Genomic DNA, 60,948 nt, shown 5'->3' on the forward strand with positions numbered 1-60,948 from the left:
CAAACAAGATATTTTATTGGATCGTTTTGTATTGTAAGCTTGACACGCCTATTGTAAATATGCTGAAATGCAAATTAATTTTTCTTCTTATGACATTCATGTTACACAATGTCATCCAACAAGATTCTAGTTCAAATAGAAGCCACAGACAGGAAGTAAGAAAAAGGGAGTTGACTTTTTGCACCGACATTATAGACGCAAAAGAAAAGATCTGATTGGTTGGCATAGAGCACAATATTACATTGAAGTGCCAGGCAGTTTTGGCAAGTGCCTTGAGAAAAAGGGACCCCCTTTTGCCAAGCATTGAATGTTGAAACTACTCTCTGTTGGTGATTTGTTGTGTGTTTTGTGCATGCTGTTTTCACTTCCTCATATGTTGCTAGTCCAACATTAAATTTGCATTAATTTTTGCAAATGTATTGCTTTTATGTATTACATATTGTACTATTACAGTTAGGTATCAAACATAGTGCCATTTGTACTCTTCACTTTTCTTTGCTCTTTACTTTTCTTTGTGATTCTAAATGACGTATTGTGGGCCTAATTTACATGTATATCCATCAGCTATGCTTTGTTTGTCGATCTCAAAGCATAATTGTCTCACTTGACAATAAAGTAGGAAGAGAAACTCTAGTGAATTCCCCCTGCAGTCATGCAAGTGAGGAGAACTACAGGTGGAAAATTTCTCCGTCGAATTACTAACTGAACTGTCAATCTCGAAGAACATTGACCATTTTTACATCCAACCTCGTGCGATTAGGCTATAATAGGATCAAGGCAATGCTGTAACTATACTCAAACTCACATAAACAGAATACCCTGATTGTGTTAATGGGATTATTGTTATGCGTTTTAAGTGCATTATGTCGGCATAAGTATATGCTTTTAATGCAATTCCACTCCACTGCTGGACACAGATTAGAAAAAAGGCGGTCAGTCTGCTTTGTGCCCTCATCCATGAGATAAACTATAACAAATAGGTCTGTTGCATTTGAGTTTAAAATATTTTGTTATGCACTGTGGTGCAAATAAAAAATATACAATGACCATTCTTATCCAATTATTGTATTATAAAATAATTGCATGCAAACAAGGGTGAGGAAGTTTGCTCGGGTCATATCGACATCTTAATTCGATTGAGTAGCCTGATTCTTGGCAACAATTGCATTACTGGTGCACTGACAGTGATAAATCAATGGTTAAAATAAAAAAATATGCCTGCAGGTTGCATTAAGAATGAAAAGCTCCTCATCTTTGATGACTTCAAACGGTTTGATTTCAGTCAGGTTGATGGTTTATTTTATTTTATACAGAACGGCCACAAGCAAACACAGGACTGACAGTTAAAGAATTGCTGTATAAGGATGTTATCGACCACTTCCTTCAGACGGTGGGTTACATTTTATGGTTTGATTATAACTGCCTTACCCAAACGCTCTCACGCGCCCAGAGCACCATCAGGCTTTGACAGTATAGCACACTTTCTCATGTTAGCTTTCAGACATCTGTAGCAGTCTGTATGACAGACGCTTTAGAAATGGCCGCCGAGCACCACTGACAGGCGTACAGTATGTAATACACACTTTGCAAGGTACCTGAAAAGAAAGACGACTTTTGTTATATCTGCCATGTTGCTGCCTCATAAGCCTGTAATTTATTCTCTAGCCTGTCATTTGTGTATTTGTTTGTATCAGGTTTGCCTTTCAAAAATGAAAGTAACATTTTCTATTCTTACATTTAAAATGAAATAGCAAGAGCTGTCATTCAGTTTTTTTTAAAGTAGAATTAAAAAGAAAGAATTCTGAACTTCATGTAATTGCTATTTATTAGTTATTAATTATTATATTATAATAAATGTATTCATATTCGCATTTATTTTTCAATATAAATGACAATAAACCCGTTTTATAATGTTCTTATGAACTTATCCTTGAGTAGGCCTATATAGATTATAATAAATATATGTACATTTATATTGATTAGGCTGCATTAATTGGCATTTCAATGTTATTAAATATTTTACTGAACTTTAAAAAAGAAATGGTAGTCCTTGACTGCATTAAAAAAATCACGGTTCCAATGTAAACATTTCAAATCCGGTATTAAATACTTTTTCTCGTCATTGTAATTCCTATTCAACTTTGTGTGGGGCGTAGCCTTTTAAAAAATGAAACGAAATGAAAGGGAGCCAGTTCCTAAATTATGAATTGCCAAACCCTTGGCACGACCGGTATCATTAAAGGGTCAATCCCCTCCATTACACACCCATACCATGTTAAAAAATGTACGAGTTTGAAAATGTTATCTCATTGATATCATATATTTTTTAATTGGTCTGTAAGCTGGAACTAAATATCCAGAGAATGTAAAGAACTTTAGAATTTAACATTTTTTCCACTGTCTTTAGGATCAATCTAAGGCATGTGTCATTATTTTACTCTAAACATTCTAGAATTTCTGCACTGTGGATGTATATGCATGCACTCTGCAGTAATCAGCCTGTTGTAAAGCTGATTAAACTTCACATGATGTCATTCTCCACCAATCAGAGGCAGAGATGATCTGTGATGGAAAACATTGTCACAGTTCCCTTTCTGCAGGGAGAAGTAATCTTATTAGAAGTCATAGTATCAAAACCAGCCATTCTATTCAAGTGTATTGTTAAATATTCAGTTCCTAATATTCTGCACAATGTTAAAGGCTATCACAGATTTAAAATTTGTGAAACTAATTATATTTCCTTCAATTAGAATCACAAATATCCCTTTCTGTATTTGTGTGCAGGGGTTAGAAGTGCCATCCGAGTGCTCAAATTGAACATGCACTGAACATTAACCTAATGATTAAGCAACTTTGACTTTTTGCGCAGCTAAGAGAGGAAACGTGGGTTTCCTATAGTAACTGTTGCAAGGGAAGTGAGGCAATTTTGGACTACAAATGCATCATATGAGAGTTGGTGTTAAGCCATAGCCTCCTCAGATTTCACAGTTAGACACTGACCAAACTTTCATTTAACAAACCAGTCTCGATTTCACATTTTTTGTCTTTTGTAGACGTTTAATGGAACACTAACATTTGAATAAAAGGCTTCACAACTTTATGGTTCCTAATAATGTATTTTTGTTACTGTCTATATATGCCACCTGTTGGTTACACTGAGAAAAGGCATATGTTTTATGAAGCGGCACTCCTTACTATGTGTGATCTTCATGGTGTAGTGTCAAATTCAGAAGTTAAAGTAATTAGTTAATTTAACATTGTTTATATAGCGTTATAGGCCACTGTTTATACAGATAGTAAGAGGTAGCATATTATAGTTAATATGGAAAAAGTAAGTTTGCCCGCATGTCAAATCACATGTCCTTTAAAGAACTGTTTCCGTTCGAGATTATTAGGTCTATATTTTATTATGTTAGCTTTAGATGTACTTAACGCAGAATAACATGATAGTTATGTAATCCGTGTAAATAAGAGAAAGCACTTCTCGAGTAGGATTGTAAAAATGAGTTCACAGATAGCATACAATGTCAACATGAGCCGTAAAACCTGAGAGAATAGGATTGAAATGGGCTACAGCACATATGGCTGCTTCTGGTCTTTTAATGGGGTTTAACCTCAGCAGACTCCATGACCTGCTAGACTTCTGCAACGTGTAGAAAGAGTCATTAAAATCAGCTGATGTCTTAATAACTCCCTGATGTTTCAATCGTTCCTTTGGATAGAGCTTCACATAGGCTACTGACTAGACCATTAAATCAAACTGTGACACCCAGTGCAGTGCGGTCGCATTCACTCCCCCCAGCTACAAAACCTGCTGGTACTGAAGCTTGAACTGGCAACGTTTGGGTTTCAAGTCCGAGTCTCTAAACATTAGGTCACAACTGCCCACATCTATTTGCTCTAGGTCAGTGAGACCTTTTAGTTTTTTTGGTGAGCTACTGCCCTCTTCTGTAAGGTAAAAGTATACGGTGTTATAATTCACACATATTCCTCAAGGTCAATTAAAGCTTTAAAACATGAGATGAATGTTACAGAATGGAGCAAACAGCTCTAAATAGCAAACCATAGAGTACAGTTTTATCAATGATTAATATTTGTATCCTGTTGTGTAGTAATATTTTGTATCAGTTCTCCTCAGCTTTGTCTTAATAAGTTGAGCCTTAGTTGAAAGCTGAGCTTCAGTTTATAACTCAACAACTATATGCAACACATACAAAGTGTTTAATTCATCTTTAATAATGTTTTTAAAAAAATGCTAAGACGTTCTTTGGCCGGGACTGTTATGTCACCTCAAGGTCATCACAATGCACTTACAGGGGACTCTGCAGCTGGCTGGGACAAAAAGTTGGCAGAACTAGAACACAGATCAGATGTGCTGTACCAAATGCAGACATGTACACCAGAAAAGCAGTAAAAGGTATAGATAAAACTCTATATTGCAAACACCCTGTTTGCACTTATAATTATTACTTTTCATATTTCTTACATTTATATTAATGTATACAATGCAGATATATTATGTATGTGACAAATAATACATTTACTTAGAAATTGGTATATGTAAATTTGGACACGAATAAAGTGCCAGCTTCATAAAAGTTAATTGATTTATTTGATCTATACTGTAATTTACAGTTTTCTCTGCACAATACATTGTTTTTCATTTTTCTATGTGTTATGCGATTTTAACCAATAACTGTGACTGGTCTCATATTGTTCCATTGTTAATAAGTGGTGATAACAACTCCAAGTTCTTAGGTTTGAATTTCTGGGATTGACCACTGTATAAAATGCCTATATTGTACATTTAGGTAAAAGCCGCTGCCAAATACATACATCTCTTTTTTACCAATGATAATTATTATAGAAATAAATTGTGTGCTAATTGTTATTTTGCTATTCGTGACCACTTTGTTGTGACTCTGGAAAGTTCTTTTTATTATGTTGTTCGATAACATTTGTTAGAACATAGCGAGAGGAGATTATTGTGAAATGCCATTTAAAACAGTAAATGTAAATGTAACAGTGAAGTGAGGTCATACCTCACAAATGACTGACTATACATAAGCCAAACACAAATTTACCACAATGACTTGATTAACTTTTAAAAACTGTTACACAGTTTACAAATTACTAACAATTTCAACTAAAAGACTACATAAAAAGAAAAAAAGAAAAGCAATCATAAACATAACCAGCACAGTTTGGTTTTCCCCACATGCATTTTGAGTAGGATGGTTAAAGAGTTATAAAGAGTAAATAATAGTCAAAGATTTGCCTGTTGAATATGATCAAATCTTTTTTTTGACAGAATTTGTGAAATTTACCGTAAAACAAGAACGAAGCCAAGGATCAAACAAAACAAAAAGATAGATGAAACCTTGCACTGTGTAAGGCTTCATCTATAATGGAAGTTAAACAATGTACAGTAAATAGCACACAACACATACATGACTGCATATTAGTCTCGCTGATTGGCCGTTAATAATGACCTCATACATATGTCATCACAAGTTTCTTATTTCTCTCGTGAGATTCACTTTTTGAGAAGACTGATAGCTGAAATGTGGCACTTTCATTAGGGTTGAAAGTGGACGGTATGATGATATACTCCCCTGGGTCAAGCTTGAAGAAACTCATCACTTCTCTTGCATTGATAAAGCTCTCAGAATCTGCCACAGGTCGTATGCGAGTAAAGAACTTGGCTGGGAATTTCCCTACCTCATCTTTCACCTAAATGAGAGTAAAATAGAAACCTCTATTGAAGCAACTGTTGTAATTATATTGTGTAACTAAATTATTCACACAGCAAAAAACTTAGTTTTAAACACTTTAAAAATCATCAAGACAATAAATTGAGTCAGTGTTCATTATGTATATTTTACTTGCCCCTGTTGGTACCTGTAAAAATATAATAAGAAAAATAATTAGCATATCATCATAAATTATTTTGTATCACGTATTCTGTGACCTTTTCAGATTCATTAGACTCTATTTTAATACTGACCGGAAAAACACAGAAGCCAATGGAGTGGTTAGACACAAGACTTCTGTTTTTCTTTTCATGGATCTGCATGAGACACACCAGTATGTTTTCAGGGCAATTTCCACCAGCACAGTCCTCATCAAGCTCTTCAATCCTAAACCTAAACTGTGGGTTTGTCCAGAAGGTGTCTATAACACATCCAATGAATAAAAATACAAAATTAATCTTTGTTGTTGGGAAGTATACATTGTTAGTTGACTTGTCAACTTTTAAGGGAAACTATGGCGTATAGATGACTTCAAAGCTAGCAGACATTTCCTAAAAGCTTTTTTTAATTTCACATTTTAAGTAGATGAAATGGTTCACTTTTGATTAAAAGACCACACATTAGATTGCTAAACAATGTGTTCATTTTTACCGCGACCTAAACATTTGATATTGGATACCTTGATGATTCATGCATCCACCAGCTGTTGTTCCAGCCTCCCAGCTGCCATTATAGTAAGTGGACGTCCAGTGACATTTCGAGGAGCCACCCAAAAAATCAGGTTCGAGGCAACAAATATCCATGTCTTCAAAGCGTTTGGTAAAATCCTCCATTGATATCCTACAGTAAAATATGTGTCAGTGCAACACATGGAAAGTTCACACGGAAAGTAGTCATATCTGAAACAATAGTCAATCCTCACCAGAACTCCCCGTCATTGGCCAATGAACGGCACCTGGTTCTCTCCTTTTCACTCACTTGGTTCCACAACAAGGATCTGGATGATGCAAATTATGTAAATAGAAAAAATATATATAATTAATAGAACACTTCAATCTTGTAGTTATATGGGGTGTTCTGTTCTGCTCCTGGAAGGAGAGCGTTCTTCGGCGCCAAATGTAGCGCCAATCTTAAACAATGTGAATCCTTTGCTTGTAAGAGATTATAAAATGCAATACATTTTTTTCTGTTTTGGCTTTTTCTTCATGTCATAATATAGTAGTACACTTAGAAAAACATAATCAAAAAGAAAAAATGCATGGGAACTTTTTAAGATTAGTCTGATTTAAAGACTAGAGAGTTTTAAATATAATTTTTATAAGAAATTTGTATAAGAAATTAATTAAAAAAGGACATTTTAAATAGTCATTTTATATACAGACTTGTCAAGTCTATATGACAGGGGCTCATACCTGTCACTCCAATCACCGGTCCACTCACCATGTCCCCATGGGTTTAACACTCTCACCAGGTTTACTGGTTGTCCTTGGTATGTTACCTGTAATTTATATTGTGGCATTACACTTTTAGTTTAAAATAATGATAGAATTCTTACTAGCCTATTGTAAGTCTTTGATGGGCAATATAAATTTAAAAGAGCTCCCCTCAAAAGTAAAGAAATTTAGTGTTGGTCAGTGTAATCATCAATGTGTTTTTTCAAGGAATTTTCCTGGATCAACAAGAAATTAATTTATTTCCTGGATTAACAAGAAATTAATTTATAAAAAAAAATATTTTTCGAAATCATCTAAATCCCGAAGCTAAATCGATAATTCCCAAATTATGAACCCTGTGGGATAATAATTAATTATAAAAAAGTATTGCCATACAACAATACATCTTAATGCTAGAAATTACGATAGAAATTATATTATCAAAAATTTATTATGTATTCAAAAAGGCAGGACAACATTGTATGATTCAGAGCTTTGAGAAAATGGCATGTTTAAAAGATCTGTAGGCAGATATTATAAATGGCCTTGAAGAAACTGTTTTGTTCCCCAGTATTGATATATAATCTGATGCTAATCTGATTTGAAATTTGTTGAATTTTGTGCAGATTTACCTTGAAAACCCCTGTCACCGTATATGCATGACCCTCAACTATGCCATTAGGTAATACTGTGTTCGCAGACGTTTTCTGATTTTGTCGAAAAAACAGATTATTAGTGATGCATCCAGCAAAAATATTGATTTACTGTATATTATTATTTATTATTTAATGCATAATCTAACATGCATAACAGTGATTCAGTTTAACACAATAAAAATCCGTAACGAAAGGTTCAAGTTGAGTGCATGCTTACCCCCTGAGGAGTGCCACACCCTATCAGTGCTTTTGCTTTGGCTGCTCGATCCATCAGTTCCCACAAGTTAGAAGGAGCTGTTTTCAGCTCAAAACGCAAATGCACCCCACCAGTAAAGTCCTTGAGGGCCTCTGACACTAAACCAGCATGTGTGTCAGCATAGGAGCCACACACCCTATAAAAGTCATTATTCTAGTCAAGAACATGCTAGTGGAAAAGATGTGCATATAAACCAGACATGCTGTTCGCAGTCTTAAATTCCTGAAAGATTCTGCGACAATTGTTATCACATTCATTGTGTTAAAAGGTTGAATATGTTCAGTGTAGAAATTCTTCATAGAATTTATTGCTTTAATTTTACAAGAACATGGGCTACTGGTACTTACTTGGCATAAGCTTTCTCCAGCAAAGCGGGCCAAAACTCATTGGATGTTTTTGAATGAACAAAAATGAGTTTGCCGTCAATTGTTGGCAGTTTATCATCAATCACCACATCAATCCATTTCCCAAAACGCCAGAACTGTTGGAATCATTTAAGTAGAACGGTAATTCATTCTAACATAAAATTATAATGGGCTTAAAAGTTTCTGAATAATTATTTAAATCTAAAGGACCATATCAAGGAACGAAAAACCTTCCATTCCTCATTCAAAATCGAGCTTCATAACATAGTTTACACCTGCCACTAAACCAATATTGCTTTACTGTGTTCGCTTTTACAGGCATTACAAAGATAAGAAATTGCACATTTTTGTTCCCTGGACAATTTTTATAAAATTACACAGTTTACGAAACCACAAAATTGACTTGGATATTTGGTTTAGTTACCAAGGCTTGTTGTGACAACTACTCTCAGTTTCCCCTACACTTATGAGACAATAATGACCAAAGAACTCACTCTGAAGTGAAATATCCCCGAATAGTTCTTAGCGAATGACTGGCCAGCTGGCATGACCTGTTTCAATATATCCTTCTGGAAGGTTAAAGCTCCAACTGAAGCAAGAAACCAGCAGTTCCCTAAGCAGAACAAATGTTAATGGGTCAATGACAAATAAGAAAATGTCAAGTGGTGCGACCATATATTAATTTAAAATAATATACATTTAATGTATTTAGCACTGAGTATTTTTCCCCTCATATATAAGAAATTTAACATAAAATCATGCCAAAATATTTTATTAAGAATTTTATTGAGAAAATTAACATTTATTTCTCAGTTTTGTTCTCTGTTTGTATGTTCGGACGGTCGCACCACCTGACATTTTTGGTCTTTCAAACACCAAAACTCAAAAAATCTATTGAATTTCAATAAAATGAAAAGGGTTTCTTATAAAGGACATATTGTAGATCCATTTGATATATGACATGTATTTATTCAAATTCTTTTTAGGAAAATAAAGAATTTGGACAAAAACACGTCATTGACCCTAATACATGGATATGTAAATACAATTAGAATAATACATTGAACAATGACAAAACACAATTTTCTTATTTTAAACTAATTATTAAACAATATTTGTGTCAAATATATTTGTCTTAAAATCTTCAATCAGTGGATTTCATAGTTTCATATTTTTCATATTGCTAAGGGACTACGTACATAAATACACATATAAACTTACCTAAATAGGATCCTTGGGCATAGTCAAACCTCGAAACCCCCTTTACAATTAGCTGAGGGTCTGTCACTATTTGCTAAAGAAGAATAAATAACATATATTTTGATTATTTTAAGATTTTAGAACTGCAATGTAATTAAAAGAATATGTTCAGTAGATCTTAATCTTCCTGTGCATAGTTTTTTCACAGATGTCTTAGCTTGCTCACAGGGTCTAAAAGACAAACCCAGTAGGTTTACTTGTCCATTGCTTATCAGAGAATCTTACAGCATCTTTAAACAAACAAATTAAGGGTACAACTTTTTGCCTATAGAATCGTGTTAGGATAAACCCAGTTTTGATGCTGCATGCGTGAAACACCATGCAACATCAAAACATCCTTGAACTTTTTTGTTGTCCTGATAGAGCATACATTTCATAATTTAGTTTAATTCATTAAATAATAATTTCATATAGTTGTACCGTATTCTCATAACATTATTTATGCAACTACTGTACAGCTGCCACTACTCAGCAGCATTTGAAACAGAGTATGGTTTTCTCCAAAGCTGCTTTTTAAACAAACTGTTTTGTGACAAGCACTATACGATTAGACATGACTTCACTTGAATTATGTCTACTGATAAGACACCAAAACCCCTATTGAACTTGTTGGGAAATGTGACAAGCAAACCTTTTCAGACAAGCTTCATGAAAACATCTGTTCCTCCAAAGCAAGATTCTTTGCAAACTAAAATGTATTTTCTTTATAATGCACTTGGAAAGAACATTAATTAACATTTGTACCAAGATGAGAATTCAGTACAGGTAACTTACAGATGGTCTCAACCACTTGATTTTGTCCTGATTCAATTTAAGCTTCCTCCACGGATCAATGGAGCTCCTTTCGGGAGGGAACTTCTGATCGTCATATTTCTTTTTATTGACCTGGCAATTCTGGTGCAACTCCTGATAGTCCTGATCCAGGAATTTCACAGGAAAGGTGAGAGAACCCACATAACCTTTAGTGGTGCGTTCAATACGGGGTTTTTTGGTCACTTGAGTTGGAGGCATTTTTCTTCACTGAACAAAATCTCTTTCCTTAAGACAAAGCATATACACAAAGAACACTGCTTGATATTAAAAAAAAAATTAAACACAAAAATCATGAAATATGTTTAAACAAGTGTTAAGCTGTTTATTTTACAACCCACCAGACTTCAGACTTGTTTGACTTGTTGGGCAGTGTTATGTCCTTTTGTTTTGATATTTTGACAGCTGCGCTGAGAAATACATAGAGACTTGTTAAAATATTTAAAGATATTAGAAAAATTTACCTTAAAGGATACAACGGAAACATTGAGAGCCAACCTACATAAGAGGTCTTGATATACTAAACAGTTTTCTTCTCCTGCCTTAGGCTTACGAATTCCATGTTCAGGCAGATTTGCTGCATTCAGGGAGGGTGCAGTGAAGAGCTTTGTTTTTCATGAACGTCACTGTAAAGACATGCCATTGCACAAAGCGACTTTCAAATACCTCCCACCTTTAAAATTGCGTAACACTTGTCAGAATCCTGCCACATATCGCTTTGATGATGCTCCAGTGTTGAAAGTTACAATCTGCAAGAACTGGGAAGTCAAAGTCAGAGATCAACCGAGGCTAAGGTATCAGTAAGAAAAAGGCCATATGCCGTCCACAATGATCTTCATCATAAACTTATTACAGCAAAGTACTTTAAGAATATTTGTGACCCTGTCTGTAAAATTCAGACTAAAGTCATGGAGTTCAAGTAAGGAGAATTCATTTCAACCATTAATATCACTATCGCTATTTCAACCTTCGAGATGACCTTACTCAATCAATATTAAAGATATTAAGGTTATATTTACACATTATGTTCTTTATATTGTGTAGAAAACAGTAAACCACAAAGAATATCTTTAGTTGGAATTTATGGACTCACATATGACAAAAATTGATATTTATTGCTGTAAATGAAAGACATAGATCTTTCAAGATTTTTTGGAAAGAATGATTCTGAATTTTGAAAATATTTTATTTGCAAGTTTTATTGCACAAAACAATATCAGTTGACCACTTGGACTTGGCCTTATTTACTAAATTTTAAAAGATCAAAGCTTTATTATTACATAATGTCCCTTTAAGGATGATGTTAGTTAGAAAACACAGTCACATTTAAGCCAAAGTGTTTCTTGACAATTGCAAAGAGGCAATAGTCGTTTTGTGCAACTCGAAAGATGAAACAGCTCCAAAAGGGTACAAAGATAATAACAGGTCAGTTTGCAAGGCATTTTATTAAATAGCATTGACAGAACAGTTTTAAATCAACTTTAAGCAACATATACCGCAAAATTGTTTAAATGTAGTCGTTATAAACCTGCGTGTGCATGTATAGACATATCCCCTTAAATCACTTACAGTACATTTGTTTTTCTGACAAGGCTTGAGTAACCTCCCTCCACCACATAACAATCACGTGAAAACAGGGTTAGGCAGGTTCCAGTTATGAAAGGCGAGAAAAATTTAAAAAAAAAAATGGTAAGAAATACCAATGATAAGAAAAACAGGCTGACTAAAACCTGACCCACATAACAATCAACCCTTTGATATATTTTCTCTATCAAATATAAAACAACTCTGAAGGCTTTTAGATTGCTTTGCGTCGCAGATGAAGGAGATGAATGTCAGGACTGCTAAACTCTGAGTCTTGTTTTTCTAGTGGGACCTCTTCTGACTGGAAGTCTTGCAGAAGTAACTGTTACACACGATCATGGAACAGGAAAACAAGAACAGCATATTTAACCTTAAAAGACACTTACGTTGGCTCTTTTTAAATTGTATGGATCAAGTTCACTGACAGCTCTGTAACCGTTTTGAATCTCTTACCTCAAAGAATCTCTTTTCTATCTCAGGATTGACACCAACAGTGCGTTGCTCATAGCAGCAGATGATGTGTGTCTCAGGCCCAGCGAGGAGTTTCAGAGTCTCCGCTAGAGGCTCTACAGACTGAAACAAAGTTCATTCTAGTATCTACTGTGAAGCTAACTATAAGAGTATGGGTAACATTACAAGGCATTTTATGTTAATAAATAACTTTTTTAGGGAAAATGTATTGTTCTGCTATATACCTGCTCATAGTAGATACAGTCAGCCATCAGAATGTAATGAGGATGAGGTAGGAAGTCTTCCACATTTTTTCCCCTATAAAAGAAAGGCATTACAAATAAATAAAACAAAAAATATAAATATATATATATAAAACAGCTCCAAGTATGTGTCTCATGTTTTAGTTATGTTAGCTTAGATAGTTTAGCCAAGCCTAGGGATGTATCAACCACTTAGGAAGAAGAACCAACCACCAATCAACTTTTAACTGCTTTAACGTTTTGTTTCAGCAAACTAATTTGTACAAATATACCCTAATCCAATTAATCTACATCCGTCCGGTCATCTTCGGTCTGAAAAAGAGCAACGCCTGGTTGTTCCATCGCAGTGAGGCACCAAATCACTTACAATAACCTTTACTCATTCGGTTCCCCTGTGGTGGAACGAACCACCAGGCTCCACCCGAACTGGAGCATCCTTCACAACTTTCAAAAATGTAGTAGCATGGCCTTGTAAACTAACAGTACTCTTTAGTGTGTTGACAAAATAAGAGTGTCTGCCCAAATAATAAATGTAAATACTATTTATGATTCAATATACTCCTGCCACAACTTAAGTGACTGCTAAAACAAAGAAGATTTCCTTAAATTAAAATGATTTATGATTTCCAAACGTTCTCATTGTTTCTACACTACTGAGCAGCCAGAATAGGTATCAGGAAAAGCTCAAGGACGCACAAATAAACGAATAGAATGAAAAATATAATTTATGACTTTAAAAAAATATCCTGTAGGATGAAAGTTAGTACAAACCATTTTAGTACCTTGGCAGTAATTGAGCCTGTACGGATGAGTCCTTGATTCTTCCTAATGTTCAGTCGTAGAAGATGTTGCAGGTCTTCCAGGTCTGTTACTGTGACATTAGCCCTACAGGTGCACATTGATCAGTTTAAATAACAGTCAGAATGTTCGAGCATAAAATGAACACAAAATTTGAGCTTTACGCTTATTTACACATGCTGACACAATAGTATTCGCTTTGAACATAATTTATTACACTCACCCTAGAGTGGCAGCCACGAGACCCACGAGTCCTGTTCCTGCGCCCAGTTCAATAATGGTTTTGGCTGACCATGTACTAGCATCAGACTCAACATTGTAAAACTGTTGCGTTTCCAAATATTTTGATAAAACAATAGCAGCGTCCCATACTACACAGCCCACATCTCCTTTACTGCACTGATACATTCTTAAAACAGATCCATTGTTTTTCTCTATCTCTCTAACAAAATAATCCTCCAGCTCCTCATCTGCCGCCATGATTTCTTCTCCTACTTCTCTTGTGTTTATGGCGTTTGGCAAAACAGTTTAGAGTGCACTTTTGCCACCTATTGGCGTGGGGTGGGAAGTACACAAGGAGAACAACTACAGCTTGCTAATCAGAATCAGAATCAGAATGAGCTTTATTGGCAAGCATGTTTGCACATACAAGGAATTTGTTTTGCTGACAGGGGCATCCAGTACACAGATTCAGCAACAACACACAGAGACCATCAAGCAATAGAATACAGTTACACAGATGATTTAAATAAGGGCCTATGGGTATACAAAAATAAGAAATACAAAACAATAAACGTAGAGTAAATCTATAGAGAGTAAAGTTATGTGTGTATGTAAATATGTACAAGTAAAAAAGTAAAGTAAAATAAGAATAGACTATTGTAGTAAAAGGTATGTGTTATGTACAGCAAGATGAAATACAATTTACAGAAAAAGTTGTATAGATATTGTATTATCTGCAGGATATATTTAAAATTGCACTTTATTATTGCACGTAGTTTACAGAGTTATTGCACGAAAAATTTTAACAAACCTGTGTCTAAAAAGCTTCAAAACTGTTTTTTTCAAGTTTCTTATTCTTTGTTTTTATATTTAATATGGCTTTAAAATAAAAATCAAGATCAGTATGGCAGAAAGTAATATATGACGGTTTTGAATGTGTAATTTTGGTTTTATGGCAAAAATAATAAAAAGGTTAAGAGCATAATTTTGTGTGTTAAAAGTGTTCTGTATCCCAAGTAAGATATCTTCGTATATTATTTGTTATTTCTTCTTTTACATTTTGTATTCTTGTTAAATTTGGTATATTGTTATTCATCTTTCTCTTATTTGATATATTTCTTTGTTTATATTGTATAATTACAGTGCATTTGTGAGTTATATTAATCATTAATAAAAAAATAAAAAAACCTTTGTCTATCAAAAATGTGTGTACTACAAGATACACGCTTGACTGTTTCTGTGTTTCTTCTTTCTTTTTCAGCAAGCTGAACTATTAAATGCTTTATTGCACTGTACTGTAAGTTATTCTTCCCATAACATTTAATACTGAATGCTGGTTGAAAGTCTCTGTACATCCTAAGAGTAATCTATAAGTAAAGTGGACTAAATATATTTATTATTGTTTCGTGTATGGGTTTTCTCTTCTCAAAATGTTACCTTGACATTGGTGCGTGTGTGCACACAATCTAGCACACAAATATAGATAGCAAAAAAATTCTAGATACAGCCAACTGTCACAATTTCGACTATACATTGTGACGCTCGACACGCCTTAATAAACGTTTCTGTTGAACGTTATTCAAACTGACGGGAATCTAGAACAATTGAGAGAATGATCTCACAACATGGTCTTTAATTTGTTGTCTCACCAGAATATCATAAGAACATTCCAAGGAGTGTCATTTATATGTTTGTATATGTATAAGAGTTTGAATGAACTGTCAGCCGATTAACTCCACAGCTACTGATAAATACTATCAGAGAGAGAATTTCAGTGTTTAATGTATGTCTTACCTTGGCACCATAGCGTTTTAGAGACTAAGAAAGTGAAAACACTTTGTCATGCTTTCAAAGAGCAAGATGGTGGTTCTTCGAGTAGTTTCAGATGAAGTAATGGTATTTGTTTCAATCATTCAGCTGGAATGATGAGTCAAAGAATATCGTTTAATGAATCATCATAATATTGACATCGTGGATGTTGAGGTAATGGTATTGTGGTTGGGCAATTCCGTAAAAATGTCAACCATACCATGACATTATTTTTACCAACGGTTTTTACTTTGGTAAAAGCACAGATTTGAACATTTGATGGTTCAAATACCCATGTGAGATCTTTCTTTAAATTTGTAAAGCATTTGTTTTATTTTTAGTGCGTGATTTTTCATAGTAAGGTAAGTGCCATTTTAAACATTGTCACATCCATAACGCTACATATTCCTCATAAATGGACACATGAAAATGCATATAAAGTGACTATTTTATGTTCTAAAAAGAGGCATCCCTTCTCCATTCATTGAGTATTATTGCTTCAGGATTGTACATTTTATTTCACAGGAATCCTACAAAGTTTGTCGTCTCCCAAAAAAAATTTCATTTTTTCGTCACATCCATACTGATTGTTAATTTCCCTTTTTTAAAATAGAAGATTTGTTCATAGACTGACATTTTTTATGCGTGTAACACCATATAATGAAGCCACACCAATAGTCTTTATAGTTTTTGAATTGCTATTCAATGTCAATGGGTGTGTGCAGAAACTTTGAAAAGAGGGTGGGGTTTTAAAAACACTGGAGATGTCTTAAAAGAAGTGTAGAGCAGAATATAAAGAGTATTTAACAAGACACATAGTGATAATTTATTCTTGTACAGAGGAACTTTCTGTGGTTTTTATACATTGGAGCGTGAAGGTAAAGTACGCTAAAAATATATGTTTACTGGAAATGTTCAAATGCTTTATAAGGATGACATAATTATGAAAATGTGTGTCTAGTCTACCTCTATAACATGTTTAACATAATATATAATTATGTAAATATAAAATTAATATATAATTACAAAATAAAATAGAGAAATATTGTGGAATATTTATCTTGTAGCTTCACTATAGCTACTTTAAAACAATGTGTATTGAGAAAAGCATGAGATTAATTTTGGTTTGGATTACAATATTTTTTTGATATCTATTTTGTTGTTAATACTTATGAAGCATCTGATAAGGTCTTATTACTGTTATCGTCATTACAAAACCCATAAATTCCTATTATCACCAATCCAATGACACTTTCAAGTTTACTAAATGAAAATGTTTGCTTGCAAAACATCTCCTAATTTCTGTTCCACTCGAGTTGTTGCATTTTATCACATGTTTGTTCAGTGTGTATATGTGCGTATGTCCGTTCTTAATTTTTCTCTCTATGTTTAACTCATAAAAATTGATTTATTTTAAATAGTTCTTTAATTTATGCTGACTAAATGGATGGGGTCAATTTATAGGGCACCTTATATAATATATCTGGGTGTGTGAGCGTGCGTGCGGGGCATGCATGCGTATGTAAGTGAGTTTGTATAATTACTTAAAATTTAATTTGTGGTACTTTACATCAGTGTGTGGATTTTTTCATCATTCAGACTGACAAATAATAAGACAAATAATAAGATAACTTGATTATTAACCAACCACCAAAAAGAACAAGGCCTAAACTATTATCGTAATGATACTCACTATAGCCACAGAGGGGCGGATTATCTTTGGGTAACATAGAAATGTAAAACTATGCGTATTTATGTCTTTATAAAAGGGTCCTCCGCAAAAAATGCCTCCCCCTGATGTTACCAAAACACATGAAGATGTCGTGGGTTCCTTAAACAACCCACTAAAGTTCCTGGATCAAGACTACCAGACATTGCACCAAAGCCTCCTCTCCAAAAAACAGCAGTTCATTGATGAGTCTTTCCCTGCAAATAGCAGCTCTATTGGCAAAGGGCTGCTGTCCGAAGAGGATATGGCACAAATCAAATGGAAAAGACCATCAGTATGTAAAGACTGTTTAGAAGTGTTTCTGCATTGCTTTGCCCAAGTTTTCTTCCATTAAGTGTTTCTCTAAGATTTAAAAAAAAATGGACTGAAGGGCACATATACAAAACATGAAGTTTGCTGTTCAACATGATAAAAAAACTGATGGCTTTGAACAAAAGCATGACAATATTGAAAAATCACACAGTGTTTCACGTGTGCTGTAGCATGCACTACATTCTCTCTACTCTTTTTTTTATACCCGTCATTTCAAGTGATTCGATGTTTCTCCATTTTAAGGAAATTGTGTTGAACCGACCATGTCTAGTTGTGGATGAAGTGTCCAGATTTGACTATGCCCAGGGATCTAAATTAGGTAGGCCTACATCAATGTCTGGTTAATATGACACTATAATTGCTATTTTTACAATTCAACAATTGCAATTTTCCTGCATCCTCCAGTTCAGAAGCAATAATAATACATGTGACGTAAAAACAGTAAAATATTGTGCAGAAGCATAATCATGTTCTTTTATGTGTTAAGGAGACTGCTGGTTTTTAGCCTCAATCGGGGCTGTTAGTTCTCAGAAGGATATTATGGACCAAGTCATTCCAGCTGAACAGTCATTCAGCAAGGGTTATGCCGGAATATTTCATTTTAGGGTGAAAACCTCTTTCATGATTTTCTTTAGTTTCCTTCGTCATAATTTCACTTCTTGACATACACTTTGAATTTCTGTGTGTCTTTGTTGATCAGTTCTGGCGGTTCGGGAAGTGGATTGATGTTGTCATCGACGACCAACTTCCAACAATTAACAACAATCTTATTTTTCTGAGTTCCAAAATTATTACTGAGTTTTGGCCTGCCTTACTGGAGAAAGCGTATGCAAAGTAGGTGCCATAACATCCATTATATGCATTTTTATGCATAAAAAACTATAATTTCATGGAATTTACTGTTTTATTTTACAAATTTCCCACATATTTTTGACATTTGACTCGATTTACAAACATGGAAAGCATGTTATTTTATGTGAAAGTGACTGCAAGGACAAGTTTAGTACATAATATTTGACATTCTGTCATTAATATACTGTAATATGAATTTCCTTTACAGAGTATGCGGATCTTTTGCTGACTTACATGGTGGATGTGTATCTGAGGCTCTCCTTGACTTCACTGGAGGGGTGCACATACACTTTGACTTAAAAGTAGCACCTGCTTATTTGTGGAATATGATGGAAAGTGCATTCAAGTCAAAAACTCTCATGGGGTGCAGCACACCTCAAGGGGTAAGCAGACTTCATCCTGTCTGTCAGATTTGATTGAAGGTTGACATAGTAAATGACAGTACTGACATGCAGATAATTTTCCTTATGTTTAAAGGTACTGCATCCCCTGCCTCAAAAATATATCACTCTGCTTTTTCGTGTTTTTATTTATATACTATTAGGCAACATCTCAAAACACAGTGTTACCTAATGGCATAGTTGAGGGTCATGCCTACACAGTGACAGGTGTTTATCAGGTAAGATGTAAACCTCAACTTTTGACAGCTCTCCATCTCTGTGTATCCCTACATATTTCGTTAGTGATTCATTTGCCAGAAAAATTACAGATCAATTTGACTCATACCATTATTTTTTGTAAAAAAAATTCATTTATTTCAAAATCAACATATTAATAATATCGCTTTGGTGATTTATTGTGATGATTATGATGTAGAAATACTCATATCATGAGAGCTCAATTTTTTAATATTGTGCTTCATGCTAGCTGGACACATTTTTGTTCACACACAGTAGGCATATACTGTATACCGATTCTTATTTGAGTGTTTGTGAATGTGCTTCACTCTTCCAATGTTGTGCAAACAAGCCTTACATGACTGCACTCTAAATGATACTATGGATATGTTTAACAGGTAACAACTAAAGATCAGCAAGTTAGACTGGTGAGGATGTTCAACCCATGGGGAATGGGTGAATGGACAGGGAACTGGAGTGACATGTAAGATCTTCATGCATTTGGCAGCATCTTCACAAGAAGAAATACACACATGAAGTTGCAGGAAAAAGTCTTCATTACCAATCCATTCATTATCCTAATTTTGAGACCTCCACATCTTAAGGGTTTTCTAAGCCAGCTGGGACATGTTTTGAATCTAACCTGACATGCCTGGAACACCTTTACATAAACAATGTAAAAATGTAGAAAGGAATAAATGAGGATCTTAGTAGTTTGCAATGAATAATCACCAAAATGTACAGCTTTTCGACTCTTTTCTATGCATTTAAGACTTTACTTGATTCATACATGTACTGGAACGCCACAGGCAATACAACATTAAAATAATAGCATTTATAGTATGGGTCCATAGTATACAGAGGACAACATTTGCATTACATGTACATAATTCAATTGACATTCACATATCTGGGTTTTAGATTTGCTGTTATAAAAGAAATTGGTGGTGTTGTCTTCTGACCTGGAGTCTTTTCCCAATTGACATTCCTGAAACACCTTTGTAAAATGTAAATTTTTGGAAAATCGTTTTCAGATCACCTTTGTGGAAGACAGTGAGTGCAAATGACAGCAAAAACTGCCTTTCTGTGGCTGACAATGGGGAATTCTGGTAAGCTTGAACAGTTTTCAAATTAACTTAACTTAGGGTGACCACCCGTCCCGCGTAGCGCGTGCGCGCACAGCGTTTGAAGCCCAATTCATGCGTCCCGCAAATTGAGACCGTGTCACGCATAATCAATGCTTGCTCAAAAAAAAGTTTGTCGCTCTATATCATCGAGCCCCAGGCAGCCAAACGAACATTACTTGACAGTTCAGCACGCTACTGTTGCCACACCCACCCCTCAGTTGAACTGCTGACTAGGTTGTTCGGATGTTGTCATGACAGCGCGCGCACATTCACACACTGGAAAGGAACTTTTAGATGCGCGCTCCAATTTTGCAAAATGGAGAAAGAGACTGAGTCTGAGCCAGGGGCGATTCTAGGTTTTCAATATTAGGGGGGCTCAGCCTCCAATGAGGATATATATAGAGAGAGAGCCACACTCTAATAACCATATATTGTATACGTTACTAAAATAAATAATTAATAAAGAATATGCAGAAAAGCATAAATACAAGTTATTGTTGTTCAAATGAATATCACATTAGCCTAATCGGTCAATCTGCAACATTTATATTTCAAAGTGACAACAACAGCCACCGTCCATGAAATAAATATCACAATCAACTGCTGAATCATTATTTAGTAAAAATAACTTAATATGTTTCTCTGCCATTCATTCTGATTAGCACTAGCGCTGTCACTCTCTCTGCATGACTGTGTGTTCATCTATTACCTCCACAATATGTTTTCAATGAATGATAAAAATACTGAAGCGTCTGAAAACGACATAGAGCTTCTGTACACTTTTATTTCCTCTGAACTCAGAACAATGAATAACACTGCCGCACCGGGCTGAACTACAGTAACTCTTATCTGCCCGTCCTCTTTCTGTAGCTGTCAAAACTACCGTCGACTCTCTATAACTATAGCACATCATCATTAATGACACTTTCTGTGCGCTACAATATCATCTTGATCGTCGAGGTATGCCGTCATTGGTGTTTAGTGCTTTCATTTGGCTTGAGGTAAAGTTAACAGATAGTTAACGAGGGGTGAACGCACATAAAACTTTTAAACAGTTGAAGGGAATGGGTCTTGTATCGCTTCCACATCATATTAGAATGCATTTAAAAACAAAGAATGGCAAAAATGCAGATGTCATGTTAATGAACACACCATGTAAAGTTACTCTGCTAATTATGCTAACTCCAATGTGCTACTGTGTGAACTGAAGAATGCGCTAAATTACGCAGCCTAACGCCGTTTTCATAATATGAGTTTTAAAGGGGCCTATAAAGCGATCTCGAATTCTTGTACAGATTACATTACACACAATATTTTAGGGGGGGGGGGGGGCTGAGCTAGAACTTTAGCTCCCCTAAAAAGGGCCTAGCAACGCCACTGGTCTGAGCCATTAATTAAAAAGAGAAGGTGTGGGTTCAAGAAAGACTGGGAAAATGAAATAGCTAAAGTAAATCGTAAGTGGAAGTGCATTTGTCAATTCATTGAATGTTCAAAATATTGTGAATCTTTATTTAAAAAAAATATACATTGGCTGGCCTATTCATGAGCATACATCAGCTATTACACATGTTTAGGGGAATAGGGCATTATTAATATACCATATTAGGTGGTATGTGCTAGACATGGGTAAACCACTATCAGTGAGTCTGTCCGGGGGGTGGGGGCACCGCCGCGCCAGGCAGTGTCCCACATTGTCCCTCAGAAACACACCCCTTGTCCCCCCTTGGGCTTATTAGCAGGTGGTCACCCTAACTTAACTTGAAGTATATTCAGTAAGACAAATATTTATTGCAGGATGTCAATGGAAGATTACACCAAAAGCTTTAAAACCATGGATATCTGCTCTACCTCTCCTGATTTTCTGAATGGCTCTTCTAAATGTTCTTGGAGCTCCCAATACCATATCGGCCAATGGACCGCTGAGACCGCTGGTGGCATATGTACATATACTCCTGATCAAAATAGCAACTGTTTTTTATGTTAAGGTTAACAGATAAAAGTGACTGAAATTGCATATGCTTGAAGGGACCATCTGGAAAAATCCTCAGTTTCGTGTAAGGATTGAGAAGCCCAGTGAGGACTGTGCTGGTGGGGAGTGTCGTGAAAACATACTGGTGTCTCTCATGCAGAACCAAGAGAACAGACACAGAAAACAGCTTTCCCACCTGTATATAGGATTCTCTGTTTATAAGGTCAGTTTGACTAGATCAGTTTTCCATATTTAGAAATTAAAGGCATATTTGTGTGCAGTATAAATTGTAGTGTGTAGTGTGAAGTATGTTGTACATGCTCTACATACATATTTTTAATGTTATTGTGTTTACTTTCACAGATACCACCAGAGGCAAGTAAAAATTTATTCACAACAAAAATAATGAAAATAATTAAGATTTGTAAACAATCGGTACTGTTTAGCATGTTGACAAAATGTCTATATGCTCTCCAAAAAAAGCGTCTGCCAAATGAATAAATGTAAATGTAAATGCTAGTTCATAGAAGCTCATGTGATGAATTCTTATTCTCATTTAGATAAAAAATGATGGTGGGAAGTATTCAAGTTCATTCTTCAGGCGTAGAAGTCCTGTGGCAAAGACTGACACGTTTTCAAATTTGAGAGAGGTGATGAAGTTCTTCAGTCTGCAACCCGGAGAGTACCTGATTGTACCGAGCACAATAAGTCCGGGTGAAATGGCGTCCTTTGTCCTATCTGTTTTCACAAAGCATCAATGTAAAAAACGATTATAGTTTTCATAGGAAAGAGAGCAAGAAGATGTTTTCGGGTTATCTTTGGTAAAAACGATTGTTTTATATTTAATGAGGTGAAAACTGTCAAAATACAGTCCCAGATGTGTGATGCATTTGATATGTAAATACGTATAATGTTAGTTCTTATGTAAGTTGTGTGTTTTCATTTTGTGAGTTACACCCTGAAGAAAAAAAGGGGCCACAAAAGGCTCTTCACTTAGAACCCATAAAAGAACCATTTTGGCTTCCTGAAAGAACCATACAGTCAAAGGATTTTAAACGTTCACCCATTTTGTTCCTTTCTGGAGGAACCAGCTTCCATTTTAATGCTAGAACTGCTGTTTGTTATTTATGTCTAAACGTCTTTGTAAAAGTTGTTTTTTTTCATAATGCAGTCTACGTAAAAATCTCGTAAAAAATATATTTTTTGGCAGTTGGTGCACCAATCATGAATCATACAATTTTATTTTCCTGTAGAATGAATTTGTAAATTTGCTGTCTTTTTCTGTAATTTTACATGACTGTATTTTCAAAAATAAACTGTAAAAAACAGAAATTGCTGGCAGCTGGGGTACCAGAAATAAAATAGAAAATTCCCTGATTACTGATAAAATGACGTTTCCCTGTATTTCTTGTAAAAAAATTCTTTAATTTTAAGGTGTTTTTGACCGAATTATAAATAAAAACTGTAAAAAAGTCCTGTAAAAAGCAAACATTTTCATCAGCTGGGCTGCCAGAAATCAAAAAAGGAATTCCCTGTAAAATTACATGTTTTATCTGTTTTTCTTGTAAATATGCTGTATTTTGCATAGTTTTTTTTACCATATTTAAAAAATAAAACATGAGAAATCCCGAAAATTCTGTACAATTAAATATTTTTCATGTTTTTTTTCTGATAAAAGATTCATATGACTCTTTTAATATTTCACTCAGTTGGTTTCATTTGCACTAACTACATGCTTTAACATACATTTAGGACCAAACTCTTGATTCAAAGCTAGTCTCAGCCAGAAGTTGATTTTGCATTAGTTATGTAAAGTATTTCACAGTGAGTGAGTATGCCCCTCATGACAACATCATGGAGCTGATGGATGTAAGAGACCTTGCACTCCTCCACCTTCCATTTGAGGATGCTCCACAGATGCTCAATAGGGTTCAGGTCTGGAGACATGCTTGGTCAGTCGATCACCTTTAACCTCAGCTTCTTTTGGGGCCGTTATCGTGTTGGAATACTGCCCTGTGGCCCAGTCTCCGAAGGGAGGGAATCATGCTCTGCTTCAGTATGTCAAGGTGCATGTTCGCATTCATGGTTCCCTCAATGAACTGTAGCTCCCCAGTGCCGGCAGCACTCATGCAGCACCAGAACAGGACACCACCACCACCATGCTTGACTGTAGGCAAGACAAACTTGTCTTTGTACTCCTCACCATCTGAACCAAAATGTTCTCATCAGACCACATTACATGGTTTAAGTAATCCATATCCTTAGTCTGCTTGTCTTGAGAAAACTGTTTCCGGGCATGCTTGTGTATCATCTTCACAAGAGGCTTGCTTCTGGGACGGCAGCCTTGCAGATCAATTTGATGCAGTGCACGGCGTACGGTCTGAGCACTTACAGACTGACCCCACACCCAATCTACCTCTGCTGCAATGCTGGCAGCACTCATACTTCTATTTCCCAGCGATAACCTCTGATTATGACGCTGAGCATGTTCACTCAACTTCTTTACATTTACATTTACATTTAGTAATTTAGCAGACGCTTTTATCCAAAGCGACTTACAAGTGGGGTAGGTAATGGAAGCAATTGGGACAGCACAAGTACAACAAAAGCATAAGTGCAATCAAAAAGAAGACTGGTCTCATATAGCCTAACACAGTATACAGAATCATTCATTCATACTATTTTTTTTTTTTTTTTTAATGGTTAGAGAAGAAAAGAGAAGAAAAGAAAATAGAGTCAGAACAGATCAGTAAGATGTTGGCGGAAGAGATGTGTTTTCAGGTGTTTCTTAAAGATGGCTACAGAATCTGCAGATCTTGTAGCAGCGGGGAGATCATTCCACATAGGTGGAACAGATCCGGAGAAGGTGCGCGAGAGAGATTTTTTACCATTATGGGATGGCACCACAAGACAGCGTTCGTTTGCAGAGCGTAGGGATCTGGCGGGTACATATGTATGTATTAGGGAGCGAAGATAAGGTGGTGCCGAACCAGTGGTGGTCTTGTAGGCCAGGAGCAGAGTCTTGAATTTGATGCGAGCGACTATAGGGAGCCAATCTAACTTAATGAGAAGAGGAGCGACGTGTGCTCTCTTCGGTTCATTAAAGATAACTCTTGCTGCAGCATTCTGGATCATCTGTAGAGGTTTCATTGTGCAAGCTGGAAGTCCACCCAGTAGCGCATTGCAGTAGTCCAGTCTGGACAGGACTAGAGCCTGCACTAGGACTTGCGTAGCATGCTCTGATAGGAAGGGTCTAATTTTCCTGATATTGTAGAGGATGAATCTACAGGACCAGGCGGTGCTTGCAACTTGATCCGTGAAGTTGAGCTGATCATCAATCACCACTCCTAGGTTTCGTGCCTTTCTGGAAGGTGTGATGGTTGATGAGCCCAGTTGAATGGAAAGGTTGTGATCAGTCTTTGTATTAGCCGGGATTACAAGCAGTTCTGTTTTTGAAAGATTCAGCTGTAGGTGATGGCCGTTCATCCAGAGCGAGATGTCGGCTAGGCAGGCTGAGATGCGTGCAGAAACAGTCGGATCATCTGGACGACAAGACAGGTAGAGTTGTGTATCATCCGCATAGCAGTGATAGGAAAAGCCATGTTTCCTAATGACAGAGCCAAGGGATGTCATGTATACAGAGAATAGCAACGGACCAAGCACTGAGCCCTGAGGGACACCTGTGTCGAGATGTTGGGACTCAGACACCTCACCCCTCCAAGATACTCTAAATGACCTACCCGAGAGGTTAGACCTGAACCATTGTAGCACCATTCCGGAGACCCCCATAGCCTTGAGAGTGGACAGGAGGATGTGATGGTTAACAGTGTCAAAGGCGGCAGATAGATCCAGTAGGATGAGAAAAGATGAGTTAGAGGAAGCTCTTTCCAGTCTCAGGGCTTCAATAACAGAGAGCAGCGCAGTCTCAGTGGAATGACCGCTCTTGAACCCAGACTGGTTGCTGTCCAGGAGGTTGTTCTGAGTGAGGAAGGATGAGAGCTGGTTACATACAACACGTTCTAGACTTTTAGCAGCGAAGGGAAGTAGGGATACCGGTCTGTAGTTTTCTAACAGTGCAGGGTTAAGAGTAGGCTTCTTTAGTAGTGGGGTAATAAGGGCCTCTTTGAAGAGTGTAGGAAATGTGCCCGTGGTGAGAGACGAGTTGATAATGTGAGTCAGAGAGGGGACAACCGATGGAGAGATGTCCTGGAGAAGATGGGTGGGGATGGGATCTAGAGGGCAGGTAGTCGGGTGGTTAGAAGAAATTACCTTGGAAACTTCCTCTTCAGATAGGAGAGAGAACGAGGGGAACAAGCATGTGTCTAGGGATTGACTGTGGTCCATAGGCGGTGGCGCAGATAATTGATTGCTGATGGTGCTCGTTTTCTTTACAAAGAACGATGCAAAGTCGTCAGCTGTTAAGTCTGATGGGGGTGAGGGGGTAGGCGGGCAAAGGAGAGCAGAAAAGGTTTTAAAGAGCATACGAGGGTCAGGAGAGTTGTTGATTTTAGTGTGGTAGTATTGGGTTTTCGCAGAGGAGACATCCGCAGAGAAGGAAGAGAGAATAGACTGGTAGAGAGAGAGGTCAGTGGGTTCTTTTGATTTGCGCCACTTTCTCTCAGCAGACCTGAGAGAGGCGCGATGCTCACGGAGAACATCTGATAACCAGGGGTCTTTAGTCGACCATGGCGATGCCTGTTCTGACTGGAACCAGTCCTGTTAAACCGCTGTATGGTCTTGGACACCATGCTGCAGCTCAGTTGTAGGATCTTGCCAATCTTCCAATAGCCTAAGCCATCTTTATGTAGAGCAAAAAAATTCAGATCCTCAGAGAGTTCTTTGCCATGTAGTGCCATGTTAAACTTCCATTGACCAGTGAGATAGATAACACCAAATTTAACACACTTGCTCCCCATTCACACCTGAGACCTTGTAACATTAAGGAATCACATGACATCAGGGAGGGAAAATTAGTAATTGGGCCAACTTGGAGATTTTCACTTAGGAGTGTACTAACTTTTATTGCCCGTGGTTTAGACATTAATGGCTGTTTGTTGATTTACTTTAAGGGGACAGCAATTTTACACTATTATACAAGCTGAACACTCACTACTTTACAGTGTAGCAAAGTGTTATTTCTTCAGTGTTGTCACATGAAATGATATAATAAAATATTTACAAAAATGTGAGGGGTGTTCCCTTCTGTGAGATACTGTATCTGTTGTAGAGGTAGTAGGGATAGTGCTGTCTGATATGATTAAGAAAGAGCCCAGATGACGCCATTCACCTAGGACGCTGCATGTGTGCATAGAATCTGGCACACGAATTTTGATCATTTTGGTTAAATATTGTCTAATTGTGTCTTATTTCAACTTTCTTTCTTTCGCTTTGCTTATTGTTTAATTAGTAAATCTAAACACTCTGAAATCTTCTCTATACCACTTGATTTCCCTGTTATAGAACCTTGTTGAACAATAATATTAGAATGTAACATTACATTCATTCTTTTTAAATACTATTTTTTATCTTATTAAATATCTCTTTCCCTAAATCATCATAATTTACTGTAATAGCTCATTGAAACACTAAAATCAATTGCATTGAAGAGGTTTCACAACAAATTCAACACACAGCCAACTGTCATAATTTCCACTATTATGACGCTCGACACGCCTTAAGAAACGTTTATGTTGAACGTAATTCAAACCAGACGGGAATCCAAAAACAATTGATAGAATGATCTTACGACATGGTCTTTGCTTTGTTGTCTCAATAGAATTACATAGGAACATTCCAAGGAGTGTCATTTATATGTTTGTTTTTGTACAAGAGTTTGAATGAACTGTCAGCTGATTAATTCCGCAGCTACTGATAATTGCTTTCAGAGAGAGAATTTCAGTGTTTAACGTATGTGCAGTCTAACCTTGTCACCATAGCTCTTTAGAGACTTAGAAAGTAAAAACGCTTTATTTTAAAGGTCTTTTATGATCTTGGTCTCAGAATAATCATGTGCTCGATGTGTTATAGAATAAACTAGTGTGACCGCACATTTTTTCAGGAAAGCTTAAATTTTTGCTTTTTCTTCCTGGAGGTTTTAATACTGATCAGGCATTATGCTTTTAAGGAGCAAGATGGTGGTTCTTGAGTAGTTTCTTATTATTAAATAGAGACTTTGTCTGTCCACCGGATTAGCAAACATAAAATTATGCGTAAACCTCTTGAAAGTAATTTAATAAACAAAATACAAATAATCAATTGTTTCGACTCGGATTGCTAAATGTTAGATCTCTCTCTAATAAATAACTTTTTGTAAACGACATGATAACAGATCATAAAATAGACGTGCTCTGTTTGACAGAAACATGGCAAAAAACAGATGATTATATTACTTTAAATGAATCTGTCCATCCAAGATTATTATTATAAACATGAGCCTCGTCTAAAAGGCAGAGGGGGAGGTGTGGATGCACATTACAATAACTCTTTTAGCATCTCCCAGCAGTCTAACTCTAAATAAAATAATTTAGAAGTCATGGTACTTCATGTATCAACACCTAATACTAAGGATAAAACCTTTTTTAAGGTATCATAGCTATTGTATATAGGCCTCCAGAGCACCACACAGATTTTATTAAAGAATCAGAACTAATACTGGCCGCAGATAGAGTCCTTGTCGTTGGTGACTTTAACATCCATGTAGATAATGATACAGATGCCTTAGGAATGGCTTTCACAGACACTCTCAACTCCATGGGCGTTGGTCAACATGTGTCAGGACCCACGCAACTATATAATCATACTTTAGATTTAATACTGTTTTACAGTATAAATGTGGACAATGTTAAAATCCTTCAGCAGTGTGAAGACATTTCGGATCTTTATCTGGTATTATGTTTGCTTCACTGGCCTACAACTGCAAATCAAACTCCTTGTTATAAATATGGTAGAACAATAACTTCACCTATCAAAGATGCGTTTCTCGATAATCTGCCTGAATTGTCTCAAATCTCTAGGGTGAAAAATTACGTTGGATATCTTGACATTACAATTGAAAATTTTAACTCCACCTTCTCGGAACACTAGACACAGTTGCTCCTGTGCATTTAAAAACTATTAAAAATGGCAGCCCAACACTGTGGTAGGATGAACACAGTCAGGCTCTAAAGATAGCGGACCGAAAATGGAGTGCAACTTTAAGAAAACTAATTTAGAGGAATTTTGTACAGCATGGAAGGATAGTACTCAAAAATAAATACAGTAAAGCCATAAAAACGTCTAGATCCGCTTACTTTTTATCACTAATAGATGAAAACCAGCAGAACCCTAGGTTTTTATTTAACACAGTGGCTAAATGAACAAAAAATATATCTTCAGCGACTTCAGATTCTGGATATCAGAATAACATTGATGAATTTATGAACTACTTCACAGGTAAAATCCAAGATATTAGAGAAACAATTATTACAATGCATTTGTATGCATGTCTGTGTGTGTGCACGTGCTTGTCTGTCTGTCCCTGTGCATCCGTGTGTCTTTGTCTATGTGTGTGCATGTTGTGTATGGGCCTTTGGATGTGGGTATGTCTGTATTCTGTGTTTGCACCCTTTTCAAGGTTTTGACAGGTATATAACTTTAATTGATTTGCTTATAGTCATTATGTCTCATGTACAGCTGCTTTGTAACAGTGAAAATTGTAAAAAGCGCTATAAATAAAGTTGAGTTGAGAGTTGAGTTTCAGATGAAGTAATGGTATTTGTTTCGATCATTCAGCTGGAATGATGAGTCAGAGAATATCATTTGTTTAATGAATCATCATAATATTGACAAAGTGGATGTTGACGTAATGGTAATTGTCGTTATGAACTATGATTTCTGCAGAATGTTTATGATAACTTTGAGTTATTTCATATTAATTCTGTAAGTAAACAGATTAAGCAGTCATGCAGCAAATCATTTATAACAAATTGGTTATTCATTTGGACCAGATAAATAATCAACCATGCCACATGAAAATGTATCTAGGTGAAAGTAAAAAGAGAACTGGTCTAGCACTACTTTCTACGAATGCGTGTAACACATTATAGCCTGAGGAAGCCACACCAATTGCCTTTTTAGTTTTTGATTTACTATTCAATGTAAATGGGTGTGTGCAGTAGCAATGAAAATGGGGGTGGGGTTTTTAAAACACTGGAGATGTCTTAAAGGAAGTGTAGAGCAGTAAATAAAGAGTATTTAACAAGACACACAGTGATAATTTATTGTAGTACAGAGGAACTTTCTGTGGTTTTTATACGTTGGATCGTGAAGGTAAAGTATGCTATAAATATATGTTTACTGGAAATGCTTTATAAGGAGGACATAATTATGAAGATGTGTGTCTAGCCTACCTCTATAACATGTATAAAATTAAATTAATATATAATTATGTATTAAATATTATGGAAGATTTATCTTGTAGCTTCACTATAGCTACCTTAAAACAATGTGTATTGGGAAAAGCATGAGAGGCATTTTTGTTTGGATTGCGATTTTTTTTACTATCTATTTTGTTGTAAATACTAATGAAGCCTCAGATAAGGTCTTATTACTGTTATTGTTGTTATTAAACCCATAAATTCCTATTATCACTAATCCAATGACATTTTCAAGTTTACTGAAGAGAAAATTTTTGCTTGCAAAACATCTCCTAATTTCTGTTCCGCTCGAGTGGTTGCATGTTATCACACGTTTGTTCAGTGTGTATGTGTGCGTTCTCAATTTTTTTCTCAATGTTTTAGACATAAAAATCGTTCTCTTTTAAAAAGTTGTTTAATGTATGCTACATGGATGGGGTCATCTTATAGGGCACCTTATGTAGTATATCTGGGTGTGTTAGCGTGCGTGCGGGGCATGCTTGCGTATGTTAGTGAGTTTGTATAATTACTTAAAATTTAATTTGTAGTATTTAGCATCAGTGTGTGCATTTTTTCATCATGCAGACTGACAAATAATACCAATACCAATAAGAACAAGGCCTAAACTGTTAATGATACTCACTATTGCCACAGAGGGGCGGATTATCTTTGGGTAACATAGAAATGTAAAACTATGTGTATTTATGTCTTTATAAAAGGGTCCTCCATAAAAAATGCCTCCCCCTGATGTTACCAAAACACATGAAGATGTCGTGGGTTCTTTAAACAACCCACTAAAGTTCCTGGATCAAGACTACCAGACATTGCACCAAAGCCTCCTCTCCAAAAAACAGCAGTTCATTGATGAGTCTTTCCCTGCAAATAGCAGCTCTATTGGCAAAGGGTTGCTGTCTGACAAGGATATGGCACAAATCAAATGGAAAAGACCATCAGTATGTAAAGACTGTTTAGAAGTGTTTTTCCATTGCTTTGATCCAAGCGTTCTTCCATTAAGGGTTCTATAAGATTTTTAAAAAGCACTGAAAGGCACATATACAAAACATGAAGTTTGCTGTTCAACATAAGAAAAAAATCCGGCAACATGGAAAAAACTGACTAGAGTGTTTCACGTATACTGTAACATGCACTACATTCTCTCTCTGTGCATTTTTTATACCCGTCATTTCAAGTGATTCTATGTTTCTCCATTTTAAGGAAATTGTGTTGTACCGAGCATGTCTTGTTGTAAATGGAGTGTCCAGATTTGACTATGCCCAGGGATCTAAATTAGGTAGGCCTACATCATTGTCTAGCTAATATGACACATATAGTTGCTGTTTTTAACAATAAAACAGTTGCAATTTTACTGAAACCTCACGTTCAGAAACAATAATAATACATGTGACCTTAAAACAGTAAAATATTGTGCAGAAGCATAATCATGTTCTTTTATGTGTTAAGGAGACTGCTGGTTTTTAGCCTCAATCGGGGCTGTTAGTACTCAGACGGATATTATGAACCAAGTCATTCCAGCTGAACAGTCATTCAGCAAGGGTTATGCCGGAATATTTCATTTTAGGGTGAAAACCTCTTTCATGATTTTCTTTTTTTTCCTTCATCATAATTTCACTCCTTGACACACACTTTGAATTTCTGTGTGTCTTTGTTGATCAGTTCTGGCGGTTCGGGAAGTGGATTGATGTTGTCATCGACGACCAACTTCCAACAATTAACAACAATCTTATTTTTCTGAGTTCCAAAATTATTACTGAGTTTTGGCCTGCCTTACTGGAGAAAGCTTATGCAAAGTAGGTGCCATATCATCCTTTTTTACATAAAAAAATAAAATTTCACGGAATTTAATGTTTTATTTTACATTTTTTCCACATGTTTTTAAAATTTGACTCAATTTACAACACAGGTGTAAAATAGTATGGAAAACATGTCATTTTGCGCGACAAATATGGTATTTTACAGCTACCCCAGCTGCGGGAAAATGAGTTTTTTACTGTTTAGAGTTTGTAGGTTGTATTGAAAGCTAATGAAAGTGTTAAATTTAATCTGAAAGTGACTGCAAGGACAAGTGTAGTACAGAATATCTGAAATTCTGGCATTCATTTACTGTAAAATGAATTGCCTTTACAGAGTGTGTGGATCTTTTGCTGACTTACATGGTGGATTTGTATCTGAGGCTCTCATTGACTTCACTGGAGGGGTGCACATGCACTTTGACATAAAAGATGCGCCTGCTAATTTGTGGAATATGATGGAAAGTGCATTCAAGTCAAAAACTCTCATGGGGTGCAGCACACCTCGAGGGGTAAGCAGACTTCTTCCTGGGTGTCACATTTGATTGAAGGTAGAAATAGTAAATGAAAGTTCTGACATCCAGATCATTTTACTTGTGTTTAAAGGTACTTTGTTGCCCTCCCTCCAAAAAATATTAAATTTTTATGTAACCTGCTTTTTAATGTTTTTTATTCAAATAATATTAGGCAACATTTCGAAACACAGTGTTACCTAATGGCATAGTTGAGGGTCATGCCTACACAGTGACAGGAGTTTATCAGGTAAGATGGAAACCTCACCTTTTTTACAGTACTCTGTCTCTCCAGAGTCCATACATTTATATTTCGAGTGTGATTCATTGGCCAAAAAATTACAGATCAATTTGACTGATCGTTTTTTTTACATTTATGTCAAAATCAGCCTAGTAATAACACCGCTTTAGGGATTTGTTGTGATGATAATCATCTAGAAATTTTGACATAATAGCCCTATATTGTAATGTTGCTAGCTGAATACATTTTTGTTCACATACAGTAGGCCCACCGTTTATTTTCTTATTTGAGTGTTTGTGAATGTGCTTCACTCTTCCAATGTTGTGCAAACAAGCCTTAAATGACTGCACTCTAAATGATACTAAAATATATGGCTTTGTTCAACAGGTAACAACTAAAGATCAGCCAGTTAGACTGGTGAGGATGTTCAACCCATGGGGAATGGGTGAATGGACAGGGAACTGGAGTGACAGGTAAGACATTTTCATGCATTTGGCAGCATCTTAATAAGAAGAAATACACACAGAAAGTTGCTGGAAAAAGTCTTCATTACCCATCCATTCCTTATCCTAATTTTGAGACCTCCACATCTTCCACTCTTAAGGTTTTTCCAAGCCTGCCGGGACATGTTTTGAATCTTACCTGACATGCCTGGAACACCTTTACATAAACTATGTAAAAATGTAGAAAGGAATAAATGAGGATCTTAGTAGTTTGGAATGAATAATCACCAAAATGTACAGCTTTTCGACTCTTTTCTATGCATTTAAGAATTTACATTCATACATGTACCGGAATGCCACAGGCAATACAACATTAAAATAAAAATATTTATAGTATGGGTCCATAGTATACAGAGGACAACATTTGCATTACATGTACATAATTCAATTGACATTCACATATCTGGGTTTTAGATTTGCTGTTAGAAAAGAAATTGGTGGTGTTGTCTTCTGACCTGGAGTCTTTTCCCAATTGACATTCCTGAAACACCTTCACAGAGTGTAAAATATACATTTTTGGATGATCATTTTCAGATCACCCTTGTGGAAGACAGTGAGTGCAAATGACAGCAAAAACTGCCTTTCTGTGGCTGACAATGGGGAATTCTGGTAAGCTTGAACAGTTTTCAAATTAACTTAACCTAAAAATAAGTTCATTCAGTAAGACAAATATTTATTGCAGGATGTCAATGGAAGATTTCACCAAAAGCTTTAATACCATGGATATCTGCTCTACCTCTCCTGATTTTCTGAATGGCTCTTCTAAATGTTCTTGGAGCTCCCAATACCATATCGGCCAATGGACCGCTGAGACCGCTGGTGGCATAAGTACATATACTCCTGATCAAAATAGCAACAGTTTTTATGTTAAAGTAGACATTTGCATATAATTGCCAAAATATAAATGACTGAAATTGCATGTGCTTAAAGGGAGCATCTGGAAAAATCCTCAGTTTCGTATAAGGATTGAGAAGCCCAGTGAGGACTGTGCTGGTGGGGAGTGCCCTGAAAACATACTGGTGTCTCTCATGCAGAACCAAGAGAACAGACACAGAAAACAGCTTTCCCACCTGTATATAGGATTCTTTGTTTATGAGGTCAGTATGACTAGATGAGTTTTCTATATTTAGAAATTAAAGGCATATTTGTTTGCAGTATAAGTTGTAGTATGTGAAGGATGTTGTGCTTGCTGTACACACCTATTTTTAATATTATTGTGTTTACTTTCACAGATTCCACCAGAGGCAAGTAAAAATTAATTCACAACTAAATAAGATTTGTAAACCAATGGTGTAATGTTGTAAACTAACGGTACTGTTTAGCGTGTTGTCAAAATGTTTACATGCTCTCCTACTTGAAAGTCGCTTTGGATAAAAGTGTCTGCCAAATGAATACATGTGAATGCCAGTTCATAGAAGCTCTAGTAATAAAGTTTCTTATTCTCATTTAGATAAAAAATGATGGTGGGAAGTTTTCTCTTTCATTCTTCAGTCGTAGAAATCCAGTGGCAAGGCCTGACATGTTTGCAAATTTGAGAGAGGTGATGAAGTTCTTCAGTCTGGAACCTGGAGAGTACCTGATTGTACCGAGCACAATAAGTCCGAGTGAAATCGCGTCATTTGTCTTATCTATTTTCACAAAGCATCAATGTAAAAAAAAAAATTAGCTTCATAGAAAAGCAAGAAGATGTTTTTGGGTTATCATTGGTAAAACCGATTGTTAATTAGAGGAAAACTCTCAAATACAGTCCCAGAAATCTCTTTGTTATGCGTTTGAAATGTAAATACATGAAATGTTATTATTATTTGTTTGTTTTCATTTTGTGAGTTACAATTAGAAAAATAAAGGGGCCACAAAAGGCTCTTCACTTTGATCCTATAAAAGAACCATTTTGGCTTCCTGAAAGAACCATACAGTCAAAGATTCTTAAAACATTCACCCATTTTGTTCCTTTCTGGAGGAACCAGCTTCCATTGAGATTTTATGCTAGAAGTGCTGTTTCTTATTTCGGTATGAATGTGTTAAGGTTTTTCATGCTGCAGTCTTTGTAAAAATAAAAATAAATTGAATTGAATTTGTATAAATTCACTATAAAAGAAATCTGGGGCGCCAGAAATAAAGTTTAAAATTCCCTGTCAAATTAAAATGATGTTTCCCCTGTTTTTCTTGTAAGTTTTGTAAAGAAAACTAATAAAAATGCTGTAAATAATATAAATTTTCCATCAACTGGAGTGCCAGAAATAAAATCTGAAATTCCCTGTAAAAATTTTCTGTGAAAACATGACGGGAAACTTCTGTACAATTAACTTTTTCATGTTTGTTTTCTGAAAAAAAGTTTAATATTACTCTTTTCATATTTCACTCTGTTGTCTTTCATTTGCACAAGCTACAGGCTTAAACATAAATTTAGGATCAAACTAGAATGCAGAGGTTGGAATTTGGGTATTGGTATTGGAATTTGTTCTGTCAAAAACGTAAAGACTTTTTATTTTAAAGCTTGAACATTTCAGTTTAAAAGTTCAAAGAAACATATTGCAAAACACACAATAATGAATTCAGAGCATTCAAAGCTAGTTACAGCCGTGATTTTACATCAGGTCCAGTATGTACAGTATCTCACAGAGATGAGTACACCCTCACATTTTTGTAAATATTTTATTGTATTTTTTCATGTGACAACACTGAAGAAATTACACTTTTCTATAATGTAAAGTAGGGAGTGTACAGCTTGTATAAAACATGTACAAAACATATGAGCATACAAAATAATAATTTAAGTTTGTAAGAATTGCAATCAGGCACCAAAAAGAGTACCCATTCGAAGTTAATTTATGCCTGGCTCAAATGATAGGATTTCTCTGCCAGATTTTACCCTCCTGAGAAAAATGTGTCCATGACCTCGATCGGGTCAAATGTTCCAGGTTATCGCGTAAATGTGAGACATTCACAGATCAAATCTTACATCCCGATCTGCAGTGAGAAAATACACATCGCCCCGATCATATCAAACATGTTTTATATTTATGATTTTAAATTGGGATGATGACATTGGTACTTTGTACAAAAACCAATGAGAGACTGCAAGATGACGGAGTGACTGACAAAACAGTCATAATGTAAACGCAGTGCTTTGTGGCAACATACAAAAACCTCTGTTACAGTATGTGTCCTTAAAGTTGTCGCTTCGCAATGTCCATTGTGTTCTGTATTTTACACTGACCAGGAGCTGCTGCTTCCTCACACAACTTTATTTAACTGCAACCAGAAACAGAACATCCCTACAAAATTGACATAACGCCATACTACCACTAGATGTCCCCATGCGATTACATTATTTACATCGTCTTTCTGGTAAAATCAAATGATACGCGTGTCTGGGTACTTCTCCTCTTAAAATGATTTTGTACTGTGTGATGTGAAGGCAATGCCAAATATTTTGTTAAGATTTTAAATAAGAGAACCTATCAAGATTCTTCGGTGTGTGATGCAACCAGATTTCAGAAGCGGTCAGGATTCTACAACTCCTGTAATCTGAGCTGTAAAAGAATCACGTGGGGTCCTAAAGGGGACCGAGTTTGTTATGTTTGCTCCTCGCCAACAACGGGTTTTCCCCTTTGAGATTTTTATAAATCCTTACGAAACCAAGGCCCACAGTATCTCCATGATTTACTCCATCCACTCTCACTCAAGATCCAGGGAGTCTGACCTGCTTGACATCTAACCAGTTCTAGACTTAAAAATAGTGGGACCGTGCCTTTGAAATCCCTTGTTATCTCTAAATTATTGAACAGCCTTCGTTTACATCAGATCTGCCCAGTCTTTAAAACTTAGCTATTTTATTGGCATTTAACATTCCCTGATCCATTTCTACAGTGGTATTTTTTATCTTTCTGTTTTTATTTGTCTTATTTGTTTTATTTTAATTTTATTCACTGTGACGCATTGTTGTTTCTTAAATGTGCTATATAAATACATTTTGTTGTTGTTTTACTGCACAGGGATGGGCAACTGCAGGTGGCCTCTCTCTGGGGGTTTAATTTAGCTGACACACACAAGTATTGATCCACACATTTCGGAGAGGAATGACACCCACGTTATTTAACATCACATAGGGAAAGTTGTATTGTATTACGACTGAGAGTTGGACAGATAACCCCTAGACGATTATGGAATGGATTTATTTAGTAGATATTGTGTATCATAACAATGAACAGTGGACTCATATCTCACCAGGATAGACATTCCAACATTACCATGATCTAAAAACAAAATGCAAACAGTTGGGTACAGATCCACAAAGTAATTCTGAGAGATAGGAAGAGGAATATAAATTGAAGAAAATCACCCCCAAGCAACCCACCAAAGTTGGAAATTTCAACATCAATAATCAACATTTACAACAGATTATGAACAGTTCACTCAAATTCTGTCATATTTGCTCACCCTCATGCTATTTAACTATTTGAATTGAATCAAATTAAATATCGAAATTTTTTTTGTGTGATCCGTTATTTGTTTTTGAGTAAATAAGTAAGGTTTAAACGGCCATACATTCAGTTATATTGTGAAAAACAGCTCAGGCATTTGTCAAAATACTGCATGAATGTGTCTTTTTTAATACTAACAAACAAACTAACGTTAATACTTGACTAAACTGGCTAAAGAACAAAGAAGAAACGTATATTGTGTGTCTATCACAGTTTTTACCCCAAATTCAGTACTGTGCAAAAGTCTTAGGAATGTTGGTATTTTCAGCCCAATGAAATGGTTTTATGCTAGATATTTACATCGTTTGCTTAAGTGTATCAGTAGTAAATATCAGTTAAACAGTTGCAATCCAGTGAGATTGTGGTATGCACTACGTGTGTGACAATAGCCAGAGCTCCACAGGCCTATAATACTTTTGCACAGTATCCTGTAGCTAAATAAAAAGTAAAAGTTATAACACTTACTGACTGCAATACAGCATTGAAAGAAAGTTGATCTTTAATGAGTTGTTTATTACTGTGACTTTTTAATTATGCTGTCAGTATTGAATTGGCAAGTCGCATTTAGCATTTGTTGGTAAATCTCTTGGCAAGCAGCCCTTATGAATACATGGTAAGTCTTATCCACTAAAACACAAAAACAAGAGGAAATAAAAAAAAAACAAGCATATTAAAAACTCTTGAATATGGCTGTCGATACTAGAAATAATTGTAGATGTTTTATATAGGATTACCTCACTCTCGTCAAGAGTCACCTTTCCACCTTTACAGAGTCTCTGGAATATGCCTAGTAAAAAGAAATTTAGTTACAGGCTATTCAAATGAAAGGAACCGTTAAAAAAACAACACGTAATTTGCTTTAGGCCTTTGATAGTATATGGAAAAGGGCCTCAAAGGACATTTTTAGAAAATAACAGTGAAGAACATTATCTTGTAGATAGATACAGTTGCTAACAAACAAAAACAATTATTTGATGTTATTGTGTTGTGTTAACAATCTTAATAATTGTCTTTGTTCTGATGAACACAGAGAAAGTTATTTGAAAGAATGATCTCAGATCTCATCCCCCACTCACTCCTATTATGTTCCCTGCTATGGGGAGTAAATAGGGGGTTGAGATCTGTTTGAATGCTTAATTACATTTTTCCAAACATCTTTCTTTGTGTTCAGCAGAACAAAGAAGTGTATTCAGTTTTGGAACAACCTAAGGTCGAGTATAATGACATCATTTTTGGGTGATCTATCCCTTAAATTGGTTCACTCCTTGAGCAATCCTACTAAATAAGTTTAGGCTAATAGGATTTATAGCATGTTCCTTCTTACTTTTTAAGTCCAACACCCCTGGAAATGTGGGGGAGGTTATTACAAGGATTTTAGCAAATAGTAGTATTTTTGTAAATTATTTCTTTACAGTATAGTACACTATTTCAAAGTTTCCCTTATTTCTATATTTACAGTTAATATAACAGTCTAAAATCCAACAATTTAATACAGAAAATTGCCTTATAACAGTCTTCATCCAGAAGAGTAATTTAACTTACTAGCCATACATTTCAAACGCATGACAAGGCATATGAAGCCCTCAAGAGTAATCTGCTCTGATGCACCACCGTATCGCACAGTCATGAGAGTCAGAATGTCTTCATTTAAATGCATGCCTAAGGAAAATAAATGACAGTTGCAGTCAAAGTTACAGTACCTGTACATTGCTTGAGGAAAATTCTAAAATGCATTAAAAATAGGGTTGTCAAAATCAACCCTTGGCAATAATGTGTTGAAGGAAAAGTTCACCTCAAAATCTAAATTGTGTTATTTTTACGTCACCCATATGACGGTCAACATGTTTTAAGACCTCCTGGCGTCTTCAGAACACAAATAAAGATAATTAAGGTGACATCCTAAAGATTTCAAGGCTTCCTCATTGACATCTAGGTTATTGTTGTTGTCAAGGTCCAGAAAAGAACTAAAGACTTCATTAAATTGGTCCATCAGCTCATGGTGGCTCAATTGAAAGCGACGAGAATACTTTATGTGTGAAAAACAAAACAAAAAATGACTTCAATCGATATATTCTCCTCTGTCTTGTCTTTCTATGGTGCACATTAATGAGAGCACTTCGACGCATGCGTTCTGTCTGATAACCTGGAAGTGCAACTCTGTGTTTACAAGCAGACGGACTCTCTATATAAGCTGATCTTTGCAAAATGTCTGATGTTTTCGATACTGAGGAAGCACTTTTTTGCCAAATCGAATGCGCATGCTTCACATGCACTCGTGAACGAATGGTTCGTTTTTCGTACATAAAGTATTCTCGTCACTTAATTTTTTTTTAATTGAGCCACTATTTAACAATGTTTTTATTACTTTTCTGGACCTTAACAACAATAACCATGATGTCTATGAGAAGGCCTGGAAATCTTTCAGATGTCATCTAAACTATCTGTATTTGTGTTCCGAAAATGCCAGGAGGTCTTAAAAAACATTGAATGTCATGTGGGTGAGTAAAAAAACACAATTGTGAGGTGAACTTGTCCTTTAAGAACAACTTTGTAAACGTACAAAAGTACACAGTGGAGCACTTGTTGTTTGTTGGTGCCACAAAAATGAATAAGAATTTACCTGTTTTCTCTAATGCATTTCTCAGCTCATTCAGAGAGAGAACACAATCTTTTGACGAATCCATTCTCAAGAAGATTTCCTTTAAGATGTGAAAAATTAAGTTAATTTTCTATTATTTTAAAGAAAAAAGACTACAATTTACTATTCTACACCTTGTATTTGAGAATTCGATTCCACAGACGCATGAATTCTGATCCATCAAGTTTGCCAGCTACAGTAGACTATTAGTTACAGTCAAAGAAAGTTTATAAGGGTATCTGTACTCAACAGTTTGTTGGGGTTAGGGTTTAGAGCAAATCTATTTAGCACTGCAAAATAATAATGATAGAAAAAAAAGGATACATCTGACATGGCAATCAAACTTCTACAAGTATCCAGACCAAATCCTTCAGAAACGTTTATGTCTCCTAAACGATATGAAACACAAAAGAGATATGCATGATGAAATTTTCACGTATATACATTTTGCAGATGTTTTATTATTAGTGTACATTTCTTAAATAAACAGCATTAAATGTGACAGGCTAATACAACAAAATGACAGTTATACTTCCCTACAAAAAGCAGGCCATGCACAGTTATTATGATAAGACAGAATTTGAGAAGAATTGCTTCAAACTAAAAGTTGTTTGCTTAAAATAGGTATGTATTGCATATACTGTAAATTGTAACTTTTTCAGAATCTAGTAGTTGAGTCTGACTGTCAAAGGACTTTTTTTACATTTTTAGTTTAATAAAAAATACAGTAATTACAGTTTTTGTAGTGTTTTTAAAACTCTTACCTAGGTTTTGGTGTAGGAGTTGTTGAAGTTGCCAAGCATCGACATCTTTGTACTATATACAAGCAAGACATTTCAGGCTTTGATCCTCAGATCACATTTAACATTCCTGATGCAAATACTATGGAATCGTATTTTGTCTTTTAAAATGTGCCGATAACATTTACCTGATCAGAATATTGTCGAAACAGTGCAACATTTTGTTTTTTATTTTTGGATTCTTTATCCACATGATCAGTGTGATGAACCTAAACACAAAAGCACATCAAGAGTGAACAGTTTTGATCAGCAGCTGTGTAGAAATGATTACAGTTCCCTACAGTGACTTCTGGAAAATGCAAACTGCAATTTAATTTAGAATGTCACACTTCCACAAATGCCTATACAGCAACAAAACTTTCCTGAGGCTCAGTGGTTACACCATGGCGCTAGCAACGCCAATATTATGGGTTTGATTCCAGGGGATTGCACATACTCAGATACAATGTATAGTATAATGCAATGTAAGTCACTTTGGATAAAAGGGTCTTTCAAATGCATAAATGCAAAACAAAATGGACCAAATCAATCCTATTACCTTTGTAAAATCCACAAGAAAGCCTTTCTCAGTTCTTTCTGTGTCTTTTCTGAAAAAAAGGTAAACATTAACTGTATTGTTTTTATAACAAAGATGATGTATATATATATATAACTTGTTTTACATGCGCAAAAAAAAATATTTTGAATATTATTGGGGCAGTTTTCGAAACACTGCTTGTCCACCCATTGTGCACTGCTCTTTATTTTTTCAGAACTAGGAAAAAAAGACCTATAGAGTATAAAACATTTTATCTCTGAAGCAATTACAGTGAATCCGGACAGTACATTTTTTCCACATTTTGTTATGTTACAGAATTATCCCAAAATGGATTAAATTCATTATTTTCCTCAAAATTCTACAAACAATACCCCATATTGACAACGTGAAAGAAGTTTGTTTGAACTGTACATAAGTATTCCCAGCCTTTGCCATGACACTCAAAATTGAGCTCCGTTGCATCCTGTTTCCACTGATCTTCCTTGAGATGATTCTACAACTTAATTGGAGTACACCTGTGGTACATTCAGTCGATTGGACATGATTTGGAGAGGCACAGACCTGTCTATATAAGGTCCCACAGTTAACAGTGCATGTCGGAGCACAAAAAAAAGCCTTGAAGTCCAAGGAATTGTCTGTAGACCTCCAAGACAGGATTGTATCGAGGCACAGATCTGGGTAAGGGAACAGAAATATTTCTGCAGCATTGAAGGTCCCAATGAGCACAATGGCCTCCGTCATTTGTAACTGGAAGACGTTTGGAACCACCAGGACTCGTCCTAGAGCTGGAGGACTGGCCAAGCTGAGCAATCGGAGGAGAAGGGCCTTAGTCAGGGAGGTGACCAAGAACCCGATGGTCACTCTGACAGAGCTCCAGCATATCTCTGTGGAGAAAGGAGAACCTTCCAGAAGAACAACCATCTCTGCAGCACTCCACCAATCAGACCTGCATGGCGGAGTGGCCAGACGGAAGCCACTCCTCAGTAAAAGGCACATGACAGCCCGTCTGGAGTTTCCCAAAAGGCACCTGAAGGACTCTCAGACCATGAGAAACAGAATTCTATGTGACAAGCTTGTAGCATCATACTCGAAAAGACTTGAGGCTGTAATTGGTGCCAAGGGTGCTTCAAGAAAGTATTGAGCAAAGGTTGTGAATACTTATGTACATGTGCTTTTTTCGTTTATTTTTTATAAATTTGCTAAGATTTCAAACCAACTTCTTTCGCGTTGTCATTATGGGGTATTGTTTGTAGAATTGAGTAAAATAATGAATTTAATCCATTTTGAAATAAGGCTGTAGCATAACAAAATGTAAAAAAGTGAAGCGCTGGAAATACTTTCTGGATGCACTGTAAGTTTTGTATAGCTTATCATGGTGGATATTGGTGGGGTTTTTTTTTTCTCTCTGTGTGTGTAGCTGCACATGCATGTACACTGCTCTCTATGCAAAAATTTACTTTCAAGGACAATAAAGTAAAGTCAAGTACAAAGTAAAGTAACTTACTCCATGTGGATCTCATTTTTGCTGAGAATGGACATGAAGAATTCAGCATTCTGGTTGGGGATTTTAGTGTATGGTACGATGAGATACAGTCCTGGCACCAGTCTAAAGAATTTCATCACCTGTCTTGCATGCTCATTCGCGCAGATTTCCACAGGCTTTCTCTTTAGGAAGAAGCTTGCTCCAAACTTTCCTTCAGATCTCATCTAAAGGGTAATACAAAAACTTCACTGTTCAAGAATGTGTCAAAGTATTAACTAAACATGTGTTAATTTTTTTAATGAGTGTGTTCATTTTACTTGCCTCTGGTGGAATCTGTAAAAGTAGAAAAAAGATTTAAAAGTGATGTTGATAATGTATTGTTTTTTTATGTGAGAAAAACACATTTGACCCTCTTTGGGTCATCTGTGGTAGGACACCTCGTTGCCTTGGAATTATAAGGTTCTATTTGGGTTCGGATTAGTTTTGAGATACTGAGCTTCAAAGTTTTTGCATTTCATATAGCTTTTCAAAATCTTCTAGATCTTAAAGCATCTCTAGTTTCTAGAGCATAGAATCTTCTGATCGTGAAAAAAAACTTGTTCTGCTTGGAATTTTAAGGTTCTATCTGTAAATGCAATATTTCAAGCAGCACAAACAATTTATTTATATATTTTTTGGTTAAAACACAAAATATTGTAATGTTTTGACATGTATACAAAGTTACATTTAAATGATTTTGATGACATTTATTTCATATTTTAAGACACACAACTTTTTTTCTTGCTCAAGTTACGCACAAAAGGAGAACCCGAATAACAAAACAAGAATACAAACTACAACTTCCCACTAGGGGGGCAAACAAACAAGGTCCATGATTATATAATTAAGTCAAAAACACGACTGGAAAACGGCAAACCGGAACAAAAGAATCCACATGAGACGAGTGAGTAGATGTAGGGAGGCAATAAACCGACATGGGACAAGGGGTTTATGAAGGGAACAATAACAAGGTATAACGACATAGGGCAGGTGACAGAAATCAAACACTAGGCATTGGTGGGATGGGGGGAGGAGAGGGAGGGGCAGGATCGAAAGGGACTGACATGGCTAGGGTACTTTTCTTGGAGCATGGAGATGTGGGACGGGCAGGACAGGAAGGGCTAGACATGGCAGACAGGCCAGCTGGAGCACCGGCTGGGACGCCCGGCAGGAGCATCGGTTCTAGGGGAGATGGTTGTCTGCTGGACCGGAATGGATGCCGGCGGGACCGGACTGGATGGCCCCTACATCGCCTCTTTTTCTTTAAGCGGACCACTAACTTTTGGCCGATTGCGAAGGAGCGGTGGGCGGCGTGGCAAGCTTTGTGCAGGAGGAGTCCGGAAGCATTCTCCATGAAGCCCTCATCTCACGCTTACCAGGTAGACCTGTAGGTGGACTAGGGCCAGCGAAGCCTGAGGCAGGTGGAGCGGAGTCCCCCTGGGTCACGGTGGCAGGACACAGTCCTCAGCGGGGAGGATGCCCAGGCTGGGACCAAAGGCCAGGGGCCGTCCTGGTTGATCAGGTACCTAGTCATGACACTAAACCCCAGGGTTCTCAGCATCCTGGTCTCCCCTGGCTTGAGGGGTTCGGCGAGGGAGCCGTTATAAATCAACTTGAGCTCTGCCTCACTGAAGTCGGTCTATGCGGCTGCCGCCACGATGTCCCGGCTAAAGTCCCTGGAAAAATCCTGTATCCCACGATTCTCTTGACGCAGCCCAAAAATGCAGGTAGGCTTGACGGGATCATAGGGATGCTGGTGCACAGTCCATGCTGCCTGCTGGGTTCTTGATTGGTCGGTTCATTCTGTCATGCAACTGACAGAATCCAGGCGCAGACAGACATAGGGTTAAATAAAAAGATAATGGGGCGAATTACCGGGAAACAAGAGGGCGGGGCCAAGGCATGCGACAGGAGAAAAGTAAACACTATGGCTACGTGTCTTCTACACATAACTACATAAGCACAAAAGACAAGGTACTGTCACGACTCGGTCCACAGAACTAGAAAACTAATGACAAAAAGGACAGAATCATGGCAGTTGGCTATTGCCATAAATATACCCGTGCGACTTAAGACTGGTTTTGTGGTCAGGTTCAAATTTGGCCTTAAGGGCTTAATATTGTAAAATTTAAGGCGTTAAAACCCCTTCACCACCTGCCTGCACTTGGGTTCTTCCCCATTCATTTCACGACAGAACGATTCAGCCTCAACTGAACTCAGCAGGCAGAATAGACACTGTGCGGTCCTACCAAGATTGTCTCCTCTGCGACATTTGCCAGGGGAACGGGGACGTGGACGATTATGAGGGTCGGTTCCTGAAAATTGTCACTGAGGGTTATTCCCTCTAGATTGGGGCTACGGGCAACGCCAAGCCATCCTCCTCACCCCCTACAGCCTATCCACCCCCGGCCAGCCTCCATTCCTGACCCAGCCGCTGAAAAAGAAGAGGCAACGGCGAGCAGCACGAGGTCAGTTCCAGTCGGTGCAGCCGGCATCCGAGCCAGTGTAGCATGCGTGCCAGCCGGCGATCCTGCCAGCGTCCCAGATGGTGGAGCCAGTGTCCCAGCCTGTGATCCTGCCGGCGTCTCAGGTGGTGCAGCCAGTGTCCTAGCCAGTGTCCACACCGGTGCAGCAGGTGCCAAGTCCAGTGCAACGGGTGTACAGTCAGGGATCCCTCTAGAGCACCTCCCCCTAAGAATGTCCCACCCAACCTAGCCTGAGCCCCTTTAGACTACCCCCTTGGACTCTTATGTTCCCCCAATGTTCGCTAGTGTTTCCCCATCCCCCTCCCATGTTTGTTATTTTTATTGTTGCACCCCAATCCAGTTATTTTGTATTCCTGTCTGCCACTGATACTGTTTGCTATGTTTTTTTTTAACCTTAGGACTGTCCCAGTCTGTATTGTCTCTTTAGTCTGCCCTTTTGTGAACACCTGGGGTGTTCATTAAAGGGGGGGCTCTATCATGATTTTGCCTCCTTGGTCATGGTTTTCTAGTCTAGTGGCAGGATCATGGCAGATCCCATGTGTCTAGTTTGAGAAAGCCATGGCATTTTTTGTATTAGACATGCTGTAATAACATTCAGACATGGAAGGAAGGAGGCGGGAACCGGCAAACATTTAAACATTTAATAACAGAAATAATCACAGCCGGCGGCCCCTCACGGACGACCGCCGGCGAACAAAACATAAATACAAAACACAAGAACATAAATATAAACTTAACATATGATCAGGCCCGGTCCTCTCTCTTCGACGGTCCGGTCGCTCGTTCCTTTTATATGCTCCCTATCTCCTACGTGATTCTAGCCCGGTGTGCGCACAGCTGTCGCTCATTCACAATTACTCACCGGACTCGAACCACGGTCTCGCCTCGCCTACTCTACTACACATGCCATGCACTTTCTCGTGTCTCTTCTTCGGCCCCGCCCCTCTTGGTTTCCTTACCATTAGTGTTTCATCCCCGACACCAGTTCCCTCCGTTAATTATCCTTTGTTCGTCTCCCTATTTAAAGCCCTTGTATTCTCTGTCCTGTGCTGAATCATTTTGTATATATACAGTGTTATGCTTGTGTTCCTCTTGCCTTGCATAGGAATTATTTGTGGATTGCCTTGTCTTGGACGTTGTGTCGTGGTTGGTGATTATTATTTATTTTACCCCCTCGAGGGAAATGTTTGTTTTTTAAGTTCTTGTTAAATGATCGTGTCCTATTTTCCCCATTGTGGTTATCTGTTTTCCTCATTTGTCGTTGTCATTAAATTCTTGTGTTAACACAAACACTTCCCTTGAGGGGGTAAAATAGACAATATTCACGAACCACGACACAACGTCCAAGACAAGGCAAGGTAATCAACAAATAATTCCTAGGCAAGGCAAGAGAAATATGAGCATAACACTGGACATATACAGAACGATTTAGCACAGGACTGAGAATACAAGGGCATTAAATAGGGAGATGAACAAAGGATAATTAACGATCAAAACGTGCTCACACTGCGCCTGAAATCACCTACTTCCATGCTATATAGTAGGCAAAAATGAGTATGAGTCATAGTATGTCCGAAACCAATAGGCGAGAAATACCCGGATGGTCTATTTCTTCCGCCGAGATTCTTGAGTGTGGATCCGATGGACACCTCCCTATCCCATGATGCCATTAATTTCATGTGACCAAATTATGTTTTTATCAACGCTCAGAATAGGTTGTTGTTAATAAGTAATAGGTCAAAGAGCATACAGGTCACATGACCATAAAACATTGCGGGCGTAGTATGTCCTAAATGTATTTATACTACTCCCACTCATACTTTATAGAATGTACTGTTTAACAACCTACACTTAGGTAATTATTCAAATTCAGTATGTACATTCACAGTATGCGATTTTGGACACAGCAACAGTCAAGTCACAGGAAAATAAGTGAACATGGTCCCAATGTGAAGTGAGCAAGGGTCCTATCCAGTGTCCGAACTCATGTAAGTTTTTTACACGTATTACTCTGTTTTGAACAAAATTCTTGATAGAACCTAATAATTCTAAGGCAATGACCTGTGTGAACCTACACAATCTCTATATCTCACAAACTATTTTACGAGGTTGCTAATGCATAAATATTTTGTACAATTTGTTATCTTGCCAGTGACGTCAGGTTTAGGGGCGGGGTTAGAGAAGGGGCTTCAGTATTTATTGTTTTCTAAAATAATACATTTCACATCATACAAATTCATAAGAAAATAGCCACCTCGTAAAAATTCACTGCACATTTTATATGATGCAGAAATCTTCATGCACTGCATTAAGCTTGTTTTGTTACTAACCTCAAACACACTGAAGGCGATAGAATGGACTGGAACACTGCGTCTGTTTCTTTTGTCTGGTATCTGTATCAGGGACACCAGTACATTGTTGTGGCCATCTTCAGATGCCTTACTCCTTTTATTTACCCTCAGCCAAAACTGGGGATTTCTACAGAAAGTCTCTGTATAGAATTACGGTAAAAAAAATCAGAAGCAAAGTTTGAAATTTATGAACAGTATATTTCTAGAAGCAGGGTTGAACCACATTTATAACAATGTTTAGTATATAATTTTCCAATTAATACCTTAAGTCACAGGTGTCAAACAAAAGGGCCTCATTTTATGTGGCCCGCGTGAGGTTACAAATTATTGTGGGGTTATCATACATTTTATGTCCATGACCTAAAAAACGCAACTCAACTTTATAACCTGTGAGATGACTACATCTGGAGCAGCAAATGCATGTTTGTGCTTAATGGAAACAACCCGTCAGGTGTCTTTGCCAGGAAGCCGTCCCTGCTGAGAAAAACAGCATATGCTGGTTGGGTATGTTTTGATGCTGGTTTTTGCTGGTTTAAGATGGTCATGTGCTGGTTTAAGCTGGTCCTTGGCTAGTCATGTGCTGGTCCATAGCTGGTTTAAAATGGTCAAAACATACCTAACCTAGCATATGCTGTTTTTTTCAACAGGGGTGGATGTGCTTAAAGAATACAATTTACATGCCACTTTGAAACCAAACACGGAGAAGAGTATGCTAACCTTAGCCACCAAGAAAAGGGGTTCTTGACAGGTTCTTGTAATTATTCATTTGATTGTGAAATTTTGTTCTTTGATGTGAAAGTATTTTTTCTAATTTCGTGAATTAATTTAATTTGTAAGTTAACAGAGACTTTTGAGCTCAATACTGCAAAAGTATGTATTTTTGTTAACACATTTATTTTTTAAATAAACTGTACAATAGTTGTACACTTGGTCATTATTTTGCTGTTATATCACTGTCAAAACTAGGTATTTATTGAGTTGGGTTAGTGGCCCGGGATGAAATCGAGTTTGAGACCCCTGCCTTAAGTGTCTGTGTTCTCAGAAGAATGTTTACTTGCTAAATGTGAGATGACTGAATTACTTGACAGCCTCAGTTTTGTTCCTTACTCTAGGTATCGACTTCTTTATAATGCTATGAAATGTGTAAAGCTCAGAAAATTTGGTTTTAAAGGAAGTTGAAAAACAATGTATGGTTTCACATTAAACTCAGACTTTGTAGACTGTATTTTGGCAAATCTGAGCATGTAAGTCTGAGACGTTGTTGAGATGTTTGCTGAAACTCTAGACTCTAGACGATATATACAGGATTACTGGGGAGATTTCTCAAGAAAAAATCAGAGACACTGATGACTAAAGCAAGTCTTCATTTGATATCTTATTGTGCTTACGCATATCTTTTGTTTACGATAAACATTATGCTGTTTTTAATCCTTAGGTTAACCAAAGCATATTTGCTAACTGCTCTAATGTTTTTCTTAATCTTTTAATTTATACCTTGATAATTCATGCCGCCACCAGCTGTAGACCCGGTTACCCAATTGCCATAGTGGTACTTAAATGTCCACTGACACTTTGGGGTATCTTCCAGAAAATCAGGATAGCGAGAGCAAATATCCATGTTGTCAAAATATGTGGTGAAATCTTTCATTGACATCCTAAACAGAAACTATGAGTAAATTATAGCCATAATGCAATTACTGATGTAAATATATAAGAATGTCTTATAGAAAAACATGGATAATGCCCACCAGAACTCCCCATTTTCAGCTGCATGATTCACTTTGCGGTCTTTCTCACTCGCTCCTTTCCACATATTTGAGCTAAAAACGTTATATACACAGCATTAGAATAATGTTCCACAAAATCACCATTATATCGCTTTTTTCTAAAAAATGCCAAAAACAAGTAAACATGATTGAAATGTGAATTAGATCCATAAAGTACGGGGCTGGGAAGTGTAAACCCAGAATCAAAATGATAAATCTGAAAACACAATATTAAATCTAAAAAAAAAATACCAAACCGTAAAACACAACAACAATTCGGGAAACAAAATAACAAGTCAGAAAACAAAACGACAAGTCAGAAAACACAATGACAAAAAGGAAAACAAAACGAAAAGTCACAAAACACAACGACAAATCAGTCAAAGCGGAAAGGTAGGTATTTTTTTGGAAAAAAATACCTTTTAGCTACTGCTGATTGGACGAAAATCCTGTCAATCAAGATATCCAGGACGCTCGTTGTTACTATTAGAAAGGACATACATATATAATACAGCCCATGTTAATATGATTTTAGGTTCAAAAGCTGGCACGTGTACACATAGTCATCAAAGGGGGCTTGAGCCCCTGTCCTTTTCTTAAATTTTTCTGTGGATTTTTTTATGAATATACCATAAGTATAAATGGGTGTGCGTGTTTCTGTTTCCGCACAGCTTTAAAAAAAACTGAATGTGGGTTCGGGAAATGTTAAAAGTTCTGATGCGTTTCTTCCCTCACGTCTCTGCGCAGGAGCGCACACACACCGCAGACAGTCACTTGTATGGTGAAGCACACATGATCGGCACAATGTTTTTTCTTGGTATGCGGTGAGTGATAATACAAAATATTAAGCTACCAGTGCCTCGATTTACAGCGAATTATCAAAAAGATAAAAGCAAATATGAGTGATTTGTCTTGCTTCTCATGAGCTAACATGTAATAAGTTAGCTAAAGTTTTATATTTTTTAAAGCAAAAAGCCGTCTTTAGCGCCGTCTTTAACGGCTTTAAAAATTAACTGTTCTCACCCAATCACTGATGAACTGAGCCAGACAAGACCAATTTATCATGTAATACCTTTGAATATACAGGATATTATGTGCGCAGTGTTACAGTTACTGTACCTCTGCTAACATGGAACATATCATAGCTTGCTTTCTAAAGGAAGGACTTTTACTTTATAGAAATCTTTTTAGCGTGTTCAGCAATTATAGCATTCCAATCCGATTGTATGTATCCATGCTTATTACATATTGTGACCGGTTATTTGCTTGCGTGAAAAGCAAAAAAGTAAAGGGTCGAAATATTTCATCAGCAAATTTCCAACGCCAAAAATCAATCCTGGAAGGCTAAAAGGATTAAGGTCAGCCAACGAGTTAAACGTAAACATTTTTTTGCAACTTGCCTTTTAAAGGGTGCTTGGGGTTGTCATTGTCTCTTTCTCTCAACAGGTTTTGGTCTGGCTTTTGTGGAAACTAACTTGGCATTGGCACCTATTTTATTATTGCTCTTGTATGACACATCGCCCAATTGCTCCCTGAAGTCGCTTTGCATAAATGCGTCTGTTATATCACTTAACGTATGTTTCAATAGCTAGTTGATGTGATTAGAGTTGTGTTTAGATTTGGAAGGCGTTTGGAATCGCGACGCCATTGTTTGCGGCACCATTACAGTTTTAAACGCCATCAAATACGGTGTTAGGATATAAAAGTGTTTATTCTATAGAGTAATTCTGACACAATCGTCTTGTCTTATGTATAGGCTTATGTTTATATTTGTAAGCGAAAACAAACGATTGCGAAGACTCTGCTCATCCATCCAGTGTGAAAGAGACACACATCTATTCCTTATGCTAGATGAGCCCGTTTTAAATTTTATCAAGCAAAATGTGGCTTTTAAACGTTAATCAATATGCGCTGTATCATATATGTATGTCCTTTTTCATAGTAAAATCGAGCGTCCTGGATATCTTGATTGACAAGAGTTTCATCCAATCAGCATTCATCCTATCCCATTCCAACAAAATACCTACCTTTTACGGTATGACTGATTTGTCGTTAGGTTTTCTGACCTGTTATTTTGTTTCCCAAATTGTTGTTTTTTAAGATTTGCTATTCTGTTTTTAAATTATATGACTATAGATCAGTCACAAGTGAACAGAATTTTGTTAATCTCATAAAAAGGCCATTTTAAGATTTGGTATTTGCAAAAAATCTGTTATTTTAGTCTGCAAAACAGCTCCTACTAGTCACTCCAGTCTCCATTCCATTCCGTCTGTCCCCATGGGTTGAACAGTCGCACCAGCTGGACTGGATGTCCTTGAAACGTTGCCTGTTAAGAACATGTTAAATATATGCCATAAGAGCTTACCAACCATTTGTTAACTCAATTCATATACCTCACTATTGTCAAAGCCTCATAAGCTGGTCTGAATTTTGAATGTGAATTCTATGAATATGATTATTGATCATATATCCTTAATAAAAAGGATCAGATAAAAATGAAGTCCATCCTATAAAAATCTGTAATCTCACCCTTATGCCATATCAGTCTTACTTTCTTCAGCTAAACTTAATTTGGCAAAATTAAAAAATTAGCAATAATACACTCCTAAATTAACCTAGAAAATGTTTACATTTTATCAGTCTGGCTAGTGGCTAGTAATATAACAATTTATAGTGATATTAATTAATAGTAATGTGTTAATTATATTAAATTAAAACAGAGTTATTGATTCTTTGGGGGGTCTACTGAATGTTAAGTTTCGGGCACATATTATTGGTTTATGTTCTTACTGCTGAGATAGTCTATAGGCTACAGCAGTTATGGTATGTTAAATGTTTGCATTAAATTTGCCAGATGCTTTTATCCGAATACAGTGCATTCAAGTTATCATTATGTGTGTTTTCTGGCAACTGAACCCATGACATATGCTCTGCTAAAACAACCCTTCAGGTGAACCAAGCTTCGGTCTTTATTTTGCTTACTGTTCACTTATTCTGAGTCAATTTTACATCCTGAATTTATACTTCGAATGCATATTGCAGACACTCTTATTGCTTTGTATAAGTATAACACGTCATTATTCCCCCCGCCCCAAAAATGTATTCCACCATAATTACTCCTTATGCTGGGTTCACACCAAACGCGAACAATCGTGTTCCACGCTCTTTATTACTCGCAGGAAAAGTATGTTATTTTGTGTGAGTGAGGCGATCTGACAGATATTTTCGTCCACTTGGACCTCCAATTCGCCTCATTTACTCGCACAAAACGCTTAATTCGCGTTTGGTGTGAACCCAGTGTTAATGTGCTTTGGCTGATGTCAGACATAACAAAATGGGACGGGAAGGTCAGTTGAGCTACCAATTGAGGTAAACATTTTGACGTTTTTATGACAGGTAATGTCTTCAGGTGTGTCTATTAATGTGCTGTTTGTGAAGAATTTGGAAATTGTTGCACAAGGTTTTTTAAAACATACCACAAAGTTTATATCCTACAATGTCTTCCTAATGCACATGCTTGTTTGTGTGTGTGTGTGATGTTGGTATGTCAAAACAACCACAAAAATATTACATTGCTAGAGATGATTCAAGATAATTCAACAACTGTATTAAATAAAAAGCATAATATTCTTTTAGAATCAGTGTATATGGTAAGAAAAACAGTTTAAAAGTGGGTGTGTCAGCCCATTGCAACCTATTAGATTTTGTCCCTCCGCTATTTACTTGAGACCTGATAAACTGGATGGCAATGTAAATTAAGCCTGCATGCTTACCTGATACACTCCTGTCACAGTGTAAGCATGACCCATTACTATGCCATTTTGTAATAGAATTTCACGTCCACCCTGAGTTTTAGAAAAACATACAAGAGAGTAGTTTGTAAACAGATGACTTATTGTAAAATGTATTTGTTGTGTTCACTGTAAGGAATATATATTGTTCACAAATTACGTTCAGTAATGATTGGGCATGCCTGATTGTGGGTTGAGGGATTAGTGCTGGATGGTGGGGGGTTTTGCGGAAGTGTGAAGTGAGTTCTTAAAAGCATTCCTAGTCTGGCCGTCTTTATTTAACAGTACAGCATTATTTAAATATTTTAGTTAGGATGGATATAATGTTTTTTGAAGTCCCACATAGGCCTACAATTAAAATCACCCACTGTCCTAACATGTAGTTACTGCTTACCCCTGCAGTTTCGCACCCCATGAGGGCGTGTGCCTGGCTTGCATGGTACATCATCCTCCATAAGTCTGCAGGAGCTGATTTAAGGTCAAAATGCATGTGCACCCCTCCAGAAAAGTCCAACAGGGCCTCAGATACCCGACCAGCGTGCATGTCAGCATAAGACCCACACACCCTGTCACAGTTATTATTATATATTTTTTAATTTATTATATATATATATATATATATATATATATATACAGACACACATATACATACATATACGGGAGCATCTCAATTAATTAGAATTACTGCATCAATGCGGTGTGGCATTGAGGCAATCAGTCTGTGGCACTGCTCAGGTGTAATGGAAGCCCAGGTTGCTTTGATAGTGGCCTTCGGGTCATCTGCATTGTTGGATCTGGTGTATCCTATCTTCCTCCTGTCAATACCACACAGATTCTCTATGTGGTTTAGGCAAATCAAGCACAGTAACACCATATTCATTAAACTAGCTTTTGGTACCTTTGGCACTGTGGGCGGGTGCCAAGTCCCGCCAATTCCAAGTCCCAAGAGAATCTATTGGGTAGTGTCAAGAGGAAGATGATAGACACCAGACCCAACAATGCAATGACCTGAATGCCGCTATCAATGCAAACTTGGCTTCCATTACACCTGAGCAGTGCCACGGACTGATAGCCTCCAAGCCACACCGCATTTATGCAGTAATGCAGCAAAAAGGTGCATACGATTTTTTTTATTGATCTTATGTAATATTCTAATTTTCTGAGACACTGAATTTTGAGTTTTCATTATCTGTAAGCCATAATCATCAAAATTTCAAGAAATAAAGGCTTGAAATATTTCACTCTTTGTGTTATGAATCTATATAATATATTGGTTTTACTTTCTGAAATGAGTGACAAAAATAATGACCTTTTTCACAATATTCTAATTAACTGAGATCACCTGTATATACTGTACATATATACTGTACAAATGTACATGTGTGTGTGTGTGTGTGTGTGTGTGTGTGTGTGTGTGTGTGTGTGTGTGTGTGCGTGTGCGTGCGTGCCCCTGAGCGAGCATGTGTGTGTTAAATAAGATAATGCAATTATTGTTTTGCAATTGTCACCACATTACATTTGTCAAAGCACTTGATATAATATAAGAAATTTAATCCTAAATAAATCAAAAAGTAAGGTAACTTCCGACACTCACTTGGCATAAGCTTTCTCCAGCAAGGCAGGCCAAAATTCATTACTTGTTTTTGCTTGTACAAAAATGAGTTTGCCGTTGATTGTTGGCAGTTTGTCGTCAATCACAACATCATACCATCTTCCAAACCTCCAAAACTGTCAAATTAAACAAAATAAAGACTAAGCAACTTGTAAAAAATTTTTCCAGTTTGTGATGCTTAATAAAATTACTAAGATAATATGGCCTAAAAAATCTATTAAAAAAATTATATATACATATATAGAGAGAAATATTGATCAGTCGTCTGTATTATATATATATATTTATGTATATTAAGAAAGGAACATTTTACCCTGAAGTGAAATATCCCAGCATAATTGTTGTAAAGTGACTGTCCTTGTGGAATGATATTCAGAAGCAAGTTTTTCTGAAAAGTTAAAGCCCCAACAGAAGCGAGAAACCAGCAGTTTCCCACTGGAAGAATAAATGAACCCATTAACGAATGTTTCTTATCGGTGTGAAATGAAAATTCAAATGTAATTTTTTTAAAGGTTATGTTGGATTCACAGCAAGGCAGTTGAATTTTTCCATAGTGATTAAGCTATACTTGTTGAACAGCAACTGTGTCAAGCTTTTTGAATCTGTTGTTTGCATCTCATTGGAGAACGCATATTCTGTACAGGTCATATGACTATGCAAACCTAAAAGAATGTATTCATACAAAAGACACACTGATCAAAAATAATGTATCAGCATCCTGTCTGCCACAGTATACTGTATGTTTGTGAATACCACAGAAATGAATTTATGTTACCCTATGAGCTTACATTTCTCAAATTATTGGAAGTTTTCATTGGAAATTGACAAAGACAACTCACTCAGTATGTTATGTTACCCTTACCTACTTCCCCTTGGGCATAGTCAAATCTGGACAATCCGTCGACAACAAACTGTGCATTTTTCGAGATTAACTAAAAAGAATAAAAACAAAGACTTAAGAATTTGCAATTTGGTAGGCTGTGTCAAAGTAAAATTGTGGGTTTGCACAATTTTGAGGCAATGTAACTGTTAATGTTATGTTAGATAATGTGTTAGTGTAGTTGTATGGTGCATGTGTTATTGGGACTGAATGTTATTTTCATCATTTATTTTCATAAATGAATTAGGGCCCATAATGTTTTGGCATACAACAAAATTAACCCTTACATCTGCTTCAGTTTCTGTGACATTGTATTTAAGATGTCTTCAAAAATGTCATATGATATGAAGTAAAACCGTACAGTGCTTACATACCATTGGCCTTTTCCATTCTATTTTGGCCATTTCATGCTGATTCAACAGGTCTTTGCCAATGGAACGAAGGTCTGGTTTGAAGAACTCATCAATGAATCTCAGGTCCTTCTTGAGACAGTTATCTTTTAAAGTGTTATAGTCCTGGTCCAAGAACTTCAAAGGTTTTGTTGTCGAGCCCATGCCATCCTTGGTGTTACGCTCATTTAAGATTTTTAGGCACATGCCATGCGGAGCCAGTGGTGGAGGCATTTTTGAATCCAACCTCTTTTAAAAAGACAAAGTGCAAATGTTGAAATATATAAAAAAACAAACATATATGTGTTCATAAAAATAAAACCTCAATGATGTAAATATGTTTTTGGAAGTTGCTTTATTTGAATTTACAGATTTTAACTCTCAAAAGTCTGTAAATGACTCTCATTAATGAAATGAATAAGAAATTTACCTACTTTCAAGGCTGCAATAAATTGATGAAGCAGAAGATTTCACCTCAATGATTTCACAATCCTCTCTGTTTGGATCAGGCTTTATACACTTACCCCCCTCAACTATGAAAACGCCTCCAGAAAACACACCCATCTTTGAGCTTTTGTGTTTATGAAATGACCCAGAGTCGGTAGTCATCCTCTAAAAAAAACTGCAAATTCTTCACATGCGTTACATTTTAAATTTAAGCAAATGGATTTAGGCAAAAAGTGGAGGGATTTCTTTTCTTGGGAAACAAAGTAGGTCAGATGTAAAATGTGTGAAACTAAATCATTTGAATATATAATATGTGAAAGAAGGCTGTGTCTTACACTGTTATACTTCATGTACATACATAAATTATCAACTTTAAGCATATTTGTTTTAAATTGTTATAACATGTATATGTTAACTATTTCTAATCAAGATTCACAGAAAGACACCAAAGACTACATCTATGTTCACATAAGCCAGTTCACAAGTTCTGCCCGAACATGTCTGCAGGTTTAAGCTTTCCATTATTAACATTTTAACCAGTGAATTGACAAAAAAACTGGTTTTGTTCAATAAGTGTGTGGGATTTATTTACACTGTAAGTACTTGTGACAGACTAGCCTCTTTAGGAATGTGTTGTACATCTTTGAACTTGAACTATATACTATAGCTTTTTCTTGTCATCGTCACCTTTCGCCTATTCATTTTGAGACTTCTTATTTTCAGTAAATCTGTTTGCACTTTTATCTTCTGTAAAATGCATTTTGCATGTAAAAAATGACATGACATGACATGACTTGATTATATGTAAATGAATACCAGTCATGTCAGATCAGGAATGCGGCATGCAAGATCAAGATGCAAAGTAGAGGGGATAAGAAAATTTACAATAACAACTAAATCAACCCATCATATTGCTGTTCTTATAGTGTGTAAATTCAGTAGTTTGTACATTTTGTGACAGTTGTGCATGAGCCCACACTGTCACATTGTCTTAAAGGGATAGGTCACCCAAAAATGAAAATTCTGTCATAATTGACTTACTCTGAGATTGTTCCAAACCTGTATAAATGTATTTGTTCTGCTAAACACAGAGGAAGACGTTTGGAATAATATCAGTAACCAAGCAGCTGTTGCCTCCCTTTGACTGCCATAGTATCCCAGATCCCATTTTCTGTGACAACCACCTGAAGAAAAAATCTAACCAGTATATGGATCCAAACTGAACAACTAGTTGTTGATGACATCGGCTTACACACATGTTTAATATTTTATAAATAATAATAATGCAGTGTGTCGTTAAACAGCCTAATTTAACTCATTCTAGAATAAAAGCATTTGATATGTATATATGTTATTAGTAGTGTAGGCACAGCATATGATGGTTGATGAAAAGATATAAGTAATTTTATTTTTAAGAATTTTATTTTAGCAAAAAATATTCTGCATGTAATTCTTGTTTTATGTGTATACCTTCGCAGCAGAGTAATCATTAATCATCAACAATATATATATCAATATTCCAATATTCATGTTTTATTCCTAAACAGCCCCTTTTTGAAGACTAAATATCAAATAAGCCAAACAAATGTGTTATATGATTGAGATCATCTCAATCTCATTATACGGTTTGTTTTTGTTTTATGATGGTGGTAAATGGCGCCAAAACCGCCATCATAAGAAGAAGAAAAAGGCAACGGGGAAACATTCTTTTGGAGGCGTGCTCTACCGTAGTGTACTGACACGCCCCATAGCTTACGCGTTTCAGCGTTGCAAGTGGCACGCTCCGCTGTAGTGGTACAGTTAATGAAGAATGCTTTTAGGTCGAGACAGCAACGCTTACAGTTAATGAAGAGTGCTTCTAGGTCGAAACAGCACACCTTCCTTATCACTGTTGTATCTGTACACCACTTTTCATTGATGTAGAAACATACCCCACCTCGTCGCGGTCTGTTCTGAACAGCTGGTAGCCTGGCAGATGTCCTGGATGAAGTCATTCAGCCACGTTTTTCTCGAAACACAAAACAGCAGAGTTTAAAAAATCCCAATTTGTTCGGAAGAGTAGAAGTTTGTCTGTTTTGTTTGGTAGAGAGCGCAGATTCGCCAGATGATGGCAGCGCAGTTTTAAACCCGCGCTTTCTGAGCATGCCTAGCGCCCCGGCTCGCTTCCACGCTTGCGTGTTCTGGAGCGATTTAGCAGCGCCGCTGCACCTCCGACTACGATGTTAAATAAAACGTCAGAATAATCAAAAAACGGTAAAAGATCATATGGTGTGCACTGCCGAATCTTCAGCAGTTCAGCTTGTCTCATGTCTCAACTGTCAAACTCGTAACATTATACTTTTGCACAGGATGCCTGTAACCATAGTGACAGATTTAAATTTAATTTTTACACAAGAGGTTGCGTTGTAACAGCCACATTAGGTGTGATACTATCTGCAATACTAAAATCCAAACGTAACACATGCGTACAGTGTGTTGTACAAGAAAGCTGGCCTTGGATTGTGGTGTCTATGAACGCTTGTAGACTATCACTTTGTACTGTAGAGCAGCAATTGTGAAGATAGATTGGCTGTGCAGAACAAAGCAGTTTACAATCAGCTCCGTGCACTCATTAGATGACGTGAAAGTCAGGTTGTCCAGTAAGATTCCTTCTAAACATCAGGGCTTCTAGGTAAACGTGGTGATTGCGGTTATCACAGTTTGTTAACTCATTTACCCCATATTGTGTTTCTTGGGTCTACTCCGTTCCTTTCAAGGCAAATAAACCAGCTCGCCTTTCCCTGTTGCTTAGTGACGGTTGTGTTGAAGTAGGTCAGAAATGCGGAGTCGAAATCCTGCGTAATTTGACTACATCTACAGAATTGATTTACGATTTGAGTAAGTGTGCTCAATCCACGCAGCATTGAAAACATAACCCGCAAACTGGCTAGTGATTTGACATCGTAACCACAACACCTGGACATGATTCTCCTAATTTCATTCACCTTGACCCTGTTCAAGACTCACAGACTCCTCTCACCCCCCCATTTTTAAAAACTCACCGGATCTACACGAATCACGATAATGACCCATTTTGGATCCAAAACAGCAAATTTCGCTGAAAGGTGATAAATTGGCATCCCTGATCTTTAGCATACTGTAAATTGAAATTGTAGTTGCTGGCAAAAATAGCAGACAGACCAGTTGTGAAGTCTGGATCTGGTCCCATAACTACTTCACCCTCCAAAGATAACAACCATGCCATTGGCCTTGTTGTCTTACCTGAAACAAAACCATATATAGTTATCATGCAAACAAATCTTGAGCACTACATCAAAAAACAATCCAGTAAATGGGATAATGTATAAAACAAACTGGGTCAAAATTACTCAGCATTTGTTCTGTCCAATATTTTCCTTTTCTGGGTTGCCAAATAAACCAGAAATCGTTTTTTTAGTTTAGGAACTCTTAGAAGAAAAACAACAGTTCCATTTAGACATCAACATTACCTTGGGCAATCAAGCGGGAGTACTTGGTAGG

At 36.7% G+C, this 60,948-nt stretch overlaps 5 protein-coding genes across 8 annotated transcripts; 2 read left to right on the plus strand and 3 right to left on the minus strand.

Annotated features, from left to right (window-relative positions):
- Positions 1-4,685: 4,685 nt before the first annotated feature.
- On the minus strand, positions 4,686-11,808 carry LOC130437411 (calpain-1 catalytic subunit-like). 4 transcript variants are annotated; one of them, XM_056768793.1, is made up of 14 exons: positions 11,036-11,808; positions 10,875-10,938; positions 10,498-10,761; positions 9,685-9,757; positions 8,958-9,076; positions 8,446-8,579; positions 8,060-8,234; positions 7,819-7,893; positions 7,166-7,251; positions 6,676-6,750; positions 6,433-6,593; positions 6,008-6,174; positions 5,890-5,901; positions 4,686-5,733 (listed from the first exon to the last, which is right to left on the minus strand). In XM_056768793.1, the coding sequence occupies exons 3-14, from the start codon at positions 10,732-10,734 to the stop codon at positions 5,494-5,496; spliced, it is 1,554 nt and encodes a 517-aa protein (XP_056624771.1). In that variant the 5' UTR covers positions 10,735-10,761; positions 10,875-10,938; positions 11,036-11,808; the 3' UTR covers positions 4,686-5,493. The 4 variants fall into 4 exon arrangements, with proteins under 4 accessions (XP_056624771.1, XP_056624769.1, XP_056624772.1 ...); XM_056768791.1 differs by having other exon boundaries at positions 10,875-10,943; XM_056768794.1 differs by having other exon boundaries at positions 10,875-10,943; positions 11,032-11,808.
- Positions 11,809-11,959: 151 nt separating this feature from the next.
- On the minus strand, positions 11,960-14,146 carry vcpkmt (valosin containing protein lysine (K) methyltransferase). Its single transcript, XM_056768796.1, has 5 exons — positions 13,852-14,146; positions 13,602-13,715; positions 12,813-12,885; positions 12,571-12,690; positions 11,960-12,439 (listed from the first exon to the last, which is right to left on the minus strand). Exons 1-5 carry the CDS (start codon positions 14,106-14,108, stop codon positions 12,332-12,334), a joined length of 672 nt encoding a protein of 223 aa, XP_056624774.1. The 5' UTR covers positions 14,109-14,146; the 3' UTR covers positions 11,960-12,331.
- A 2,299-nt stretch (positions 14,147-16,445) lies between these two features.
- Positions 16,446-23,890, plus strand: LOC130436920 (calpain-1 catalytic subunit-like). Its single transcript, XM_056767958.1, has 13 exons — positions 16,446-16,537; positions 17,429-17,662; positions 17,944-18,019; positions 18,188-18,306; positions 18,401-18,534; positions 18,761-18,935; positions 19,097-19,171; positions 19,568-19,653; positions 20,204-20,278; positions 22,091-22,236; positions 22,322-22,488; positions 22,629-22,640; positions 22,826-23,890. Exons 2-13 carry the CDS (start codon positions 17,444-17,446, stop codon positions 23,039-23,041), a joined length of 1,500 nt encoding a protein of 499 aa, XP_056623936.1. The 5' UTR covers positions 16,446-16,537; positions 17,429-17,443; the 3' UTR covers positions 23,042-23,890.
- A 6,605-nt stretch (positions 23,891-30,495) lies between these two features.
- On the plus strand, positions 30,496-35,868 carry LOC130436981 (calpain-1 catalytic subunit-like). Its single transcript, XM_056768052.1, has 13 exons — positions 30,496-30,572; positions 31,378-31,611; positions 31,874-31,949; positions 32,120-32,238; positions 32,333-32,466; positions 32,804-32,978; positions 33,154-33,228; positions 33,607-33,692; positions 34,257-34,331; positions 34,405-34,550; positions 34,653-34,819; positions 34,955-34,966; positions 35,173-35,868. Exons 2-13 carry the CDS (start codon positions 31,393-31,395, stop codon positions 35,386-35,388), a joined length of 1,500 nt encoding a protein of 499 aa, XP_056624030.1. The 5' UTR covers positions 30,496-30,572; positions 31,378-31,392; the 3' UTR covers positions 35,389-35,868.
- Positions 35,869-37,054: 1,186 nt separating this feature from the next.
- Positions 37,055-59,746, minus strand: si:ch211-202f3.3 (calpain-1 catalytic subunit). The gene is made up of 24 exons (XM_056767708.1): positions 59,361-59,746; positions 56,968-57,231; positions 56,576-56,645; positions 56,027-56,148; positions 55,696-55,829; positions 54,496-54,667; positions 54,084-54,155; positions 52,551-52,636; positions 50,293-50,364; positions 50,039-50,199; positions 48,524-48,684; positions 44,988-45,144; positions 44,714-44,889; positions 43,990-44,001; positions 43,690-43,892; positions 42,186-42,234; positions 41,776-41,856; positions 41,612-41,663; positions 41,172-41,236; positions 40,982-41,050; positions 40,830-40,908; positions 39,752-39,868; positions 38,944-38,996; positions 37,055-38,836 (listed from the first exon to the last, which is right to left on the minus strand). Exons 1-24 carry the CDS (start codon positions 59,421-59,423, stop codon positions 38,810-38,812), a joined length of 2,517 nt encoding a protein of 838 aa, XP_056623686.1. The 5' UTR covers positions 59,424-59,746; the 3' UTR covers positions 37,055-38,809.
- Positions 59,747-60,948: the final 1,202 nt, after the last annotated feature.

This window comes from Triplophysa dalaica, chromosome 15 (assembly GCF_015846415.1).
Source record: "Triplophysa dalaica isolate WHDGS20190420 chromosome 15, ASM1584641v1, whole genome shotgun sequence".
Lineage (NCBI taxonomy): Eukaryota > Metazoa > Chordata > Actinopteri > Cypriniformes > Nemacheilidae > Triplophysa > Triplophysa dalaica.

Excerpts from the sequence above, each read along its gene's own strand:
- vcpkmt (XM_056768796.1), bottom strand. The coding sequence starts at position 14,108 with ATGGCGGCAGATGAGGAGCTGGAGGATTATTTTGTTAGAGAGATAGAG. Across the intron at positions 13,716-13,851 it reads CTCGTGGCTGCCACTCTAGG|GGCTAATGTCACAGTAACAG; the intron begins GTGAGTGTAATA and ends GTGCACCTGTAG. Across the intron at positions 12,691-12,812 it reads ACTGTATCTACTATGAGCAG|TCTGTAGAGCCTCTAGCGGA; the intron begins GTATATAGCAGA and ends ACTTTGTTTCAG.
- si:ch211-202f3.3 (XM_056767708.1), bottom strand. The coding sequence starts at position 59,423 with ATGACTTCATCCAGGACATCTGCCAGGCTACCAGCTGTTCAGAACAGA. Across the intron at positions 56,149-56,575 it reads CTATGCCCAAGGGGAAGTAG|TGGGAAACTGCTGGTTTCTC; the intron begins GTAAGGGTAACA and ends TTATTCTTCCAG. Across the intron at positions 48,685-50,038 it reads TGGCGGCATGAATTATCAAG|AGACTTTCTGTAGAAATCCC; the intron begins GTATAAATTAAA and ends AATTCTATACAG.
- LOC130437411 (XM_056768793.1), bottom strand. The coding sequence starts at position 10,734 with ATGCCTCCAACTCAAGTGACCAAAAAACCCCGTATTGAACGCACCACT. Across the intron at positions 7,894-8,059 it reads GGTGTGGCACTCCTCAGGGG|AAAACGTCTGCGAACACAGT; the intron begins GTAAGCATGCAC and ends CGACAAAATCAG. Across the intron at positions 7,252-7,818 it reads CGGTGACAGGGGTTTTCAAG|GTAACATACCAAGGACAACC; the intron begins GTAAATCTGCAC and ends TATAAATTACAG.
- LOC130436981 (XM_056768052.1), top strand. The coding sequence starts at position 31,393 with ATGCCTCCCCCTGATGTTACCAAAACACATGAAGATGTCGTGGGTTCT. Across the intron at positions 32,239-32,332 it reads CCGGAATATTTCATTTTAGG|TTCTGGCGGTTCGGGAAGTG; the intron begins GTGAAAACCTCT and ends TTTGTTGATCAG. Across the intron at positions 34,332-34,404 it reads GCTGACAATGGGGAATTCTG|GATGTCAATGGAAGATTTCA; the intron begins GTAAGCTTGAAC and ends TATTTATTGCAG.
- LOC130436920 (XM_056767958.1), top strand. The coding sequence starts at position 17,444 with ATGCCTCCCCCTGATGTTACCAAAACACATGAAGATGTCGTGGGTTCC. Across the intron at positions 19,172-19,567 it reads CAGTGACAGGTGTTTATCAG|GTAACAACTAAAGATCAGCA; the intron begins GTAAGATGTAAA and ends TATGTTTAACAG. Across the intron at positions 20,279-22,090 it reads GCTGACAATGGGGAATTCTG|GATGTCAATGGAAGATTACA; the intron begins GTAAGCTTGAAC and ends TATTTATTGCAG.